At 41.4% G+C, this 72,089-nt stretch overlaps 1 protein-coding gene across 1 annotated transcript; it reads left to right on the forward strand.

Moving 5' to 3' along the window:
- Positions 1 to 7,310: 7,310 nt before the first annotated feature.
- RNF182 (ring finger protein 182) lies at positions 7,311 to 54,077 on the forward strand. The gene is made up of 2 exons (XM_070749118.1): positions 7,311 to 7,415; positions 52,795 to 54,077. Exon 2 carries the CDS (start codon positions 53,016 to 53,018, stop codon positions 53,754 to 53,756), a length of 741 nt encoding a protein of 246 aa, XP_070605219.1. The 5' UTR covers positions 7,311 to 7,415; positions 52,795 to 53,015; the 3' UTR covers positions 53,757 to 54,077.
- The last annotated feature ends 18,012 nt before the right edge of the window (positions 54,078 to 72,089 follow it).

Here is a 72,089-nt window from a genome sequence, read left to right on the forward strand (position 1 = left end):
CTCTAGTTGGCTACAACTATGGCAAGCAAGGAATCCAGGTTTCAAAAGTGATAGAACCTGTCTCTGCAGTGTGAATTTTGTCACCTGCAGATTAGACTATTTATTTGTTTATTTATTTATTAGATTTGTATGCCGCCCCTCTCCATAGACTCGGGGCGGCTCACAACAGCAATAAAACAATTCGTGACAAATCTAATAATTTAAAAACATTTTAAAAACCCCGTTATTAAGCAGACATACACACAAACATACCATACATAAATTATATAGGCCCAGGGGAGATATCTCAATTCCCCCATGCCTGGTGGCAAAGGTGGGTTTTAAGGAGTTTACGAAAGGCAAGGAGGGTGGGGGCAGTTCTAATCTCCGGGGGGAGCTGGTTCCAGAGAGTCGGGGCCACCACAGAGAAGACTCTTTCCCTGGGAGCCGCCAAACGACATTGTTTAATCGACGGGACCCGGAGAAGGCCAACTCTGTGGGACTTAATTGGTCGCTGGGATTCATGCACCACTTAGTTCCTTCGGACTGTGGCTGGATCTAGGAAATACTCAATGCTTTCTTGAAAGGAAACCTAATTCTACTAGGTTCTCTCCTGATAAGGTTAATTTTTGACTTATGCTTGTTCTCCAACCTTCCTTTTCCAAAATTATTCAGAAAGTGATAACATTCAGCCACAAGGAATATCTGAGTTGAAGGTGCCATGGAAAGTCTGTAGAGGTAGTCAGGGACTAGATGTGGCAAAATCTCATTCCATTTGATGGGATTTAATCTAGCTGAGATTAAACCCCATCAAATGGAATTGTTGTTGCTTATGAGAATTAAATCTTTCCTGAGAGGTTTAAAAAATTCTTATCTGAAGGTAGCCCATGCTTTGGTCAGTTTATTTTTACCACTATATTAATATGTTGTATGTATGTATGTATGTATGTATGTATTTATTTATTTATTTACTTACTTACTTACTTACTTACTTACTTACTTACTTACTTACTTACTTACTTACTTACTTATTAGATTTGTATGCCACCCCTCTCTGTAGACTCCGGGCGGCTAACAACAATAGTGAAAACAATATGAACAAATCTAATATTTAAGTTAATTTTAAAAACCCTTATTTAAGAAACCAATCATACACACAGACATACCATGCATAAATTTTATAAGCCTAGGGGAAGAGGATATCTCAATTCCCCCAAGCCTGACGACAGAGGTGGGTTTTAAGGAGCTTACGAAAGGCGAGGAGGGTGGGGGCAACTCTGATCTCTGGGGGAAGTTGGTTCCAGAGGGTCGGGGCCGCCACAGAGAAGGCTCTTCCCCTGGGTCCCACCAGACGGCATTGTTTGCTTTTAGAAATGACTTGGGAGCTCCAGATGATACAGAACCAGTGAAGGGCTACCAAAATTTTTACTACCACTGTGGGCATGACTTACGCAGGACGCCCTGCATTTTCTTTCAACATCTTTCAGTGCAAATTGGGTGCTCTGGGGTGGAGCTCCATTTTCGCTACCCCACTGCGTTCATTTCTCAAGATAGTAAAACCAGTTTTACTCCATTGTACTTTAAGCCTAAGTTGTCTGTGGGCAGTCGTCTTCATCTATATGTATTTGTCTCATTTAAAAAAAAAAACCTGATCATTTTTATATCTGCCTTGCTGTTCACTGCCCTAAGTCTCAAGGAATGGTAGCATTCTACAAATATTGCAAAAAATTAAATAGGTTGCTAGGCCACCTCTTCTTCCCTCTATCTTTGGATAAAAAATATATTGTGTATTACTTGCTCACAATAACTTGGTTTCATCTTTTCCCTACTCCATTTTTCAGACTGTTTAAACATAGGTGGGCCTTAGTATTGACTTTTGCCTGACAGGGCTGAATCCGGTTAATTGGCACACAAGAGTCCAGAAATGTCTAGTAAGTAACTTCTGGTAAGAAACGTACTGTAGAAAAGCTAGGAATCTATTAAATAGGAACTCACTCTGGAAACTGCACAACGATATATCAAAAGTGAGCCCTATTTATTGTAAAATAAAAATTCATAGTTTGGTGTTTTTTTATCCTCCAAGCTATTGTAAGCAGTGAGCTAAACAGCCTTCTATCCATGTTCTGTAGGAACCCAGTTTTTTCTGTTTCTTACTCTAACTAAAGAGACTGGCTTTATTCCTCTAACTGGCTCTGACTATTAGATAAACATAAACATAACTAGTGCAAAATCAGAAGATATGGAGAGACCTGGCCCATAGAATACGAGACTAGACTTTCAATCCTGGGCCTAGAAAGTTTAGAACTAAGACACCTTAAACAAGATCTAAGTATTGCCCACAAGATCATATGCTGCAACGTCCTGCCTGTCGGCGACTACTTCAACTTCAACCACAACACAAGAGCACACAACAGATTTAAACTCAATATTAACCGCTCCAAACTTGACTGTAAAAAACATGACTTCAGTAACCGAGTTGTCGAAGCGTGGAACTCATTACCGGACTCCATAGTGTCATCCCCAAACCCCCAACACTTTACCCTTAGATTATCTACGGTTGACCTATCCAGATTCCTAAGAGGTCAGTAAGGGGCGAGTACAAGTGCACTGTCCTATTACTCTCCTATATCTCCTATACCTTTCTTCTATTCCTATATCTCTTCTTTTCTTTTAATATATTTTTTATTGATTTTTTTTAAAATTTTTACAAAAAGGAAAAAAAACATAAATTCAAAAACATAAATGTGTGTACCATCACCAAACAAATAATATGTCCCTCCACCGTGGAAGATTCAATTCTATATCTTTCATTTACCTCAATTCCGGGTTACATTGCTCATTCTTTATAGAGTGATTGAATTTTATTTTTTACATTTGCATCGCTTACTAATATTAATATATGATTTTTAACCTTTTCCCATCGCCATTGTTACTGCTAATTTCTCTTCATTATAATTATGTAATCTAATTTCCATAATTTCATAGTGAATGTGATCCACCATGTACCTGCACCAATTTTTTATCGTCCATTTGTTAGCATCTTTCCACCCAAGCACTATAGTTGCTTGGGCACTTTCTATTGCTGCAATTTTAATTTCTTCATATTCTTTTACCTCACTATTTTTTATCAATAATGCTGCTTCCTTGGTTAGTTTCCAGTCACTATTCGTAATTTTATTCACTTCCATTTGTATTTGCTTCCAAAATTTTTGGACTTTACTGCATTCCCAAAACAACAATTTCCTTTCATCGTCGTTTGAAAGCATGCTAGTTGTCCTATATCTCTTCTTCTATTCTTTCATTGTTATATTCTATTACTATACCTTCTTTTCTATTATTTCATAGATATATTTTACTATGAGTATCTCCCCTATAACCTTCATCATGTATTTTACTATGTGTATATAGATATATACCCACTAAAACCCTCATTGGGTATTGGACAAAATAAATAAATAAAATAAAATAAAATAAACCAATAGTCAGATATGACTGAATGGGTAACATCTTCATCATTAGATAAATGCACACCTATAAACAGGCTATGGTTGATTTTTAATAGTTCAGAAAGGGTTTCCAATTCCCAATTTTTTGTAATAATAGCAACAGAATTATTGTTCTCTAACTTAAACTGTAGTGGCAAAAGTGTTTGGAATACAGTGATCCCCCGTTTATTGCGTCCCCAACCATTGCGAACAGGGTACTTCGCGATTTTTCAACCCGGAAGTCAAAATACCATCTACGCATGCATGCCCGTTTTTTCTATGGGCACGCATGCGTAGATGGCAACCGGGAGATCAGCTGCTGGGCGGCTTCCCTGGGTCTTCCCCCTCTTGCTGGCGTCAGCGAGGAGTTTCCCCACCGCCCACGCAAACTCCTCGCTGCCGCTCGCCCGCCCTACGTCTGCCCACGCCGTTAGCTCCCCCTCTTGCTGGCGGGAGGGCGAGAAGCCCTCCCCAGCACCTGCTCGCCCGCCCTTCGCCGCTCGCCCGCCCTTCGCCCTGGCCGCTTCTTCCCAGCGGAGAAATTCCAGCCAACGCGCGCTGCGATCTTCAAGCCCGGCTCCTTTCGGCCCAGCATCCCGGGCCAAGCAGCTGCCTTCCGTGACTGAGCCTGGCTCGCCCGGAAGATCGTAGCGCGCGTTGGCTGCAGCGGCGAGCGAAGCCAAGCAGGCGCGCCGTTTTCCGCTGACTCCTAAAGCGGGGAAGTTCGCCCGGAGTCAGCGGAGAACGGCACAACTGTTTTAAAACGATCGGAGCTTTCCAATGAGTCCCGAAGACAAACGGCAAACTTCTGCGTTTGTCTTCGGGACTCATTGGAAAGCCGCGCGGGTGTTTTAAAACATCCCCGCCGACATGAGGGGCTTGCTTCGGCTCCTCGCTAGCGCTGCGGAAGTTAAAAACACCATCTGCACATGCGCAGATGGTGTTTTTACTTCCGCAGCGCTACTTCGCGAAAACCCGCTCGTTGCGGGGGGTCCTGGAACGGAACCCTCGCAACGAGCGGGGGATCACTTACAGATAGAAGCATAGACTATCTTGAATACATCTCAAACTTCAAGCTTGATAGTACTTTTATAGATCAGTTCAAGGATCACTTGCATTTTGCTCCCAGTGATGGATTTCATGACTTTTCATGCCTCAAAGGATTTTCCTGGCGTTGCTCATTTTAGCAGTTCTTGGGATTTATCCAGCTGCTCTATGTAGCACCATTGTTTTGTTACTTTTAGCACAATCTTTAAATACAAACAAGACATTCTACATAGTTGCCTGGAGTTTTCCTATCAGTTCTTTTTTCAATTTTCAAGTTGACCCCATTTCTGAATTCCTTTGCTTGTAACTTCATGACCTCAATTTTGCCGACTCTTTGGTAAATGTTCTCATTCCTTCTTTATTCATGCTTCAGGGGGCTTAATAAATTTAGAATCTATGGTAATAAGGATCAATACATTCCTGTAGAATAAACGAAACAAAACTCAAACACTATTCACCACTGTACTGATAAATCATAAGGCCTGTGTATATCCCTGGAGATGTAGGATAATTTTTCCTTAAATCAATTACTCTTTATTCTTTATTTAATAAATAAATGAAGAGAAGCCTTTAGGCTGCAAGTAGGTTGTTTGAACTAAATATTTTAACCACTGATGGAATATTTAAATCCAGAAAGCTGTTAAGACCTGTTTTTTCCGGCAGGCCTGGGACCATGAATGATTGAGTATGTATGGTTTTTAAAGATTATTAACGCATTTTACACTGTTTTTACTGTTGCTGTTACTGTAACTCATATTTTTTACACTGTATTTTAACTACTGTGATTATTGTGAGCCGCCCAGAGTCCAATTGGAGTTGGGTGGCATATAAATTTCACAAATAGATAGTTAGGCAGGTAGGTATGTGGATGGGTGGATGGGTGGATGGGTGGATGGATGGATGGATGGACGGACGGACGGACGGACGGACGGACGGACAGATAAGATAGATAGATAGATAGATAGATAGATAGATAGATAGATAGATAGATAGATAGATAGATAGATAGATAGATAGATAGATAGATAAGATAGATAGATAGATAAGATAGATAGATAGATAGATAGATAGATAGATAGATAGATAGATAGATAGATAGATAGATAGATAGATAGATAGATGATAGATGATAGATGGATGGATGGATGGATGGATGGATGGATGGATGGATGGATAGATAGATAGATAAGATAGATAGAGATATAGGTAGATTAGATAGATAGATTGATAGATAGAGATAGAGATAGATAGATAGATAGATAGATAGATAGACAGACAGACTAGATAGATAGATAGATAGATAGATAGATAGATAGATAGATAGATAGATAGATTAGATAGGTAGGTAGGTAGGTAGGTAGGCAGGCAGGCAGGCAGGCAAGCAGGGAGGCAGGCAGGCAGGCAGAAGAGGATGGTTGTAAAGTAGAAAATCTTCCAGGCTTTTGATCTTCAATGTGGCTTATTAAATAGACTTAATTCATATGCGTTGGCTTCTCACATGAGAATTTGTATACTGTATAAATAAAATCAGGGATGATGATGGTGATGATGGTTGCAAAGTGTAAAATCTTCCCGTCTTTTTCTCTTCAATGTAGCTTATAAATACTTCAGTATAACAGATTTAATTCATATACGTTGGCTTCTCACATGAGAATTTGTATTTACATAAAATCAGGGATGATGATGATGATGATGGTTGCAAAGTGTAAAATCTTCCAGGCTTTTTCTCTTCAATGTAGCTTATAAATACTTCAGTATAACAGATTTAATTCATACATGTTGGCTTCTCACATGAAAATTTGTATTTATATGAAAGCAGGGCAACAGAAGGAGAACAACCAAAGGGACCAAAGGTCCTTTCATCTCTAGACTAGAATCAAAGAAATTGGTAGCTGGGTTTTCACGAGGTCCCTTGTTGGCACCCTTCTAAAAGGTCCCCCACCACCAATTTTTTTTTAAGCAGACGTAGATCAAAATAGATCATTCCTCCATGCGTCTGGCCATCTCCTGGCTGGATCCCTTAAAATAATAACATCGTGTGTTTTGTGTGTGAGAGAGAGAGAGAGCCCACAAGACCACATGCTACAATGTCCTGCCTATCAAAGACTACTTCAGCTTCAACCACAACAACACAAGAGCACACAACAGATGCAAGCTCAATATTAACCGCTCCAAACTTGACTGTAAAAAATACAACCTTAGTAATCGAGTTGTTGAAGTGCGGAACTCATTACCGGACTCTGTAGTATCATCCCCTAACCCCCAACACTTTACCCTTAGACTATCCACGGCTGACCTCTCCAGATTCCTAAGAGGTCAGTAAGAGGCGTACATAAGCGCACTAGAGTGCCTTCCGTCCCCTGTCCTATAGTCTCTCCTATATCTCCTATATCTTCTTTACTATAAGCTTCATTGTGTATTATTGTGTATTGGACAAAATAAATAAATAAATAAAATAGAGAGAGAGAGAGAGACCAGCTAATTCCTAATTCTTTTACATCCCTTCCAAAACAATTATTTATTGTAACTGTTTTTAATTTCTCGCCCCCATCTGCCTGACAGGGCTCGCCTCAGGTGGAGCGGCGTGAGGGGGGGGCAGCAGAAGCCCCGAATACTCCTCAATGAACGCCTGAAAGCGCTTCTCCAGCCCCCCCCCCCCTTTCCATCTCCGCCCCGACGTCGCTGGCGGCGGGAACAGCCAGTTTCTATAGCGACGGCACTGATCCGGGCGGCTCTCTCCTCCCGGTAGTAACAAAACCCAGGGTGCCCCGCCGCTCGGCCCGACATTTCCCCGCGGCTGCTGCGGCAGAGCTGGATAGAGAACGAAAGCGGGCTCCGGCAGAAACACCTCTCACACACACAAACACATACACACACCGCTGAGGGAGCAAGCAAGCAAGCAAGGTAAGGCGCGTGGCGCACCCGGGCTGCGCCTTCGCCCGCGTCCCGCTCGCCGGGTTGCAAAGGGAGAGTAGCAGCGCTCGAGGAGGAGGAGGCTCGCTGTCTCTTCCCGGCCACAGCGGGCTCCGCAGCCTCCGAGCTTTCTCTCTCTCTCTTTGGGCCGCTATGGAGGGAGGGTGGACGCGACAGGCGGGTCGAGCCAACGGAGCGAAGCGGCGGGAAAGCGGGGCGAAAAGCCGACCGGGAAAGCCGCAGCCTCAGAAGTGAGGAAAGTTTGGCTGCTCTGGCTTTGCGGCTAAGCAGCATCGGCCGCCGGTCTGGAGAGAGGAAGGATTGGGTGAAGAGCCACCGAGGTTTCCCCTCGCTTTGCAGGAATGGAAGCGGGTGGAAACCATAAGGGATCTTTTTGATCGGTTGTCGCCGGTCTGAAATCCGATTCATGAATAAAGGGGGATGTTTGTTGCCCGGTGTTGAAAGGAGGGGAGGGGTCTCCCTGTGCTCTCTGAGCTTGCTCGTTTTTTCTTGCAGACGTTTCATTACCCGACTAGGTGACACCATCAGTGCTACTAAGGAGGGCTGTTTGCTGTAAACACTCCGTACTGTTAATAAAGTGGGAATGTTTGTAGCTCAGGGTTGAAAGGAGGGGAGGGGTTCCTCCAGTGCTTTCAGAGCTTGCTCGTTTTTTTCTTGCAGGCTAGGTAACGAACCGCACCAGTATTAGTAAGGAGGGCTGTTTGCTGTAAGCAGTCCATATTGTTAATAAAGGGGAATGTTTGTAGCTCAGGGCTGAAAGGAGAGAAGAGATTCCAACCTTGTTACTTTTCTTGCAGACATTTCATCACCCAACTAGGTAACAGCATCAGGGTCAAGAATGAGTGTGGTTTAAAATAAAGAATATAAATATGTAAATATGAATGATTTGAGTAGGGATTTTGTGATTGTATGAAATAATACAAAAATTAGTGTAATTAATTAATATTATTAGAGGATTCAATGAAATATTAGATGTAGCAATGCAGAAATAATAATAATAATAATAATAATAATAATAATAATAATAATATTAATAATAATTTATTAGATTTGTATGCCACCCCTCTCCGAGGACTGAATGTTTGCTGATATTATAATTTCTTTGTTGTTTGTTTGTTTTTTATTATTTATTTTTTGTTGTTATTTATTTGTTTCAAAATATATTTGAAAACCAATAAAAAAAATTCCCCCCAAAAAAGAGGAGTGTGGTTTGTTGTAAGCGCTCCTTACTAGCGCTGATGCCGTTGCCTAGTTTGGGTAATGAAACGTCTGAAACAGGACAAGCTCAGAGAGCATCCAGGATTCAGCCCCTCATCTGATTCATTGAAATCTGCCAGATTGTAAAATGCATGTAATAAATGCAAAGTCGAAGCCCGTTTTGATTTCTGGGGAATCCACTTTTACCCTAACTCGTCTCCCACCCGTTTCAATGAAACTGCTGTTTGTGGAGATGTTGCTTCCAGGAACTGTTGAGAAAGATGGAAATGATGGATGAGGGTCATTTTCTAGCTTGAAAGGGGGAACATGCTCATTTACTTAGTAATGAGTATAAAGATAACTTTACAAGGAACTGATGCTTGTATCCGTTCCATTTGCGCTCTCTGGATTATGTGTAAGAGGCATAGCATTTCTTGGTTCTCTTGGATACATGTTTATATCTTGCATTTTAAAATCTGTACTCTAAATTTTAGTGTTTTCCTGTAAAGGAATACTGTAGTATAGATCCTTTTTAGAATATCTGCCTAGCGTTTTGATCATATGAATAGTATATTGTGTTTAATAATGGATTATAATTGGAAAAACAGTTCAAACAATATAGGGTATTATTTTTTCTGATGGGTCCTTAAATTAAGTTTGAATTTTTAATGTGAAACGTTCTTTTATATTTACATTTAGTTATTATTCTAAGAGCACACTTTTCTTTAATATAGTTTATGCTGGCAAACTGAGATGGAAACACTTTGCTACTTCAAAGCAAAATAGTTTAATTCAGTGACAAAGAGAATAACAAAGGAGTAATTTATAAGCTTGTACATGCTTGCAATACAAATAGGTTGAATTGTATTTAACAAAAGCGTTAATGTTAACTGCTAGCTTTGCTGCTGTTTATTCCTATGAAGTAGGATTTGGTGGAACCCCAAGAAAATAATATAACAATTATTGCTTCAGAATAATTGTTCTGAACACATATTTTTAATTTATGAGGTACCTCGTTATTATTCACAAAAGCAAAATAATGTTCTGACTCCGAATAATTGCATGAAAATTTTCAAAAATAGCACATGTAAAAAAAAGAGAGAGGGTGGGTAATGAATCAAAAGGATTACAATTATAGAGTTCCCTCGATTTTCGCGGGGGATGCGTTCCGAGACCGCCTGCGAAAGTTGAATTTCCGCAAAGTAGAGATACGGACCGTAAATACACTATTTTTGCTATGAACAGTATCACAAGCCTTCCCTTAACACTTTAAACCCCTAAATTACAATTTCCCATTCCCTTAGCAACCATTTATATTATTACTCACCATGTTTATTTATTAAAGTTTATTTTTAAAAATATTTATTAAACGCAGACAAAAGTTTGGCGATGACATATGATGTCATCGGGTGGGAAAAACCGTGGTATAGGGGGGAGAAACCGTGAAGTATTTTTTTAATTCATATTTTTGAAAAAACCGTGGTATAGACTTTTCACGAAGTTTGAACCCGGGATAATCGAGGAAACACTACACAGATCAATATAAGAATCAGAGTTTTAAAACTTAGCAGTTTATTCAGTGTGCTAACAGTTTTCTGGCAGAATTTATATTTAACAATATCTATAGGTGATTTTTTTTAAAGTATTCAACTATTTCTAGTATAGTACAAAGTGCTGTTACAGATAAATATGTTTCTATTTATTACAACTCTGAAACTCAATATACTTTAGCAAGGGAGCATATACATGAAAAAATAGATGACAGACAGACCGGCAAACAGATAGATGATATCAGTGACAGAGAGAGATCAGAGGTAAGGACTGCTGTGTTAAGTAGAATTGCTTCATATGGGGGGCTTGGATTGCAGCCCAAGACTAGTGATGGGGGAACCCAACGGTGTTCGGGTTCGGCAAGTTCGGATGAACTTTACGCAAAATTCAGCCGAACCTGAACCAAACCCGAACCCGAACGGGGAATCCCACCAAGAGATTCCAGGGGCAGAGCTTTGACGTCACGTATAACAGCAGGTTGCTAAGGACGCCAAGGTGATCACTCCCTGGATTCCATGGAATCCAGGAAGTTATCACCTTGGCATCCTTAGCAACCTGCCAGTGACGTCAAAGCTCCGAATGCCGAACGCAACCCCGAACTTTGCCCGAAGTTTCAAAAAATTTCGTGTTCGTGTTCGGCATACCAAAAACCGCAAAATTCGGTACGGACCCGAATTGTGCGTGTTCGGTTTGTCCATCACTACCCAAGACATTATGGGCACTTTCAGACATAGTATTTGCATCATTCCAAGATCAATGGTACTCTTGTGAATCACATACCATAGTCTCTGTTAGATGGAAAAACTGATTAACTTCCAACTTTGCTTGATACAAAAAGAATACAAATAAGTCCTCGACCTACCGAGTTTACTTAGTGACAAGTTGCAATGGCACTGAAAAAAGTAACTTATGACCATTTTTCACACTTATGACCATTTGCAGAATCCCCATGGTCATGTGGTTCATATTTGGATGCTTGACAACTGACTCACATTGATGATGGTTGCATTGTCCTAGGGCAGTGATGGTGAACCTATGGCATGAATGCCATAAGCGGCACACGGAGCCATATCTGCTGGCACAGGATCCATTTATATATTTTATTTATTTATTTTGACCAATACACAATACATATTGAAGAGAATAGAGATGTAGTAATATATATAAAGAAAAGGATAGAAGAAAAGATATAAAAATAGAGGAGAAGATATATGAAAGGAAGAAAAGATATATGATATGTGAGATAAAGGAGAGACAATTGGACAGGGGACGAAAGGCACACTAGTGCACTTATGTACGCCCCTTACTGACCTCTTAGGAACCTGGAGAGGTCAATCGTGGATAGTCTATGGGAGAAATGTTGGGGGTTAGGGTTTGACACTACTGAGTCCGGTAATGAGTTCCACGCTTCGACAACTCGATTGCTAAAGTCATATTTTTTACAGTCAAGTTTGGAGAGGTTAATATTAAGTTTGAATCTGCTGCGTGTTCTTGTGTTGTTGCAGTTGAAGCGGAAGTAGTCATTGCCCTAGCTCAGCTCCAACATGCATGTCTGTGCTGGCCAGCTGATTTTTGGCTCACACAGAGGCTCTAGGAGGGAGCGTTTTTGTCTTCCAGAGAGCCTCGTGGGGGTAGAGGAGGGCATTTTTACCCTGCCCCAGCTCCAGGGAAGCCTTTGGAGCCTGAGGAGGGTGAAACACAAGCCTACTGGGCCCACCAGAAGTTGGGCAACAGGCCATTTCCGGCCTCCAGAGGGCCTCCGGGGGGCAGTGGAAGCTGTTTTTGCCCTCCCCAGGCATTGAATTATGGGTGTGGGCATTCGTACATGCATGATAGCACACGCCCATGCTCTTTTGGCACCTGAGGAAAAAAAGGTTCACCATCACTGTCCTAGGGTCATGTGATCACTTTTTTAAACCTCCTGACAAGCAAAGTCAACAGCGAAATCAGATTCACTTTAACACCCGTGTTACTAATTTAACAACTTCAGCAATTCGGTTAACAAATATGGCAAGAAACATAGAAACATAGAAGACTGACGGCAGAAAAAGACCTCATGATCCATCTAGTCTGCCCTTATACTATTTTCTGTATTTTTATTTATTATTGTTATTATTTATTATTTATTAGACTTGTATGCCGCCCCTTTCCGTGGACTCGGGGCGGCTCACAACACAATAAAACAATTCATAACAATTTTATATTAGGATGGATATATGTTTATCCCAGGCATGTTTAAATTCAGTTACTGTGGATTTACCAACCACGTCTGCTGGAAGTTTGTTCCAAGGATCTACTACTCTTTCAGTAAAATAATATTTTCTCATGTTGCTTTTGATCTTTCCCCCAACTAACTTCAGATTGTGTCCCCTTGTTCTTGTGTTCACTTTCCTATTAAAAACACTTCCCTCCTGGACCTTATTTAACATATTTAAATGTTTCGATCATGTCCCCCCTTTTCCTTCTGTCCTCCAGACTATACAGATTGAGTTCATTAAGTCTTTCCTGATACGTTTTATGCTTAAGACCTTCCACCATTCTTGTAGCCCGTCTTTGGACCCATTCAATTTTGTCAATATCTTTTTGTAGAAAAGTTGTAAAACAGAGCTCAAAACTCACCTAACAAATTTCTCCCTTAGCCACATACATTTTGGGCTCAATTGTGGTCGTAGATTGAGGATTAGCTGTATATACTAATCGGTAGTGGGTTCTAAATCCCATTGCTACTGGTGCACGCAACACTTCTGCGCATGCGCAGAAGCGTCCCGGGTGGGTGGGCGGAGCCTCCTGCCTCTACTACTTGTGTGCCGAACCAGGAACAAGCCACTGCTGGTACCAATGCAGTATCACAAATAAAGTGCTGAAACTTTGAAGCAGGCAACTTCCCACCATATTATACAGTATCTCAAATCCCGGTTCCTGTCTTTCCCTTTCTCTGTGGCTAAGCCATCTAATGTAACACCTATTTTTGCACAAGATGAAAAAAAGCGCAAGTGGAAAATGTCATGGCATCTTACTTTCATGTCAATCTTTTTTTTTATTATAATTGCTGAGGGGAAAAAGTGAATGAGTGAAGGTGCCGTGATAGGTTTTTTAATTATCTTGTCAGCTGGAGTTAACACTGGTTGGATCATCCAGAATTCTGTGCATTTCTAAGAAGGTAGTGGTGATTATGACATTAATGCATTCATAAATAGATTTTAAGAATTTGAAAACAATGTTTCTGTGGGAATGGCCTTTTGCTTCAATAACTGTTGAGTACAAGTAGGTATATGCGAGTGCAGACTATTTCTGTAGTAAAGAATTTATACAAGAGATACAAAAATAAATTTAATATTGCAATATTAAATATATTTCCATTAAATTTATTTGGAAAAACGAATGCTGAAATATTGAGAATGGCAGTGAATTCCCAAATGTTTAAAATAAATGTTGAAATAGTGGGTGGGGAAAGCAGAATAAAACACTCTTGACAATACTGGATTTATACAATGGCATATACACTATTTTTCATACACTGCTTCTTTTTGTATTTACTTCTACTATATTTCCTTCTATTGATGTATATTCTCATCTAATAATGTGATATCTTTTTGTCTGTGAAACCTATGTTAGTAGCTTAGTACAAAAGTGTATGATTATGATTTTTTCCCCTTACTAAAAATTACAGATATATTATCTGGCAGCAAAAGGTAACATCAGTGTAAAGAAGCCATGGATCTCACAGTGTGTATAACCCACATAAGGAAAGCATGGAAAATTAAAACATATTTACGGTAACTTTAAAATCCAAAAGAAAATTCACACCTTTCCTAAAATATTAATAATCAGATTTTTTTAAAACCCAGGTGTGTTCTGATAAATTATGTTATTCTTTGCATTTTAATTTAATGTCACACATGTAAAATTATGTAATAAAAGTGAACAATCTATGAGTACAGTATATACTATACATACTCATATACCAGTGCATAATTGCTATCTTTGCCATATGAAACCTGTTGCTTAAAATAAATAATAAATAAAAAATGCATGAGTCAAGAATCATGTTGTGCCTCATGATTCTTGATAAATGTATCTTTTCTTTTATGCACACTGAGAGCATATGCACCAAAGACAAGTTTCTTGTGTGTCCTATCACACTTGATCAATAAAAAATTCTACAATTCTATTCTATAATTCTAAAATATGCTTTTCTTTCTGGAGGTGGGGTGGGACATAAAATATACACTGTAATCTCTTTGAGGGCATACGCAAAAGAGTCTGTGTAATTAGGATCCTTTGAAAGCCTATTCTATATCCTCTTGATCCAACTATATCGCTTCATTAAGATGAAATAAAGGAAGCTCAGAAGACAGAAATAAAATTTAATACTGTATTTTATGTGCATATTCTTGAAAATTTGGGTTTTCAACTTCAGGCACATGTAGGCACTTGCCAATGACCCCAGAGCCTGTGATTTTACTGTTGCTATGGAACTCTGTTGGGACCTAGTTGTAACCTTTGCAGAAAAATCTCCTGTGGCCCTCACAGTCATTCTGATGTGTATCTATTTCTGCCTATTTATTTAGTTAATCACACAGCGTTAACAAGCTATTGACATACACCTACATCTTAAGGTGTGCTTTCCCCAATTAGTCCTCAAGCATCACTGTCTTAAAACATTCAGCTGTTATAGATATAAGACTGTTTAAGTTAAAAACAAATAGCCTGAAATATGAAAAACGTAAAATGAAGAAGGAAATCCCAATCTCATATTAGGATTAAATTCCGAAAGCTTTATTAGTGAAATTATAATGTGGAAAATTTCAATAAAAAGTATTTTTTTTAAAAAAAAAGGTGTTTGGATTTCATTGCTAATCACTTGTTCCTTGCTAAAACACCAGGGGCCTGTCCTATTTTGATGATGGGCTCATATTTCAGAACATCATAGAGAAAAGTGTTTGGGGGGAGGGGTGGCACAGAATTATACCTTCTCATTCTTTAAGTGATGTCATCAAAGTGTTCTATTTATAGGCAATTCGTATGAATGTGGAGTAAAGTAGATTTCTTTACAGGCATTCCCTTGTGCAAAGCGATCAGTGTGTTTTATTTCTACTCTGGCAGTGAGAGTTTCAAGAGGGACAAGTGCTGGTAGTCTTCTACTTACAACCAGTATCAGGTTCCTACCCGGTATGAGCCACACTGCGCACTGGTAGAGAAAATGGAGGTGAGCGCGCAGCTACACGTCTCTGCAATGCCCGTGTGCACACATCCCAGAAAGATTTTGCTTCTTCTGCGCATGTACAGGAAGCAAAATCTTGCAGTAATGGGCAGCCAACATTTTTACTGCCACACTGTGGGTGTGGCTTATTTTGTGGGTGTGACTTGATGGTCATGTGACTGGGTAGGAGTGGCTTGCTGGCTATGTGATCAGGTGGGAGTGGCTTGAACGATCATCTTTCAAGGGAACTGTTATTGCCGCATGATGCCTTTTCATCTCAGCTGTGGGCCGAGTGAGGGCTTCGCAAGGGGAAAAAGACCACAGCCCAGACTGCTTCGCCACGGTGCAGCTCTCCTGGCCTTGAGACGTGGCCGTGTGAGGCTGGAGGGGAGCCGGGCAGGAGAGAGGGAAGCTCGTCTGAGGCCAGGAAGGAGGAAAGAGGAAAAAAGCAAGAAGTACACAGCAGCAGCAACAGCAGGGGGAAAAAGGAGAGCCAAGCTGAGACCGGTAATCCAGGAAGTGGCTGCCGCTGGTCAGCTGGAGCTGTGCATTCAGCTTCATTTCTTCCGGTGGAACTATGTTTCACCCCATCCTACCTGCTGCCCACCCCTGGATGCGCGAAATAGAGAGATTTTGGTAATTTTTTGCTTCTGTGCGTGCGCGGAAGCAAAACAATTGACAAAATCTCCCACATGTGTCCTCTTGCAAGATTTTGCTTCCTGTGCATGCACAGAAGAAAAATTTCACTGGGATGCGCCACGTGCATGCCGGTGACTCGAAGCTGCGCACACATCGCACTGGTAGCGGTGGTAAGTAGCAACCCCCAACTGCTTACAATGGTTCATTTAGTGATAGTTCAAAATAAGAACCGCATTGAAAAAAAGCACCAACTTACAACTGTTTTTCACAGTTACGACCTTTGAAGCAAGATCACTTGCTCAAAATTCAGACACTATACAACTGGTTCATACTTGTTGTGGTTAGCTCTGGCCCAGCTCCTGCCCCAAGGAATGTGCAGGTAGATGTGGGGGAAACATCCACATGCCTCAGGCCTGTTTTGCTCCCAGTAGACTCTGCCGATGAAGTCTCCTCTGACCAAGGAAGCGTGAGTGACAGGGAAGAGGGGAGTTTGGCAGACAGCCCAGGAGGAGATCAGTCATCTGTATCATCTTTGGATTCTGAACAAGAATTAATGACACATCCATGCATGCGTAGAGTGATGCATAGGAGACAACAACTGAAGGATTATTACAAAAGTAAATGAGGCCACCTGTGGTTGGGTGGGGCTGCTTTAATTAGTGCTGCTACTATAAATAGCAGCATGTGGGTTTGGCCGTTGTGGAGAATTATCTGATTGTTGTGTTTCATGAATGCCTTGCTCACTCCGGCCTTTGTTTGTTGACTTTTCACCACTTTGAAACCAAAGCAGAGCAAAGTGTGTTTCACTTCGTGGAAGAAGAAGGGCTGTGACTTTCTTCACAGCTGCAAGCTAAGTACTTACGAACTGATAAGGGACTTGTACAAACTACCAGGTTGTTTTGGGGACGAGTGCTCTTTGCAATACAAAAAGAGTGCTTAGTTTATTTTGAATTTTGTGATAAAGAACATTGTTTTGAATTTTCAAACGTGTGTGTGTCTGAAATCTGTACCTTTGCATTTTTGAGAGGCTCCTACCAGAGAGTCCGGCAGAACAATACTTATGATCATGGCATGTGTCCCAAGGTCATGTAATCACCTTTTGCAACCTCCCGGCAAACGAAGTCAATGGGGAAGCCAGATTCACTAACAGCCAGGTTACTGACATCAACTGCAGTGATTCACTTATGTGACAAGAAAGGTAATAAAATAGGACAAAAACTCACTTAAGAAATGCCTCTATGAACAGCAGAAATTTTGGGCTCAGTTGTGTTCATAAGTCAAGGATTACCTTTACCGCTCCAAGTCTACGGAGAGGGGCGGCATACAAATCTAATAAATTAGTAGTAGTAGTAGTAGTAGTACATAGTACTAACAGAGTGAAAAAGAAAGAAAAGAACAAGGAAGGGAGAAAGGAATAGGAAGAGAGAATGTGCAAGACGGGATAACAAGGGATAATTGGTAGGATATCTATAGAGTAGGTGGGAGGTTCCCAATAACATATTTGTCTCAATCTCCATATGATTCAAGTCAGAAAGGTGAGTGAGGGTCTTCCTGGAAAAGCAGAAAAGATGATTTACAAAGTATTCTTAAGGACTTATTGTAATATTTATTTATTTATTTTATTTATTTATTGGATTTGTATGCCGCCCCTCTCCGTGGACTCGGGGCGGTTAACAACAGTGATAAAAACAGCATGTAACAATCCAATACTAAAACAACTAAAAAACCCTTATTTATAAAACCAAACATACATACAAACATACCATGCATAAATTGTAGAGGCCTAGGGGGAAAGAATATCTCAGTTCCCCCATGCCTGACGGCAGAGGTGGGTTTTAAGGAGCTTACAAAAGGCGAGGAGGGTGGGGGCAATTCTAATCTCTGGGGGGAGTTGGTTCCAGAGGGCCGGGGCCGCCACAGAGAAGGCTCTTCCCCTGGGTCCCTTCAAACGACATTGTTTAGTCAACGGGACCCGGAGAAGGCCAACTCTGTGGGACCTAACTGGTCGCTGGGATTCGTGCAGCAGAAGGCAGTCCCGGAGATAATCTGTTCCGGTGCCATGAAGGGCTTTATAGGTCATAACCAACACTTTGAATTGTGACCGGAAACTGATCAGCAACCAATATGCTATGTTTGGTCAGAATATGCATGATGGTTTAGTAAAGCAAGCCTAAATTTAGCAGCAAAGTGTCTATATATACCGTCTAAATACTATTTGTGTATACTCGTGAACTACTTCATTCATGCGTATATGGAAATAATAGTTAGACTATATATAGGCAATTTGCCTCTATATTTAAGCTTGCTTTACAAAACAATCACTTTTTAAAAAAATTATAGTGCCTGGACGAATGTGAATCACTACAGTACCATTATTAAAAAGCTACTAGAAAAGGAGTTCAGATTTCCTACATATTTCATCTAGTGTTTAAAATTATGTTATTTATGCATTTTTTCAGAAAATAAACTATTGTGGGTTCTGATGTACACTTTTATATATGCATCATTATATAAAGGTATTTAGGGAGAAAAATGGGATAAAAGAAGGGGATTGTATGGGGAAAAATTGATATTGAAAAGGGTGTAAGACAGGGATATCCACTGTCTCTTCTTCTATTTATATTAACATTAGAAACTCTATTATAAATAACAATTAGAAAACAACAGGAAATTAAAGGATTAAGACTTAGAAAAGAAGATTATAAAGTTCAGGCATTTGCCAATGATTTGGCATTTATAATAGAAGACTCACTTGAATCAACCCAAATTAATTTTAAAAATAGAAGAATTTGGAGAAGTGGTGGGACTTAAAATCAACAAAAATAAAATAAAAATGATAACTAAAAATTTCACCAAAAATCAGGATAAACAATTGGTAGAAAAAACAGATATGCAGGTGGTCAAAAAAGAAAAATACTTAGGAATTTGGCTTATGGCAAAGTGCCCATCAATAAAAGATAATTATAACAAAATATTAGTGCAAATTAAAAAAGAATATTGAAAAAACCTTCAATTATCACTGATTGAGAGAATATCTTCAATTAAAATGAATATCTTAACCAAGGTCATTCCAAATAGTCCTGATAAAACTGGGAAAAATCTTCTTTGAAGATTTGAATAAAATGACTTCAAAATATATTTGGCAAGGAAAAATCCCCAGGATGGAAACTATTATAGGATTTCAAAGAAAGTGGCAGATTTGGGTTCCCAGATTGGCAACTATAGTATCAAGCAACACTTTGGTATGGATCAAGGAGTGGATGGATCTAAATAACAAGAGAATTTTGACAATAGCGGGACACAGTCTCAATGGACACGTGTTCATGTGAGCTGAGAAATATAAATTTCATGCATATTTTAAGAAGCAATTTGGTTAGGAGTACATTGCAAATTTGGCAGAATATCAAAAAACATCATTGTTCAAAGATTCCAAATTGGATATCCACAATAGAAGCCATAAAGTACCCAAATTCAAAGACGTTTGACAAAATTATAAGATATAAAGATTTATTAAACAAACAAGGAAATTTGGAAACTATACAAGATTTAACTGAGCAGGGGATAAATTTAGATTGGTGGATTTATACTCAAGTCCAAGCCAAATATCATAGCGATAATAAAATCTATGAATTTTTTTAAAAAAACCAACTGATGACCTTGATAAGATATTATTCAGGACTGATGAAAAATTAATTGGTAAAATTTGTAAATTTCTAATAAGATATAACATGGAGGGGTGGGCTGGTTAAAGACACAATGATACAAAGGGCAAAATTTTTTGGACATACTATAGATTTGGAGAAATGGGGGGGAAAGTTAGAAAACTAGTTGGAAATTATCAATGTCACTGACATATAAGGACAACCAGTACAAGATGTTTTACAGGTAGCATCTACCCCCTGTAAGAATTGCCAAGATGTTCCCAAACTCATCACCATTATGCTGGAAATGCAAGAAGGGATATGGAATATACTATCATTTATGGTGAACGTGTTTAAATACAAAAATATATTGAAACAAAATTAGATCATGGTTAAAAGAGATAACAAAAGAAGATATCCCTCGAAAGACTTTTTATTGGGCATAATTGATTTAAAAATATAAAAAGGAATTACAATATTTGATTGTATACATCATAACGGTGGCAAGAATAATTTATGTGCAATGTTGGAAAAATGAAAAAATACCAAAAGATGAGGACATAATTAGAAAAATATTGCAATGTGCTGAGATGAATAAATTAACAGAGAAAAGAAAAGAAAAGTAGAATCCAACTACTGCTTAGTATGGAATAAATAATATGAATGGCTGGAAGAGAGAAAGAATATGTAAAGGAGTGTATTAAAAGGAGTAAGAATTGAGATTGTTAATATTTGAATGACTATTATGAATGTTAAAGGTAACCTATTATAGAAGAATTGAGAAATTAAAAAATGTAGAATAAGTAAATTATTAAATATAAATATACCATATTTTTCGGAGTATAAGACACACTTTTTTCCTCTTTAAAAGAGGCTGAAAATTCAGGGGCGTCTTATACTCTGAATGCAGCTTTTTTCGAAGCTTTTTTTCCCTCAGCCCTAACTAGGTGCTAGCAATCTTCCCAGCTCTTACCTTGCAGGTTCTTTCATTGTTACTGTTTGAGAAGAATGTTTTCCAAACTCTAAAAACTCCAAAAGCAGAGGGTTTTTTCATTACTCTAACTTGCTCCAAGTAAGTTTCTTTCCAGCTAACAATGTTCCCAGCTCTTACCGCTTGCAAGCTCTTTCATTGATTCTTTCTTACTAAGAATGTTTTCCAAGCCCTGTCTTTGTAGGGTTTTTTTTCATTGCTCTAACTTGCTCCAAATATTTCTTTCCAACCCTAACCAGGTGCTAATGATGTTCCCAGCTCTTACCCGGTTGCAAGCTCTTTCACTGTTACTCTCTGTGAATAATATTTTCCAAACCTTTGTAGTTTTTTTTATTCTACTTGCTCCAAATGTTTCTTTCCAGCCCTAACCAGGTGTTAACATTGTTCCCAGCTCTTACTGGCTCGCAAGCTCTTTCATTGTTACTCTTTCCAAGTAAGGTTTTTTTTAAAGCCCTAACCAGGGGAGAAAATAATGTGCTGAAACTGACTAGCCAGATGAATACCTGGTAAGCAGATTATTTTCCCTATTTTCCTCCCCAAAAACTAAGGTGTGTCTTATACTCCGATGCGTCTTATACTCCGAAAAATACAGTATATACATGAGGAATAATATAATCGTGGATATTTACCAATGCAAATATCTTAGATTGTGTTGTGGTTGGCTCTGGTCCAGCTCCTGCCCCAAGGAATGTGGAGGTGGATGCAGGGGAAACATCAACATGTCATAGGCCTGTTTTATTGCCGACAGAGTCAGGTAGTGCAGTTTCCTCAGACGAAGAAGAAGGTGGGGGTGAGTTGGAAGAGGGGGGGCTTGGCACAGAGCCCAGGAAGCCAATCTCCATTATCTTTGGTTGATTCGGATGAGGAAGTGTTAGACCCACGCAGGCGCAGACTTATGCATAAAAGAGACCAATTGAGGAAATATTACAGGAGATAAGAGAGGCCACCTGTGTTTGGGTGGGGCTCCAGTAATTAGAGCTGCTGATATAAATAGCAGCGTGCTGGCTTGGGCCGTTGTGGAAGATTATCTGATCGTTGTTCTTCAGGACTGTGCCTTGCTGTTTGTTGATTTTTCACGACTTTGAAACCAAAGCAGAGCAAAGTGTGTGTGTTTCACTTCGTGGAACAAGGAGGGCTCTGACTTTTGTTCACAGCTGCTAGCTAAGTACTTAAGGACTGATTAGGGGCATTGTACAGACTACAAGGTTGTTTTGGGACCAGTGCTCTTTGCAATACAAAAAGGATGCTTTGTTTCTTTTGAATTTTTGTGATAAAGAACATTGTTTTTGAACTTTCAAGTGTGTTTGTGTGTGTGTGTGTCTGAAATTTATACCCTTGAATTTTCGGGAGACTCATATCATAGAGCCCGGCAGAACAGATTGTAAATATGGGGAAATTGCTCCCCATTGGTTAGCTTGTTTTGTATGTGTTTGTGTTATATGTGTATTTAATAAAACATTTTTTAAAAAAGAATAAATCACAATAAACCAACCTGATGAATAGGAATGGGATAGATATACTATACTCTGATTTTCAGCAAAGCATTTGATAAAGTCTCCTCCAAGAGCCTAGTAGAAAAAAATGACAGAAAGTGGTTCATGAAATGGTGGAACAATTATACTCGACAAAGATCAATCAGTGGCTCCATTGAAGGGAACAGTCAAGTGGCATCCTTCAGGGTTCCGTTCTAAACCCTGCATTGTGTTTAAAAAATATGATCATAAGAATTACAGATGAAATAAATGGGGGGGATTAGAATAATTGTTTTTGAAGATAGCTCAAGCTTCAAGAGGACCTATGCATATTGGATTGAAACCATCAAGATGAATTTCAAAAGGGGCAAATGCAAAGTCTTAAATTTGTATAGGAAAATTCAATGGCATTAATATAGAACAGTGATGCCGAACCTATGGCACGGGTGCCACAGGCGGCACGTGGAACCATATCTGCTGGCATGCAAGCTGCTGCCCTAGCTCAGCTCCAACGTGCATGTGTGTGCCAGCCAGCTGGTTTTTGGCTTGCACAGAGGCTCTGGGAGGGCATTTTTGGCTTCCAGAGAGCCTCCAGGGGGATGGGGGAGGGTATTTTTACCCTCTCCCGGCTCCAGAAAAGCCATTGGAGCCTGGCGAGGGCAAAACACAAGCCTACTGGGCCCACCAGAAGTTGGGAAACAGGCTGTTTCTGGTTTCCACAGGGCCTCCGGGGGGCGGGGGAAGCTGTTTTTGCCCTCCCCAGGCACTGAATTATGGGCACTCACGCATGCGCAATAGCGCGCGCTTATACTCTTTCGGCATCCGAGGAAAAAAAGGTTCACCATAACTTATATAGAACAAAGGATCATACCGAAGAGAAGTTAACATATAAAAAGGAACCGAGTGTTTTGATGAGCAATGAAATTGCATTGACAAGAACACACTTCTCTCTATTCTGCATTGGTCAGACTGCACTTAGAATATTGTATCTGTTGTGGTTGGCTCCTGCCCCAGGGAATGTGGAGGTGGAGGTAGGGGAAACGTCAACATGTCCTAGGCCTGTTTTGTTGCCGGCAGAGTCAGGGAGTGCAGTTTCCTCGGACGAAGAAGAAGGTCGGGGTGACTTGGAAGAGGGGGGCTTGGCACACAGCCTAGGAAGCCAATCACCATTATCTTCGGTTGATTCGGATGACGAAGTGTTAGACCCACGCAGGCGCAGACTTATGCATCGAAGAGACCAATTGAGGAAATATTACAGGAGATAATAGAGGCCACCTGTGTTTGGGTGGGGCTCCAGCAATTAGAGCTGCGGCTATGAATAGCAGCGTGCTAGTTTGGCCGTTGTGGAAGATTATCTGATCGCAGTTCTTCAGGATCGTGCCTCGCTGTGTCTGAACTTTGTGGATTTTTCACGCCTTTGACAGCAAAGCAGAGTAAAGTGTGTGTGTGTTTCACTTCGTGGGAAGAAGGAGGGCTGTGACGTTTCTTCACAGCTAATAGCTAAGTACTTAAGGACTGATTAAGGGACGTACAGCCGACAGGGTTGTTTTGGGGACGAATGCTCTTTGCAATATAAAAAGGGTACTTTGTTTCTTTTGAATTTTGTGATAAAGGACATTGTTTTGAATTTTCAAACATGTGTGTGTCTGAAATTTGCACCCGTGAATTTTCGGGGGGCTTCTACCAGAGAGCCCGGCAGAACAGTATCTATGTGGGAAGATCATTGTCAGATTTTAGCTTGTCCAGAAGAAAGTAATGAAGTTAGCAGGAAGACAGGAAGTGGGGGGGGAGAGACAATTAGAGGCATTGATTGTGTTTAGTTTTCAGAAACCTAGACTACAGGAAGACCTAATTCACCTTTTTTCAAGTACCGTACATGAAAAGCTGTCAGGTACAAAGGACAGAATTGCACAGAATTGTTCCAAAAGACAGGATTAAATAGATTTTGAGCTAATGAACAGTGGAATAGACTGTCCCAGAAATCAATAGATTCTCCTTTCACCTATGGAGAATGTATTTCAGCTTTGAGCAAGTGGTCGGATTAGATGGTTTACAAGATCTTTTCCAATTCTAACATTGTAATTACATCATTGTTTTCTGACTTTGAGTCAGAATGATACGTTCTGTTCTACACTCTGGAATAGAACAGAACAGATCATTAGCATGCAGGAGGCTGCTGCTTTAAAAAGCATAGTATATATTAATTAAATCAATCAGTACATTTTTTTAGTAGCAAGAACTTTCTTTGACCTTTGACAAGGACCTCGGTGGTGAATGTGATGATGTAGACTGGGAAGATAAAATGTTTGTATAGTTGTGATTTATTTATTTTCTCTAAGCTTTTTGCATACGAAAATAAATACAAATTTGCTAAATTGTAGATAGCTTGTTTATGATATAGAGGCGTGATTTAATAATAATAATTTAATAATAATTTATTAGATTTGTATGCCGCCCCTCTCCGTAAACTCGGTGCGGCTCACAGCAATAATAACAGCATACAATAGACAAATCTAATATTTAAAAGAAGAAAAATATCTAAAAGCCCGTTATATACAACACAAGCATACCATGCATAAACCATATTTGTAACAATATATGTAAAATGTTACGGTATTAGATCTGTAAAAACAGAGATATGATTTTTTTTCCCTGTATATTTGTTTCTCTGTTTTAAATAATAAAACCTTTCTTATAAAAAAAGAAAATAAATACAAATGTTGAGGCGATATGTTTTGATTATGACATATTTTAAAGTTGAACTCTTAGTGTGGTTTTAAGTTTTGAATTATATAACAAAAACTTCATAGTTTTAGCATTTCAATAGTTTAAAAACCCAATATTTTAGAATCTATTTCTTTTCTTTTTGAACCTTTGGATCATTTTTGACTTGTAACAGCCTAAATTAGTCCCTACAATTTTGGGGCAAAGATTTTGGAAGTGGTTTGTCATTGCCATTCCTAGGACTCGGTGACAATGACTGGTGAAAGATCACCCAGTTTGATTTGTTCTTAAGGCATGACTAAAATTCATGGGTTCCAGCGTCTAGCCTTATGGCTACCTACTGTACCAAATTGGCTCTCATTCAACATGGTTAGCAGTGTAATAATTAGGTAAGATAGCTTTTAAGTACAGTAATACCTGATGATACGAACTTAATTGGTGCAAGGAGGAGGTTCGTAAGATGAAAGGTTCGTAAGACGAAACATTGTTTCCCATAGGAAACAATGTAAAGTCAATTAATCCGTGCAACCAAAAAAAACCCCGCAAAAAAACGGCTTTCGGCGACTGCTGGGAAGCCACGCGGCTGTTTTAAAAGGTGACAGCCGGCCTGGGGGGCTTGCCAGCACCCCCCCGAACCCCGAACCCAGGTTCGGGGGTGCTGGCAAGCCCCCCAGGCCAGCTGCAACCATTTAAAACACCCGCGCCGCTTCGCAGCTGTCTCCCGAAGCCGAACGCGGAAGTTCGGCTTTAGCGTTCGGCTTCAGGAGACAGCTGTGAAGCGGCGCGGGTGTTTTAAAAGGTCGCAGCCGGCCTGGGGGGCTTCCCAGCAACCTCCCGAACCGAACCCGGGATTCAGCAAAATTTTGCCTCTTCTTACGAACTTGGCAAAGGTGGGTTTTAAGGAGTTTACGAAAGGCAGGGCAGGTGGGGGCAGTTCTAATCTCCGGGGGGAGCTGGTTCCAGAGAGTCGAGGCCGCCACAGAGAAGGCTCTTCCCCTGGGGCCCGCCAAACAACATTGTTTAGTCGACGGGACCCGGAGAAGGCCAACTCTATGGGACCTAATAGGTTGCTGGGATTCATGCGGCAGAAGTGATATTTGTCAATGGCTTCCTGGAACTTCTTCTCCTCGTAGCACTGATCTTGGCTTTTGAAATCCAGCACTCTTGGAGTGCTCGGCAGCCAGAGAAGCAGCACTGGATTTCAGAAGCCAAGCAGCTCAGTCACTACAACGAGAAGAAATGTCACTCGTCCATCGGCAAGAGGCCTGGGAGGAGAGCATTCAGACGGCATTCAGAGGCAAGCGAGAAGCTCCAGAAAGCAGTGCATACGAGTGGCCTGTGTTATGTAGGGTGAGTGAAAAGGCTTCACGCAACAGCTCTTTATTAACAACTCTGTACAAATCCGTCAACGAGCCGTCAACTTGCCCTTATATAGAGAGCTGTCAGATGGCTCAACCAATCAGAGCCAGGTATTTCCCCATTCAAATAGAGGACCTGGTTGTAAACATGCAAGCTCTTGTTATCTAGCAGCCTGCCTTCCGGACAGCACAGAAAATGGCAGGAAACGGTGCGGGCGAAGGAAAGTCCACGTATGACTGGGACAGGAGCGGGTGCAGCGCAATGGGGCTGTTTTGTTCCTCCTTACCTCGCACCGGCCACTCCATTGCCAGTTTCACCATTGCAGCGCCACGACATTGAACTTTCTCCACCCACCATCACCCAGATGTCCTTTCCTCGCTTCTGCAAAGTACTTCTTTGCCTATCTATGTCCAGCTCCATCGCATTTCTTACCGTCGTGCGCAGGGAAAGAAAAGTTTGTGGGACTAAGAAAAAAGAATCACTCAATCAATTCCAACTTCGCGAGATCTTTTGCTTGTGCAAGAAGTTTGAATTGATTGATTGAACTTTTATTTTTTTAGCTCCACACAAACTTTTATTTCCCTGCACACAATTGGCAAGAAATGCGATGCAGATGGAATTCAGCTCGGCAAAGAAATGCTTGGGGAATTTGAGGAAAGTGAGGGCATCTAGGCAGAGGTGGGTGGGGAAAACACTTCTGCCCACAAAGAGAAAAAAAAGAAGAGGGAATGTGGATGCTGTAAAAGTCCCTGATGAAGACAATGTCTTCAAAGGGGCTAAGTGTAACCCAGCCGTGTGGGATCACTCACGAACGCGAATCCTAGAAAGAAGACTTGGAGACATTCTCTCTCTGGGTGAAGTGACACAGTATGGAGCCATGTACTTCTTTTTATTTGGGAGCATGAACAAATGGGGATAATTACACGTATATGTCAAGTGATACACAAACATCCAATAACATAACTTCAAACATGACATATTTTTGAGTTCTTTCCCACAGATATCACAAAACAATTTCCTAGAAACTCTTCCTCAGAGCAAATGTTTCTCACACCTAATTTCTCTGGAGCCTTCTGCCTTATCACATCTCCTTAATTACCCTCTCGTCCTGTGTATGCTTCAGGCAATGTAAATCTCCCCCTTTGATCGTATAATGTCCTGTCTGGAGTGATGTAAACTTTGTTTATCAGTGAGATGTTTATTGAGCCCTTTTGTTTCCCTGTTGTAATTACCAGGAATACAGACTAGGCAAGTTAGTGCCGTCCTATCCTGGTTTATAATAGAAGCAGAGCATTTTTATGCTAGAGGTCCAGATATATATAATTATGATATAATCCTATTCTAACATTATGCTATACTGCAACAAGGGAAGAGAAGAGACGGCTGGAGGAACTCTGTCTTGCTCCATGTGCCCCAATGAAAGGCAGCAGCATCCAGCCACTTCCCTTTCCTGCAAAGAAGGCAAGCAAGCATGACAGGACCACGTGGGAGGCAGCAGGGAAGGCAGGCAAGCATGGCTGGGCTGCAGGCCACATGGAAGGGATCAGGGAAGGAAGGCAAGCATGACGGGGCCGCGGGGGAGGTAGCTGGGTAAGAAGCAAAGGAAGACTCACCAGACAGAGATCAGCTGGGTGGCGTGGTCAAGGCAAGCAAGGGAAGCAGAAAGCAGCAGCAGCTATGCTACAGGCATGATTCTAAGCATCACCCAAGGCAGGAGGGACACGAAAAGGAATGAGGGACCAGTCAGTATGATTTGCTGGTTCTCCAAACAGCGCATAATTGTTACTATTGGTTCAGGAGAACTGTCCCGAATCAGCTGAGTCCCACTTCTGATAATCTTATGCTGTTCACAATACCAGTTGTTTCTGTTTCACTGAGGAATAAAAAAAAACTTCACAAGTACAGTGATACCTCGTCTTACGAACTTAATTCGTTCCGTGACCAGGTTCGTAAGTAGAAAAGTTCATAAGACGAAGCAATTTTCGCCATAGGAATCAATGTAAAAGCAAATAATGCATGCAACCCCATCCCAAAAGTCTCCCCTTTTGCCTTGCGCCGCTGGGAAACCCCACTTCCGGACTTCCGTTGCCAGCCGAAGCGCTGGGATTCCCCTGAGGCTCCCCTCGCTGGGATTCCCTTCATTTTTGCCGGCACTCCAGCGAGGGGAGGCGAGGGGAAATCCCAGTACTTTGGCTGGCAGCGGAAGTCCGGAGGTGGGATTTCCTTGCGAGGGGAGCCTCAGGGTAATCCCAGCGCTTTGGCTGGCAATGGAACTCCAGAGGCGGGGCATCCCAGTGGCGGCGACTTGGGTTCGTAAGGTGAAAATAGTTCGGAAGAACAGGCAAAAAATCTTAAACACCGGTTTTGTATCACGAAAAGTTCATATGAATAGGGGTTCATAAGATGAGGTATCACTGTATAGTAAAGCCTTTGCATATAGTATGGTATAAAATCTTCAGATTTTATATTGTCTTCATATTTGTATGTGAATAAATGGTCTATTTGTTCTGGGCAGAGTTTCATTTCTGATTCAGGAAATGTGGACCCGTTTTAAGATGTTGCAGACATGTTTGTACCTGCAATCCAAAACTAACTAACCAACTTACTGATTGACTGACTTACTTCCTTACTTATTTGACTTCTGTGCCACCCACTCCCAATGGGACTCAGGGCTGCTTAAAACATATGTACAGTACAATATAAAGGAAGTCAAATACAGTGGTACCGCATGATACGAACTTAATTGGTTCCAGGAGGAGGTTCATAAGGTGAAAAGTTCGTAAGACGAAACAATGTTTCCCAAAGGAATCAATGTAAAAGCAAATAATGCGTGCAAATCCTTCAGGAAACGAAGCGGTGGAAGTGATGTGCCGGTGCTTGGAGGCTGTTGGGGCCTGGATGGGTGTCAACAGACTCAAGCTCAACCCGGATAAGACGGAGTGGCTGTGGGTTTTGCCTCCCAAGGACAATCCCATCAGTCCGTCCATTACCCTGGGGGGGGAATTATTGACCCCCTCAGAGAGGGTCCGCAACTTGGGCGTCCTCCTCGATCCACAGCTCACATTAGAAAAACATCTCTCAGCTGTGGCGAGGGGGGCGTTTGCCCAGGTTCGCCTGGTGCACCAGTTGCGGCCCTATCCAGACCGGGACTCATTACTCACAGTCACTCATGCCCTCATCACCTCGAGGTTCGACTACTGTAATGCTCTCTACATGGGGCTACCTTTGAAAAGTGTTCGGAAACTTCAGATCGTGCAGAATGCACCTGCGAGAGCAGTCATGGGCTTACCTAGGTATGCCCATGTTTCACCATCACTCCGCAGTCTGCATTGGTTGCCGATCAGTTTCCGGTCACAATTCAAAGTGTTGGTTATGACCTTTAAAGCCCTTCATGGCATTGGACCAGAATATCTCCGAGACCGCCTCCTGCCGCACGAATCCCAGCGACTGATCAGGTCCCACAGAGTGGGTCTTCTCCGGGTCCCGTCAACTAAACAATGTCGGTTGGCGGGCCCCAGGGGAAGAGCCTTCTCTGTGGCGGCACCAGCCCTCTGGAACCAACTCCCCCCGGAGATTAGAACTGCCCCTGCTCTTCCTGCCTTCCGTAAACTCCTTAAAACCCACCTTTGCCGTCAGGCATGGGGGAACTGAAACATCTTCCGCTGGGCATGTTTAATTTATATATGGTATGCTTGTGTGTATGTCTGTTAGTATATGGGGTCTTTTAAATCTTTTAATTTTAAATTTGTTAGATTATTTATGATTTGTTTCCACGTGTTGTGAGCCGCCCCGAGTCTTTGGAGAGGGGCGGCATACAAATCTAAGTAATAAAATAAATAAATAAATAAAAATCCCAAACTTTAGAAGGGAGACGAACAGAGGGCAGGGAGGAGCAGCTAAAGGGGGCGGGTGGAAGAAGCAAGGCTAGGCTAAAGGGTGAGTGGGAAGGAAGAAAGGCAAGGGGGGCGCCCCTCCCTTTTCTTTCTTCAAAAGACACCCTTTCAGTGCCTCTGCAAGCACGCTGTTCTCTGCAAAGTCTTTCCCCCTCCAAGCCGCCCCTCCCTTTTCTTTCTTCAAAAGACACTCTTTCAGTGCCTCTGCCAGCACGCTGTTCTACTTTTGTTAATGCAAAGTCTTTTCCCCTCCAAGCCGCCCCTCCCTTTTCTTTCTTTAAAAAAGGGGGGGGGAAAGAAACCCCTTCATCCCAGCAGCAGTGGTTTGGGTTCGTAAGGTGAAAATAGTTCGGAAGAAGAGGCAAAAAAATCTTAAACACCGGGTTCGTATCTTGAAAAGTTCGTTAGAAGAGGCGTTACCACTGTATTAAATTAAGTTACAAAACAAATTGCAATTAAAGTTTAAAAATACATTGTAACTGTCAGCCTCCGCTTTTCCTATCACCTATTCGCCTCATCTCTCAGAACAACGGAGGGGGGGAAGGTCAGTTATTTGGTGGGGGGAGTGTACTGGCAAGTGCCCTGTTTGAAGTTTCAAGTATTGCTAGGGAGGAATTTTCTCATCACTGTCTGCCTGGTACAGCTAGGCATCATGGACTTGTTTACAGCCTGTTCAAGGTCAATGGCTTTGGCAGCCCAGATGTGGAACACCAAACGGCCAGTGCACCCACTTCAAATCTTGAGACATGGGCATTGGATGGATGGTCTAGTGGGGGTCACTTGGGAGAGTTTGGGGTTTCTTTGTACATGCATCTTGCACGCCTTTTGCCTCAGAACTTGATTTCCTTTCATTGCTATCACTTCTTGTCATGTAAAAGTACTCATCTCTATCAAATGGAGTTGGGGGTTTTCTTTCCTGGACTTTGAATGGAAGCACACCTGATAGTAACTCTCTACTGTTTTATTAAAATTTGTATTTTGAGATACTATCCTTAATAGTTGGGGGTTGTGTGTGTGTGTGTGTGTGTGTGTGTGTGTATGATATGACTGTATGTATGTGTTTTATATATTGGGATTTCTTGTTTTTTAGACTTTTTTAAATGCATTATTGTTATTTTAGATTCTAACTATTAGATTTTTCATTGTATATTGTTTTTATCATTGCTGTGAGCCGCCCCAAGTCTACGGAGAGGGGCGGCATACAAATCTAATTAATTAATTAATTAAATAAATAAATAAATAAATAAATAAATAAATAAATTATTCACATAAATTATTTTGTTATAGGTAGGAGTTTTATCTAGACTGGATAGTGGTTTGTGTGTTGGAGGGGGTGTTGATGGCTATCTAATTAATTCAAAATAAATGGCTGCAATTCTAGCATAAGATTTTCTAATCCTACAAAGAAAAAAAGAGAATCGCTTGCAGTAGGGGTTTTCTCTACCTAATTTAACAAGAAGCCCCTTTTCTCTATTTCTGCACCTTAATCACGATGCAACATTTCATGTATACATTGTCCTTTACATAGATAAATGGAAAGAGTTTTTTTTTAAAAAAAAAACTGTTATTTATTTATAATTTATTAATTGGATTTGTATGCTGCCCCTCTCCAAGGACAACATATATAAAAATATAATACATCTAAATCCAATTAATGCAATTAAAAACCTTAAAAATCCTAATATAATTTAAAACATTCATTACCATTCACTCCACAAAACACACTAAAAAACACTTGTTGGTCAGGGGGAAAGATCTAGTGACCCCAGGCCTGGTGACAAAGATGAGTCTTTAAGATTTTTCGGAAGGCAAGGAGGGTGGGGGCAGTGCGAATCTCCGGGGGGAGCTGATTCCAGAGGGCCGGGGCCCCCACAGAGAAGGCTCTTCCCCCAGGTCCTGCCAGCCGACATTGTCTGGCTGTTAGGTCCCTAAGGACGCAGCTCTGTGGGACCTGACCGGGCACTGGAATTCGTGCAGCAGAAGGCGGTCTCGGAGGTAATCTGGTCCTATGCCGTGTAAGGCTTTATAGGTCATAACCAACACTTTGAATTGTGTCCAGAAACTAATCAGCAGCCAATGAATGTAATTTCTCAGAAAGAGCAGATCAATAAAAAATTGTTCTGCTTCTGACTGATTAAGGGCTACTTAAAATCCTGTCTTTTCCATAAGGCCGTTCAGAATTGGGTAAGAGGGCAATAAGCTTATGCAATTCTACTGGATTCTGTTTACAGAGAGAGTCAAAAGGGGAATGTGATTTTGGTGAATCTCTTTCATTGCTCAATGGCTATTGATAATAGCATTGATTATGAAATCTTTCTGGACCAATACTGTAGGTTTGGGAGTTGATAGTAGAGTTGCACAATAGTCCCACTCTACAACTTAGATAGATGGGTGTATCTTTGGCTGTCAATGCCTCAGCCCAATAGCATTGGATTATAGTGTTCCACAAGATTTCATTCTGTTCCCCGTGCTATCTTTGAGCCAGGAATTATTTGTATGGGGAGCTAGAAGGGAGCTGTCCTAAAAGGCCCAAATATTGATTATATCTATTATCTATCCTTCTGTTTCTCCCCACAACAATAAACCAGTGAGATTAGTTGGGCTGAGAAAGAAAGTTTGGGTTAGGATAATCCAGGATGGATTTGAATTAGCAACAGCAACAATGCTTAGACTTATATACTTTGCTTTTCAGCCCTCTCTAATCGGTTTACAGAGTCAGCACATTGCCCCCAACAATCTGAGTCCTCATTTTACCCACCTCAGATGGATGGAAGGTTGAGTCAGCCTTGAGCCAGCAAAGAATTAGCCTGCAATACTGCGTATTAATTAGAACATACCCTGTTTCCCCGAAAATAAGACGTACCCTGAAAGTAAGGCATGTCAGAGGTTTTGCAGAATTTGCTAATAAAAGGCACCCACCGAAAATAAGGTGTAGTCAAGTTTACATACGGTACGGTGGAAAAACATATGGTACCATTCAAAGCTGTTCATAGCGGTACCGTAATAATGTGGCGTCCCCTGCTGGCCCCTTCCATCGCTTTGTACCATCCAGTACAGCAGACACAGTCTGCTGCTGTCTCACCGCCATTACAGTCTCCACTACAGTGCGTAGACTGTAGTTCCTCTGGTGGCCGGAAGCTGCAATAGCGGGAGTGTACTGTTGTACCATATAAGTGCCGTCGTTTGTGTGCGGGGGTGCCATACTGACAGGTACCGTACTGTAATCAGTGTACCGTACGGTACACTTTCTTTGGAGGTGTAAGCTTTTCTGCCTGTGAATTTGTCTTATTTGAGAAATATAAGGCACCCCCCGAAAATAAGACGTAGCACAACTTTTGGAGCAAAAATTAATATAAGACAGTGTCTTATTTTGGGGGAAACACGGTAGAATAAAAAAAAGTTGGAAGGGACCTTGAGGTCGTCTAGTCCAATTCCCTACATGAGCAGGAGAATCTATACCAGTGATGGCAAACCTTTTTTTCCTCGGGTGGTGAAGGAGCATGCACGAGTGCCTGCACCCATAATTCAATACCTGGGGAGGGCAAAAACAGCTTCCACCACCACCCGGAGGCCTTCTGGAGGACCGGAAATGGCCTGTTTCCCATGTTCTGGTGGCCCAGTAAGGTCGTGTTTCACCCTCCCCAGGCTCCAAGACTTCCCCGGAGCCTGGGGGGAAGGTAAAAACACCATCCCCCAGAGGCTCTCTGGAAGCCAAAAACACATCTCGGACATCAACACCCTTGAAAATGTCCAAAGATACTTCACCAGAAGAGCCCTTCACTCCTCCACTTGAAACAGAATGCCCTATCAATCCTAGGTCTAGAAAGCTTAGAACTACATCGCCTAAAACATGATCTAAGTATTGCCCACAAGATCATATGCTGCAACGTTCTACCTGTCAATGACTACTTTAGCTTCAATCACAACAACACAAGAGCACACAACAGATTCAAACTTAATATTAACCGCTCCAAACTTGACTGTAAAAAATATGACTTCAGCAACCGAGTTGTCGAAGCGTGGAAATCATTACCTGACTCAGTAGTGTCAACCCCTAACCCCCAACATTTTTCCCTTAGACCAGGGGTCCCCAAACTTTTTACACAGGGGGCCAGTTCACTGTCCCTCAGACTGTTGGAGGGCCGGACTGTAAAAAAAACTATGAACAAATCCCTATGCACACTGCACATACCTTGTTTTAATGTAAAAAACAAAATGGGAACGTACTATTTGGGGGGGGAAAGAAGTCTGAGATTCATATATGTTTATGTTTTGTTTTTAATTTTCTTTTGTTAACATCTGATTGGTTATACAAGGTTTTCTTGGTTTATAGAAAAATATATAAAAATATTTATAGAAAAATATATAAAGAAAGAAGAAAGCACTTTGGCATAATGGTTAAGTTAGAAATATAATTGGTGTTGTACTTTTAGAAGGAACATTAAGGAGGGAATTTAATTAAAAGAAAAGTATGTACCTGGATCACAACATTAGAAAAAAAAACTTTTGCAACTTTTTTGATGATTGATATTAGTTACTGACAAAATACTGCATTTTATTCAGGGAAAATTAGATGGTACATTGTATTGTTTGAATGTACGATGAGAGAATTTTTTTAAAAAATTTACACCGCCCCCCCCAAAAAGTCCTTCCTTCCTCCACCCCTCAATTCATTTCATTCTTCCTTCCTTCCTTGTTCCCTCCATTTCTTCTTCTTTCCCTCCCTCCCTCCTTCCCTCCTTTCCACTTCTCTCTTCCCTCTCCCTTTTTTTCCTTCTGTCTCATTTGTTTTGTTTCCCTCTCCCTCGTTCTTTCCCTCCATCATTTTCTCATTTTTCTCTTTCTCTCTCTCACATTCCCTCCCCCTCACTTGTTTTCTCTCCCTCTCTCTCATGCTTTCCTTCTCTCTCTCTCTCCTTTTCTTCTCTCTTCCTTCCTCTCTTCTTTTTTTTTCTGCCCTGCAACGCGCCGCGAGCCAGTCGGCTGCAAGCAGAAGCTCCAAGACAGTGGCACCAACGTCGGGTCGCAGTACATTGCTGGCGCTGCGCTGGGCCTGGGCACAGGGCTGGCACTGGCCCGCTGGCTGGGCCGGGACGGAGGTGCCAGCCCCATGTCCAGCGCAGCGCCAGCAATGTACGTAACACATCAAGCCGCCGGCGCCGGTGCCTTGCAGCCAACCGCCCCACCGCCGCCTTACGGCTACTGCTTAGTGCCCCCCCCGCTCGACCCACATTTGGCGGCGCCACCTTCGCGGCTTGCCCTGCTGCCCCGCGCCCGCCAGAGCTGCCCAGTGCAGCCGAAGCCCGGGGCGGAGTAGGCGGCGGTGGCTGCTTCAGGCCCGCCCCCAAGCTGAGCTTCCTTTGGCTTCCTTCGATGCAAAGCTGCAAAGCTCACCTGCCGCCTCGAAGGAAGCCAAAGGAAGCTCAGCTCAACGAGGACCGGGTGTTGGTCCCTTGAAGCTGCAGCCGCCGCCGCCCACCAAGGAGATCCCTTCGCCCGAACGGAGGCGGCGGCGGCGAGCTCAAGGAACCAAGAGCCGGTCTTTCTCCGCGCTGAATTGTTGCAGCTTCTGAGGCCGCATCCGCCTCCAGGCGAAGGGATCTCCTCGGTGGGCGGCCTCGGTCCGAAAAGGACCGGCTGTTGGTCCCTTGGCGGAGGCGGATGCGGCCTCAGAAGCTGCAACAATTCAGCGCGGAGAAAGACCGGTTCTTGGTTCCTTGAGCTCGCCGCCGCCGCCTCCGTTCGGTTTTTTTTTTTGCACCGGTGAGGGAGAGAGAGAGCGGGAGAGTGCTGCTTTTTTGCTTCTTCACTGCCCGCGGGGAGCCTGGAAGCCCTGCAAGAGCGTCTGGAGGGGGCAGTAAACAAGACCGGCTCTTGAGCCCGCCACCGCCGGTCTTGTTTACTGCCCCCTCCAGACGCTCTTGCAGGGCTTCCAGGCTCCCCGCGGGCAGCGAAGAAGCAAAAAAGCAGCACTCTCCCGCTCTCTCTCTCCCTCTCTTTCTTGCGTTATTTCTCTCTCACACTCCCTTTCTATGTCTCCCTCTTTCTCTCTCTCTCTCTCTCCCTCTCCGCAGCAGACCCCCCACACGCCAAAAGTGCCCAAGCGCGCGCAAACCTCACCGGTGCAAAAAAAAAAAAAGCAAAAAAGCGGCACTGGAGGGACAAAGACGGTCTGCAGCTGAGCGTCTGGAGGAGGAGGAGGCGGAAAGCCAGGGGGCGGGGAGGAAAGCAATTGGCCAATTTCTTTCTCAGAGGAACTGTTGCTGCTCTGCCATAGGGTGCTTTCCTCCCCGCCCTCCTGGCTTTCCTCTTCCTTGCCGCCGCCAGACGCTCGGCAGCAGAGTGGAGAGGACATTCGGAACTTAGTATATTATAGATGGTAAAATCTCGTACGCTGCCACGGGCCGGGTAAATGACCTCAGCGGGCCGCATCCGGCCCGCGGGCCGTAGTTTGGGGACCGCTGCCTTAGACTATCCACGATTGACCTCTCCAGGTTCCTTAGAGGTCAGTAAGGGGCGTGCATAAGTGCACCAGTGTGCCTTCTGTCCCCGGTCCAATTGTCTCTCCTTATCTCATTTATCTTTTCTTCCTTTCAAATATGTTCACCTATACTTTTATATCTTTTCTTCTATTCTATTCTTTACTTATATTATTACATATCTTTCTCTTCAATGTGTATTATGTATTGGACAAAATAAATAAATAAATAAACCTCCCAGAGTCTCTATGCGAGTCAAAAATCAGCTGGCCAGCACACACATGAACGTTGGAGCTGAGCTAGGGCAACAGTTCGCGTGCCAGCAGATATGGCTCCGCGTGCCGCCTGTGGCACCCATGCCATAGGTTCACCATTACTGATTTATACCATTTCAGACAAGTGGCTTCTTGAAAGGCTCCAGTGATGGGGCACCCATCACTTCCCTCCCTCCTTGGTGGGTTCCCTGGTGTCAGTTCAACACCTTAAGCACAACATTACCTTGGCATTAATATAAACAATAGAATGGAATGGAGTGGAATGGAATAGAATAGAATAGAATAGAATTTTATTGGCCAAGTGTGATTGGACACACAAGGAATTTGTCTTGGTGCATATGCTCTCAGCGCACATAAAAGAAAAAAATACATTTGTCAAGAATCATGCGGTACAACACTTAATGATTGTCATAGGGGTCAAATAAGCAATGAAGAATAATAGGAATAATAATGATGATGATAATTACAGGGAAATTCAGTGGTCCACCATCAGTGTCCTACTTACGTCAGATGCTAGATTAAATGAACCCAAAATGAAATAAGGAAGGAAAAGCCCTTATCTTCTGAGGCTGAGGAGGAATTTTTGCCAAGGGCATCTTGTTTTGAGTGTGCTGGGGGAGACGGCTGCTTTGGCAGTCTTCCCTCATCCCTGAGCAGCCATGAGCAACCTGTTACATGTTGAAAGGAGGCTTCTTCATGGCTCATTCATTGCCGCATCTTAGTGCTGCTAAGGAGGCTTCCCCCACCCTGTGAACACTGAGTCTTTTATGCTGTTTGTCCACAGCTGCGGCCTTCCATTCATTTGTCCATCAGCCCTTGCCGCAGTTTGAGAATCCAGTGTTTTCCCACCTATTTGCTTCCTTTCTCTCTATGCTCATCGTACGGCAAGTGTGGTTAAGGGAACAGATCGCCTGCACGATCCCTCCCTGATACAGTCATCTCTACATGAAATTGTTGGGACAACTGTGGAAAGCAAGTGCCCTTAATATGTGGGTGACATGTCCCTGTGTGTTACCTAAGTCAGGAGAAAGAGAGGAAATGGAATAAGCTGGTGTTAAATATGCATTGAAGCAATGTAAATAATTTGAATGTGGATTGAGCGTTCTGATTGGTTGAAACAATGACAGTTGAGTTTAGGCGGGAAAGTGAAAGTATATAAGGAGCGCTCTGACACTCTTTCAGTCAGTCGCGTTCTGAGCCGAAGTCACTTTCCAAAAAGAGCTTTCTCCTGCTGAACCAAATAAAGAATTTAAAGAACCGATTGCTTCAGTCTTCTTCAGTTGGTGATATATTTCTGGATATTATCTAAATCGGGAGAAATCAGTAAGACGGATCTGAACCCCAGATTCAGATTTAGTCCCTGTGCATAGGCCATAGGGCAATGATTGTGAACTTGTGCCAGAGATGGAACGCGGAGACATATCTCCTGGCACGTAAGCTGTTGCCCTAGCTCAGCTCCAGCACACATGTGTTCAACAGCCAGCTGATTTTCAGCTCACATGGAGCCTCTGTGAGGGCGTTTTTGGCTCCAAGGCGATGGGGGCGGCATTTTTACCCTACCCTGGTTCCAGAGAAGCCTCTGAAATCAGGGGAGGGTGAAAAACAGGCCTACTGGGCCCACCGGAAGTTGGAAAACAGGTCGTTTCTGGCCTCCAGGGCAGGTGGGGGATGCCATTTTCACCCTCCCCAGGCATTGAATAATAATAATAATAATAATAATAATAATAATAATAATAATAATATTGATTGATTGATTGGATTTGTATGCCGCCCCTCTCTGTGGACTCGGGGCAGCTAACAACAGTGACAAAAACAGAATGTAAAAATCCAATAGTAAAACAGCTAAAAACCCTTGTTATAAAACCAATCATACATACAAACATACCATGCATAAATTGTAGAAGCCTAGGGGGAAATATTATCTTAGTTCCCCCATGCCTGACGGCAGAGGTGGGTTTTGAGGAGCTTACGAAAGGCAAGGAGGGTGGGGGCAATTCCAATCTCTGGGGGGAGTTGGTTCCAGAGGGCCGGGGGCGCCACAGAGAAGGCTCTTCCCCTGGGCCCTGCCAACTGACATTGTTTAGTTGACGGGACCCGGAGAAGGCCCACTAATAATAATTTATTAGATTTGTATGCCGCCCCTCTCCGAAGACTCGGGACGGCATACAAATTGAAATATGGGTGTGGGCACTTGCACATGTGCAGTAGAGTGTGCGCATGGGTTTTTGGCACCCAAGGGGAAAAAAGGTTCACCATCACTGCCATAGGGGGTTAACTGGGAATTAGGACTAACTGCTTTTGCTGGATTTGCACATTCCCCAAAGGAGCATGCGCTTGTAAGCCATCATTTGGAAGCAAAATGGCTTCTGTTACAAAGGGTGCATGAATTCAACTCAACCTATGTTCCTGGAGAGGGATAACCTGGCCAAATTATACTCTAGTATCTTATTTCAGTTGTCTTCTATGAGGGATTCTCCTTGAGAAGCCTGCAGTTTCTTTGGTTGAGAAATCGCAGTATTGTCAAGTACACGAATTACGACCGCAATTGAGCCCAACAATTATGTTGCTAAGCAAAAAAGTTGTAAAGTGAGTTTGGCTCCATTTTATTATCTTTCTTGCCACCGTTGCTAAGTGAATCGTTGTGGCTGTTAAGCCAGTAACATGGTTGTTTAAATGAATCTGGCTTCCTCATTGACTCTGTTTGTTAAAAGGTTGCAAAAGGGGATGGCATGAGCCCCCACCCCACCCAGGATACTGCAACATTGGACAGGGAGTCATTGCTCACAGTCGCTCGTGCCCTCATCACCTCGAGGTTCGATTACTGCAACGCTCTCTACATGGGGCTACCTTTGAAAAGTGTTCGGAAACTTCAGATCGTGCAGAACGCAGCCGCGAGAGCCGTCGTGGGGCTTCCAAGATTCGCCCATATTTCTTCAACACTCCGTGGCTTGCATTGGCTGCCGATCAGTTTCGGTCACAATTCAAAGTGTTGGTAAAGCCCTACATGGCATTGGACCAAATTACCTCCGGAACCGCCTGCTACCGCACGAATCCCAGCGACCGATAAGGTCCCACAGAGTTGGCCTTCTCCAGGTACCGTCGACTATACAATGTCGTTTGGCAGGCCCTAGGGGAAGAGCCTTGTCTGTAGTGGCCCCGGTCCTCTGGAACCAATTCCCCCCGGAGATTAGAACTGCCCCCACCCTCCCTGTCTTTCATAAACTACTCAAGACTCACTTATATCGCCAGGCGTGGGGGAGTTGAGATATTCCTACCCCCTAGGCCATTACAATTTATGCATGGTATGTTTGTGTGTATGTTTGGTTTTTTAATAAGGGTTTGTAGTTGTTTTAGTATTGGATTGTTACATGCTGTTTTTATCATTGTTGTTAGCCGCCCCGAGTCTACGGAGAGGGGCAGCATAGAAATCCAATAAATAATATTAATAACATCACAGATATAAAACAGTTGCCAAGCATCTGAATTCTGATCATGTGATTATGGGGATGCTTCAACGGTTGTAATTGTGAAAAATGATCATCGGTCAGTGCCGTTGTAACTTCAAAGAGTCACTAGATAAATGATTGTAAACTGGGCAATATCTGCACCACAAATAGGTAGATGAAAGGACCAACCTAATTCATATTATTATACCTATTCTCGTATTATATTGTAATATGAACTAAGTTGTAGTTTTGAAGAGACCCATCTGGCTGCCATTTAGTTTCGGAGTTAAATTCAAAATAAATATAATAATCTATCATAATGATGGTGAACCTATGGCATGTATGTCACAGGTGGAACATGAAGCCATATCTGAAGTCACACAAGGCATTGCTCTATGTCAGCCTCAGCGCACATGCACACTCTGGCCAGCTGATTTTCAGCCTTCTTTTCTGCTATTTTTGCTCTCCCCAGGCTTCAGGAAAGCCTCCTAAAGCTTGGGGATGGCGAAAATGGCCCAAGAGGCCAACCAAAATTTTGAAACAAACTTCTGTTTGACCCATTGACCAGTTTTCCACCATCCTGACGGTTCAGGAGGCTTTCCTAAACCCCGGGGAGAGTGAAAAACAGCCAAACAGGCCTAGCGGAAGTCCGGAGGTCTCCTGTAGCTTGGGGAGGGTGAAAAAATGGCCCAATGAGCCTACCAGAAGTTCATTTCTGAACTTCCAGTAGGCTCATTGTCCCGTTTTTCACCATCCACAGACTCTAGAGCAGTGATTTTCAACCTTTTTTGAGCCACGGCAAGCTTTTTACATTTACAAAATCCTGGGGTACACCACCAACCAAAATGACACAAAATGACACTCTAACACAGTACATATTATATACACCATCAGGATAGACATAACCAGCTGACGCTCAGTCTTCATCTAGTGGTGGCAACATTTACCTCCAGTCCTGATCAGGATTAGAAATCGAGATCATGGGGAGGAGTAGCAGCTTCAACTACTCGCCGCAGCCACACAGTGACAAGTGCACAGCAGCCCCAGCTGGGACCTTCCTGGGTGTGGATGAGAGGCGGCCTGCTATTGGTTCATCACTAATGGTCAGGATGAATCCTAGAAGGTGATTGGTCAGTGAACATTCCCTGTGCCTCCACTCTTCCTGTCATTGATAGCTGGAGGGATTGTGAGGGGAATGTTTATGTTTGGATGGAGGCGGCTGGTGGCAGGCCGGATTAATGGCCTCTGCAGGCTGTATCCGGCACGCAGGCTGTAGTTTGGGGAACCATGTTTAATTTTCTCCACTGCACACCTGATCATGTCTCACGGCACACTAGTGTGCCACGGCACACTGGTTGAAAAACACTGCTCTAGAGCAGTGATGGTGAACCTATAGCACTGGCGCCACAGGTGGCACACGAAGCCATATCTGCTGGCACGCAAGCCGTTGCCCTAGCTTAGCTCCAACGTGCATGTGTATGCTGGCCAACTGATTTTTGGCCTGCACAGAGGCTCTGGGAGGGCGTTTTTGGCTTCCAGAGAGCCTCCGGGGGATTGAGGGAGGGCGTTTTTATTTTCTCCTAGCTCCAGGGAAACCTTTGGAGCCTGGGGAGGGTGAAACATGAGCCTACTGGGCCCACCAGAAGCAGGCCGTTTCCAGCCTCCAGAGGACCTCCGGGGGGCGGGGCGAGCTGTTTTTGCCATCGCCAGGCATTGAATTATGGGTGTGGGCACTCATATATGTGAAATAGAATGCACCTTTCAGCACCCGAGGAAAAAAAGGTTTGCCATCACTGCTCTAGAGGCTTCCCCTGAAGCCTGGGGAGGGCAAAAAAAAAGCCCAACGGAAGTCCAGAAGCTTCCGCAAGACCTGCACATATGCAAGGGGCAATGCAGGGGGGGTTGGGCACGTATGCACAGGGGGCACTGCATTATGGATGATGGCATGCGCGCAGGTGCTATCTCGCGCACACGAGCCTTTTTGGCACCTGAGCAAAAAAAAAGGTTCCCCATCACTGTTCTAGAGACTTGTATGAAATCACACTGTTCTTTCTTGTTTTCAACGTACTGCATTTACCTTTCAACCTTTTCATGGTTGATTGGAGGAGGAATAATGCCTGGAAGGCATGAGGATTCTATGCAAACTGCTGACCGTCTGACCTGACGCTCAATCAGCAGAGAGGATCGCAATGAAAAGGAAGGAGGAAAGGGCGAGGGCAGCATTTGTGATCTCAATCTGATTACCCTAGGAGGGAGAATGCCACAAGCAATTTACAGGCTACTGGTGTTTTGCAAACTGCATCAATTTAAGAACAGATTAAAAGAAACACCTTTTTCTTTTCTTTTTTTTCCTGGACTCTGGTGAATGAGAGCAATTGCCTTTGAAGTGGAATCGGGATTTCTATAATTACTGTATGCCAAAAGTAGTATGGCTATCCTGTCCATGGCAAATGTATTTATTTCCAATAACATCATTTTGTTTCATAAAGTTGTATGGACATTTACTCATTAAAAGTTCCCTTGTTTTCATTAATCCAATAAAATCATTATATTATTATTATTATTATTATTATTATTATTATTATTATTATTATTATTATGTCAGTACAACACAGCAAAAGAGATCACTATGCTGGATTTTGTATTTCATCACCAGTCGGGCACTTCCCAAGCACCTAGGACTGCGTGATGTAGCGGCGAATTATGTTTGCCGATCCCAGTAAACCGGACTTTTGCAATTGACAGATGGAGATTTTGTCAATTCCGATAGTTTTCAAATGTCCGCTGAGATCCTTTGGTACTGCGCCCAGCATGCCAAGTACCACTGGGACCACTTTCACTGGCTTATGCCAGAGTCATTGCATAGGCATAAGCCAGTGAAGTAATAATAATTATAATTATTATTATTATTATTTATTATTATATTAATAATAATATTTATTAAATTTGTATGCCGCCCCTCTCCATAGACTCGGGGTGGCTCACAACAATAGTAGAAAACAATGTACAATACAAATCTAATATTTAAAAACTAAATGGATGGAATACATTACAAAATACATTAACTCACTTTAGGGAATCATCACATGACATACCTCATGAGCCGGGGTGGTGCAGTGGTTAGAGCGCAGCACTGCAGACTACTTCAGCTAGCTCCTAGCTCCTAGCTGTAGTTCAGCAGTTCAAATCTCACCACCGGCTCAAGGTTGACTCAGCCTTCCATCCTTCCCAGGTAGGTAAAATGAGGACCCAGATTGTTGGGGGCAATATGCTGACTCTGTCAACCATTTGGAGAGGACTGTAAAAGCACTATGAAGCAGTATGTATGTCTAAATGCTACTGCTATTGTTATCCCAAAGTTATAGAAACATAGAAGACTGACGGCAGAAAAAGACCTCATGGTCCATCTAGTCTGCCCTTATACTATTTCCTGCATTTTATCTTACAGTGGATATATGTTTATCCCAGGCATGTTTAAATTCAGTTACTGTGGATTTACCAACCACGTCTGCTGGAAGTTTGTTCCAAGGGTCTACTACTCTTTCAGTAAAATAATATTTTCTCATGTTGCTTTTGATCTTTCCCCCAACTAACTTCAGATTGTGTCCCCTTGTTCTTGTGTTCAATTTGCTATTAAAAACACTTCCCTCCTGAACCTTATCTAACCCTTTAACATATTTAAATGTTTCGATCATGTCCCCCCTTTTCCTTCTGTCCTCCAGACTATACAGATTGAGTTCATTAAGTCTTTCCTGATACGTTTTATGCTTAAGACCTTCCACCATTTTTGTAGCCCGTCTTTGGACCCGTTCAATTTTGTCAATATCTTTTTGTAGGTGAGGTCTCCAGAACTGAACACAGTATTCCAAATGTTATGAACTCTTACTTGGATATCTGACAAAACAGTTTTTCCCTTAGATGTTTGCCTCTAACCAGCATTCTTTTGGCCATGGTCTCATTAAGATTCCTCGTTTGCCAAGAAACAGCTGCATAGTGACTTAAGACATTAGCAATACAAATGCACCAATTCAAGAATTCCTTCCTGTCCTGAGTTCCTAATCTTTTGAGCTTTCTGCAACAGCTTCCTTCTTTCCAGACTGCAGAACAAATGCTAATGCTGCTTGTGAATTGAAATCTTGAAGAAGTGGTACTGTTTGTTTTTCAGACTCATCTATAAAATCGGGCAACTGGAATTGAGCAGCAAAGAAATGTTACCCTTGTTCAAGGACCAAGTGAAGAAGTTTTTGTAATTACACTTCACAATTCTGGATTTTCGGCGATCAACTGTACTTGTTTTTGCTCTCTTAAATAAAATTTTATTGTCATTCCTCCTGCTTTGGTTTATCACTACTATTTAGATTTCTACAATTTAAATCTTGTATTTTATATTTTAAACTTTATGTCATAGAGCAGGGGTGTCAAACTGGCAGCCCGCAGGCCAGATGTGTCACACACAGGCCATGCCCACCCAAACACCGCGGAGGGGGGAAATGTTACAGTGATGCAGAGAGTTTGACACCCATGTCATATAGTATGCCTTATTTTAATTGTGATGCTTCTATCACAAATAAACAAACTACTGTCTAGATCTGAGAAAGCTCTGGATACAAAAAGCTTTCACTTGAACAGTTAAGACTGCTGGGTCTAATAATAAAGGTTTTTGATTGGGTCAAAATAAAATTCTTTCAAAATATTTCTTCAAATTTCTAGGTTCTGTCATATCGCGAGACCTTAAATGGTCACCTAACATCAAAAACCTCATCAAAAAGGAATGTTTGAATGTTCTTTCTATGCCTACTCGGGAGACTCAAACTGCCCAAGGAGCTGCTGATACAGTTCTACAGAGGAATTATTGAGTCCGTCATCTGCACCTCTATAACTGTCTAGTTTGGTTCTGCAACCCAACAAGACAGACACAGACTTCAGAGGATAATTAAAACTGCAGAGAAAAACAATTACTGCCGACCTGCCTTCCATTGAGGACCTGTATACTGCATGAGTCAAAAAGAGGGATGTGAAAATATTTACTGACCCCTCACATCCTGGACATAAATTGTTTCACTTCCTGGCCTCAAAATGGTGTTATAGAGCACTGCACACCAAGACAACTAGACACAAGAACAGTTTTTCCCAAATGCCATCACCTGTTAAACAAATAATTCCCTCCACATTGTCTAACTATCCACTAAGACTATCCACTAACATTGTCTATCCACTCATCCATTAATCCAACATTAATTGGATCATAGCTACAATCCAGCAATCCTAGCATTTGTGATGCTACACTTTCTTTTTTCTTATTTTCATTAGCCTTTGTGATCATTTATAATAGGTTTCTTCAGGCAAAAAAACCTCTAAAAAATAATCATACAATATATTCCTCTGTTGCAGTTTTTAAAAGATTGGTCATTTTGTAAGATCTGCTGGACACAATACGGTATTTGAGATAAGGATAGGTAAAAGCTTTACCAGCAAGTATCAGTTTCTCTCTTATGTTTCAAATGAAGTTTTATGACTTTATCATATTTCCACATATGTTTATAACCCTCTTATATACTATGTTCTGAATAGTGTAACAAAATGAATGGAAGCGTTGTCATTTGCTTCCAAAGAATGAAAGCTGTAGAATACTCTGATTTTGTCTGATTTCTGATAAAGACCCATTTTAAAAATGTGATTCCTGAACAGATATGTGATACATCTGTAGAAAACAACAAATGATCTGGTATTAATTGAACTCTAAATTAATCCAGATCTGCGCATAAAGTTACTGGGCAGCATAATTTGGCTTGCAATTGTAAAACTGACATAATTTCTAAGAATATAAAATCTAAGAAGGGAAGGGGTGATCCAAAGTTTGTTTCTCAAAGACAGGCTGAAATAAAATATTTTATTATTCCTATTGAGCTATACTAATTTTATATACAACATTATTCTGCTTATATATTGCAATACTCCATGTTGTATTACTTCATCCAAGCTCTCAAACCATCTGAAATGTATTTAATCTGCCACAAATAATTTATTTATTTATTTGTTGAATTCGTATGCTGCCCCACTCCGAGGACTTGGGGTGGCTCACAACATATCAAATAAAACATAACAATACATCTAGATCCAATTAATATAATTAAGAAAGCTAAAAGTTCTAATATTATTAAAAGCATTCATTAGCATTCACTCTGTGAAAATACACTAAAACACTCGTTAGTCAGGGGAAAGATGTAATGACACCAGACCTGGCGACATAGATGAATCTTTAAACTTTTTCTGAAGGCAAGGAGGGTGGGGTCAGTGCGAATCTCCGGGGGGAGCTGATTCCAGAGGGCTGCCCCCCCCCCAGAAGGCTCTTCCCCTAGGTCCCACCAACTAACATTGTCTGGTTGATGGGACCCTCAGGAGGCTAACTCTGTGGGACTTGACCGCATGCTGGGATTTGTGGTACAGAAGGCAGTCTTGGAGTTAATCTAGTCCGATGCCATGTAGGACTTTGTAGGTCATAACCAACACTTTGAATTGTGTCCAGAAACTAGTCGGCAGCCAATGCAGTCCACGGAGTTATGGTGAAATATGGGTATGCCATGGGAGGCCCATAACTGCTCGTGCGGTTGCATTTTGGATGATTTGAAGTTTCCAAACACTCTTCAAAGGTAGCTCCATGTATAATTGAGTCCCAGAAGTCCGTACACAGAATTTCAGTTGCCTTACCATTATTGATCACAGAATATCTGTTGGAAACTAGTGTTTTCTATGAGACAAGATTTGAAATATATCATATTAGTGCTGTTCTACCATTAGATATCATATTGTCTCTAGTACTTCTCAGAACGAGTGTTGGGCGAACCGAACCTGCAAAGAATTCCCCACCTCCTTGTTTATTTTTACAGAAAAGGACGCCACAGCAGCTTGCTGCAAGCAAAAGTTCGGGTTCAGGTTCGGCGAACTCACCCGAACTTCACGGCAAAGTTCGGGTGACTTCGCCAAACCCGAACTTCGTTGGGTTTGCCCAACGCTACTCAGAACCCTTCAAATGCATATTGCTTGTATGTATGTAAGCAGTGATGGGCTCCTACGGGTGTGGTCAGGAACGCAGTACCCATAGTAAAATTTGGAGCTGCACCCCAGAGCCCTCAATTTGCCCTGAAAGATGTTGAAACACAATGCATGAGCCACGCCCACTGTGTGGTAGTAAAAATTTTGGTAGCCCATCACTGTATGTAAGTGTTGCTAGTACAGTATTGCTAATTTCTATAACAACCTAATTGCTAATCTAATCAAAGAATCATCTCTGCAAATTCTATAATCTTCATCAACCACTCTTCCTTTGTACATATAGCTAATCTTCAACTTACAACCAATCACCTAACAACATTCAAAGTTTCAATGGCCTGGGAAAAGGTGCTTCTGCCATGGTAAAACATTGGGTTGGCTGCCACTTCCTGCATTTTAGATACTTGACAACTGGCTTTCTTTTATGACTGGTAGCCAAATACCCTGCAAGCATGTGATCACCATTTGCAATCTCCTCTGCCGGCTTCCCTAGAAAGAAAGTGGGGAAGACAACTGGGAAATATGCAAGTGGAGCAGTAGTGGGTTTCAATTTGTTTATTTATTAAATGTATACGCCACCCTTCTCCTCGTAGACCCAGGGTGGCTTAAAGCAAAAAAGCATAATACAAAATTTTTAAAAATATTATTATTATTATTATTATTATTATTATTATTATTATTATTACAGTATTATTATTATTATTATTATTATTATTATTATTATTTATTAGATTTGCATGGAATCCAGGAAGTGATCACCTTGGCGTCCTTAGCAACCTGCCGGTGACATCAAAGCTCCGAACGCCGAACGCGACCCCAAACTTTGCCCGAAGTTTCAAAAAATTTTGGGTTCCTGTTCGGCATACCAAACACCGCAAAATTCGGTACAGACCCGAATTGTGCGGGTTTGGTTCGCCCATCACTAGTCTTTACTTATCATTTCTTTTCTATAAAATTCTTCTTGCACTGAAAGTCACAAAATCGTTTTCAGGCACAACCTAGGTTTATATTTATTGCATACTCTAAAAATGACTCATCTAGCATAATGAGTTTAAAATCTACATTAACCTTAGGTTTGTCACATCACAGTATCCCTGTCATAAAAGATTTTCCAGATTCCCTTTTCCAATAGTACATTAAATGGTAAAAACCCCAACATCCAGTTCCCCTGTTTGCTGATGCTTTGATTCTTACAATCTGTACATCATGACCTATTTTTTTTCCTTTACAAATTACAATTGTGTCACTAAGATCAATTTTAAATTAATGGACTTAACGTTATAATGCTAATGAAAGCTTGGGAGTTTTGTTACTTAAGCTTAAATGCCACTTCGGAAAAAAACAGGAAGCCAACTATAGAGACATCAAGGGAAGTAAATGTGCCAAAAAATGAGGATAAAGAGATTGCGGAAGAGCTAAAGAAATAATGCAGTTTCGTTTTTAGTTTGTTTCTTGCCACCATTACCCTGTTTTCCCGAAAATAAGACAGTGTCTTATATTAATTTTTGCTCCCAAAGATGTGCTACGTCTTATTTTCAGGGGATGTCTTATTTTTTTTTAATGAAGAAGAATTCACATATTATTATTATTATTATTATTATTATTATTATTATTATTATTATTATTATTAGATTTGTATGCCGCCCCTCTCCGTAGACTCAGGGCGGCTCATAACAATAACAAAGACAATGTAAGAACAAATCTAATAATTTAAAAAACACTAAAAAACCCATTATTAAAAGCAAGCATACACACAAACATACCATGTATAAACTGTATAGGCCTGGGGGAGATGTCTCAGTTCCCCCATGCCTGATGGCAGAGATGGGTCTTAAGAACTTTACGAAAGGCAAGGAGGGTGGGGGCAGTTCTGATCTCCAGGGGGAGCTGGTTCCAGAGGGTCGGGGCCGCCACAGAGAAGGCTCTTCTCCTGGGTCCTGCCAAATGACATTGTTTAGTTGACGGGACCCGGAGAAGGTCGACTCTGTGGGACCTAACCGGTTGCTGGGATTCGTGCGGCAGAAGGCTGAACCAATAAAATGAACATTTATTATATACTGTACAGTAGTTGTCATCACAAACCAGCATAACCATGCAAACTGTGAATCCTATCAAGAATTTCTTACTACTACCATACCATTATGTACTACTACCATGTGGGATGTGTTTTAAATCTGATTCATGCAGCGTTTGGGGATGCAATTTATGGACACCAGTGTCATATATGTTCTGTTCAGGAATGCTGCGAAATGAAACATCTCCTGTGTCTTACTTTCGGGGGATGCCTTATATTAGGCAATTCTACGAAACCTCTCCGATGTCTTACTTTCGGGGGTCACATATTTTCGGGGAAACAGGGTATTTGTCTCAATTTGGCTTTTTAATTTGTTAATAACTTCAGAAGAGAAGGATTTAGGGGTAGTGATTTCTGACAGTCTCAAAATGGGTGAGCAGTATGGTCGGGCGGTAGGAAAAGCAAGTAGGATGCTTGGCTGCATAGCTAGAGGTATAACAAGCAGGAAGAGGGAGATTGTGATCCCCTTATATAGAGCGCTGGTGAGACCATATTTGGGATACTGTGTTCAGTTCTGGAGACCTCACCTACAAAAAGATATTGACAAAATTTAACGGGTCCAAAGACGGGCTTCAAGAATGGTGGAAGATCTTAAGCATAAAACGTATCAGGAAAGACTTAATGAACTCGATCTGTATAGTCTGGAGGACAGAAGGGAAAGGGGGACATGATCGAAACATTTAAATATGTCAAAGGGTTAAATAAGGTTCAGGAGGGAAGTGTTTTTAATAGGAAAGAGAACACAAGAACAAGGGGACACAATTTGAAGTTAGTTGGGGGAAAGATCAAAAGCAACATGAGAAAATATTATTTTACTGAAAGAGTAGTAGATCCTTGGAACAAACTTCCAGCAGACGTGGTTGGTAAATCCACAGTAACTGAATTTAAACATGCCTGGGATAAACATATATCCATTGTAAGATAAAATACAGGAAATAGTATAAGGGCAGACTAGATGGACCATGAGGTCTTTTTCTGCCGTCAGTCTTCTATGTTTCTATGTTTCTATAAATGGGTGTTGCATCGGTGATGTCAAATTATTTTGTACAGTTTGCTCCGAAGGGTACATGTTGATTGCAAAAACAGACATTTCACTGTAAAAATGACAGTATAAAACAAAACCATACAGTTGTGAAATCAGAAACGATGGTAACAGCCTTAAAGCTTTGTGGGCTCATGGGTCTTGATCCACTTCACAACACACCTTCTTGTGAATTTTTCTCTGCCCTTGTATTAGCAAGGCAAAGCAAGTTCTTCGTTTTGATTTTATGCATACAAAGCACTTCAGACAGCTATTTCATTACTGCATGATTGATCACTTTCCCGTACTTTCGTGCCTCTCTCCGTTTCTGATAAACCATAGCAAAATGCTGGCAAGGCTATAAAACAACAGCTTGATTTGTGTGCCTCTGGCCATGCATATTAAAGTTAACCATCCCTGGATGGACATGTAAGCAGACCACATGCTCACTCAATATGCACAGTGCTATTTCTGGATTCCGGCTTCCTGCTTAGAGTTAAGGAGTTAATGTTGCTGGCTGGCAGGCTCCTATACAATTCTGACTTTCTTCTGCCTCCATCTAACATTGGGAAGATCTGTCTGTCATAGCCTCTTCTTTCTTTCTTCAATACTTTTTGGATCTTTATCCAGACCTCCTTCAAGAGGTTTTGGAACCAATAAGATTTGCCAACACTACCAAAAATCTGTTTTGGTTTGGCATTTCACTCCCCACTGCCATCCTTCCGAAAGTTTTTCTTTAAATTTCCAACTCTCTCTTCCCTGTTGCCAGTAAGAGTTTTCCTATGGGAAGACAACTAACTGAAAATATAGGTGATCTTTCCTCCTCTCGGCTTCTATCCACTAAAAGATAAATGCATGTATCTATAGGCAACTAGGTGATGTCGATGTTGTGACACAGTGGCAGGATAGAAAAGGAACATTGGGGTTGCAGTGGATATTTCAATTACAAATATCTAACAGGCAACTTATTAAGGAGAAAGTAAAATTCTATGTTTGGGTCTCTTTGGAAATACAGTGATACCTCTACTTAAGAACTTAATTCGTTCCGTGACCAGGTTCTTAAGTAGAAGCAATTTTTCCCATAGTAATCAATGTAAAAGCAAATAATGCGTGCAAACCCATTAGGAAAGAAATAAAAGCTCGGAATTTGGGTGGGAGGCTGAGGACAGTCACTGCCAAAGGAAGAAGGGGAGGGGAGGGGAATAAAAAAAATCCAAAACTTTAAGGCTTAACAAAAAAAAAGAGGGACTCTGAGCCGAGTTGATCTGACCGACGCAAAATGTCCCCTTTTGCCTTTCTGCACCCAGATGCTCCGGGAGGCAACCTCGCGTATGGGAGGCAGCATGAGGGAGTCAGCACAGCGAAGTGGTTTATTCCCTTTCCAAGCGCCCAGAGAAAGGAAAACGCTCCGTTCGCTCTGGGCTGCCAAATCCTCCTTAAGCGCCACCGAAAGGCTCTTCTGGCAGCCCAGAAAAGCCTGAGATGGCCGGGATTAAAGAGGGAATGGCAGAGTCTTCGGAGAGGGGCGGCATACAAATCTAAGAAATAAATAAATAAATAAAAACTGACCAGGCCTTCATGCCACTCTCAAATTTCCTGCGAAATTTTTCCAGGCTCAAGTTCTTAAGTAGAAAATGGTTCTTAAGTAGAGGCAAAAAAAATCTTGAACACCCGGTTCTTATCTAGAAAAGTTCTTAAGTAGAGGCATTACTTAAAGTTCTTAAGTAGAGATACCACTGTAAATTAAAAACATCACTGCCAATATTATAATAATTTTATGTGAAGATGCATAAAGAACAAGAGGCTCACATGGGTTGGGCATAGAGTACCAACACCATTATCAGATAAGTAATGAAGCAGATGATGGACCAAGGGACAGTTTGCTTGGGAGCACTCAATCCTGCAGGTTTGCTCCCTTTGATAAATGTGAAGCCTTTCACGTTTCAATAAATGTGAAATCATGTAAAAGCTGTGCCAACCCTGGTATTCTCACATGCTTTTCAAAAGAACACATTTCTGTAAATAAGATCTCTCTGTGGTTTCTATTATAACTTTATAATTTTAAGAAGTTACATCTGTAGCCTGTATGCAAGATAAGTAATAGTACATTCCTTTGTATTATGTTTTTTTCTCAGAATAAGATTTGTTTTATCTGCGTACAGAAGCTTTTTCCCAACTCTCTCTATCTTTCAGGTTGAGACTGTAACTCTCAAAACCATCAATGCTGAATTACAAGATTGCAAAATAAAGTATTATCAGTGACAGTTTGCAAGATTTTAAATAAAGATGTAAGGATTTTCACATTAATTATGCTTGTTTCTTTTATCTCTGCAGAAATGTCATCGTATATTTAGAAACCCGGACATTATAAAAGGCCCTGAAGAATAAAGCAGATAAATATGAATGAATACCATTGTTGCTTCCCTTTATCTGGGTGGATATAAGTGATGTGATAATCATATTCTTTCAGAGATACACATATATATATATATTTAAAGAAGATAAAGGGCTTGGCTGACATCCTTCTCCAAACGTCTACAGCATATTGAAAAGAAATGACAAGCCTATTGGCAGAAGATAACTTGGAGTCCCAGGGCTCAGATGAGCTTGAATGCAAAATCTGTTACAACCGCTATAACCTGAGACAGAGAAAACCCAAAGTCCTGGAGTGTTGCCACAGAGTGTGTGCCAAATGCCTTTGCAAGATCATAGACTTTGGGGAATCTCCTCAGGGAGTCATCGTTTGCCCGTTCTGTAGGTTTGAAACATGCCTGCCTGATGACGAGGTGAGTAGCCTTCCCGACGATAATAACATCCTGGTCAACTTGGCCTATGGAGGAAAGGTCAAGAAGTGCCTACCGGACAATCCTACGGAACTTTTGTTGACTCCCAAAAGGTTGGCCTCCCTTGTCAGTCCTTCCCACACCTCCTCCAACTGCCTGGTGATTACCATCATGGAAGTACAGAGAGAGAACCCCCCAACACTCAACTCCACCCCGGTGGTGGAATTCTACAGGCCTACAACGTTTGATTCCGTGGCAACGGTACCCCAGCATTGGACCCTGTGGAACTGTACTTCTTTGCTTTTCCAGACTTCCATCCGAGTCCTAGTTTGGTTGCTAGGCTTGCTGTATTTTAGTTCTTTACCTTTAGGGATCTACTTACTGGTATCGAAGAAAGTCACTCTGGGGGTAGTATTTGTCAGCCTTGTTCCCTCGAGTCTTGTTATTCTCATGGTTTATGGCTTCTGCCAATGTATATGTCACGAGTTTTTGGAATGTATGGCTTCTTCTTAACGGCAATCGCAATGAAATAAGCAATGAAACGTATGAAATGGCCATAGATGTAGCGTAGGTAACTTAGTGTATACTTCTCTTTCATATTCTGCTTACGTTCATCCATTGAATAAGAATACTGACCAGTTTTTGTGGTCCTTTTATTACTTTGAAGAGTAAACGGATTGTTTTATTCTGCTCTGTCCTGTTTATCAATGAATAATAACTTTTAATAGACTAAGCAATAGAAAGAAGATGAGTCCAGAATAACTTCTTTAACTAAGGTGCCTGATGCTACATTACAAGAGTGCTTTCATTTAAAATAATTTCTTCGTTTAGGAATACCACTGGCCTTTCTGGAGCGATTTCAGATCAAATATCTATTGCATTAAACTCTGTGTTATTTCTACTGCTGTTTGAGTGATGTTCTTTGGGATGTTATGAACTAGACCTCTCTGCTGCGTTATTAGCTGCCTTGAAATCATAAAAAAGGATTATTAGAGCACTTTCATTAGAATTCCATAGATGTCGACCATCTATGCCATGCCATGGTTGTCCCAAAAGTGCTTTTTCAAGAGGCAATTGGACTTTCTAGGTTGCTTCCCATCACGGTAAAATCCAGCCGCTTCTATCCTGCTCATGCAAACTGGTAGGGCCGACTGTTCAAGGCCTCGCCCACCCACACGGACATCAGGATGTCCCTTTTTTGTGACGATTTTCAGGCTCTGCGCATGCACGGAAAGCTTTGCGCATGTGCAGATGACAGTTTGTAAACACATTTGTGAACCTGTATGGAAGGTAAGTGAATTTCACCCCTGCATCCAGGCCAAGAATTTTCTTCAGCTCTGACTGGACAGTGAGGAATGGAAGGATTCGAATTATTTATGTACAGTGGTACCTCGAGATACGAGTTTAATTCGTTCCGGACCTGGGCTCTTAAGTCGAGCAGCTCTTATCTCGAACGACTTTTCCCCATAGGAATTAATGTAAATAATTTTAATTGGTTCCAGCCCTCAAAAAACTCACAAAGTTAGTCTAAATTATGCAGAAAGACATGTTTTTAATGAAGAAATGTACATGTACATATAAATGAATAATGAAGTTTCTTTCACTTAACTTGTAAACTTTCTTAAACTTTTAAATTTACATATGTTCAACTTCTCTGCCACCCAATCCTGTAGGACAGAGGTCCCCAACCCTTTTTGCACCAGGGACCGGCTTTAAGCGATCAAGAGAGGAATGGGTGAATGAATGGACGGAGGGTGGGAAGGAAGGAAAGAGGGAAGGGACAGGAACAGAGGAAGGAAGCAAGGAAACTTATGAAAGGGGAGAGTAAGAGAGGAATGAGTGAAGGGAGGGAGGGAGGGAAGAAGGTGGGAAGGAGAAAGAAAAGAAGAAATAGAGGAAGGGAAGGTAAAAGAGAGAAAGAAAAAGAGAAAGAAAGAAAGAAAGAAAGAAAGAAAGGGGGAAGGGACAGGAACAGAGGAAGGAAGCAAGGAAACTTATGAAAGTGGAGAGTAAGAGAGGAATGAGTGATGGGAGGGAGGGAGGGAAGAAGGTGGGAAGGAGAAAGAAAAGAAGAAATAGAGGAAGGGAAGGTAAAAGAGAGAAAGAAAAAGAGCAAGAAAGAAAGCTGCAAGCACCCCCCCGAGCCCCCCAGGCCGGCTGCAACCTTTTAAAACACGCGCGCCGCTTCGCAGCTGTCTCCTGAAGCCGAACGCGGAAGTTAGCGTTTGGCTTCAGGAGACAGCTCCTTGGCGCTTGTATCTCGAATTTGGGCTTGTAAGTAGAACAAAAATATCTCTCCCCTCCCAGCTCTTATCTCGAGTTGCTCTTAAGTAGAGCAGCTCTTATGTCGGGGTTCCACTGTATTTAAATAAATCCTTCCATTCCCCACCATCCAAGTCAGAGATGAAGAAGTTTCTTGGATTGGAAGTGGAGCATTTTCAAGGAAAAAACAGAAAGTCCAGTTGCTTCTTTGAAAAATCACCTTTGGGATAGAAATCCATAGGCTTCTGAGCATGGAGTTCAGCTTCTACAGTCAAAAAAGAGAATTGGTGACTAGTGATGGGCGAACCGAACTTACACAATTTGGGTCCGTACCGAATTTTGTGGTTTTCGGTATGACAAACACGAACACAAAATTTTTGAAACTTCGGGCAAAGTTCGGGGTTGCGTTCGGCGTTCGGTCGCCTCGGCTGGCCAGGAAGTGTCATCAAAGCCCCGCCCCCAGAATCCCATTGTGGGGAGGCTAGGGGAGTGGGGGCGGGGGATTCCCCTCTGCCTGCCACCACCCCCTCCCCTTTGACGTCGGAAGGAGGATGGGCACACGCGGCGTCTGTGGGGAGTGTTTCTCCATTGGGAAAGTAAGACGGTGGCAAGTTTCTCGGTGCGTTAAAGCCGCCGCTGAGGTGGTCCCCGCCGAGAAACTTGCCACCGTCTTACTTTTCCAATGGAGAAACGCTCCCCACGCACACCGCGCGCACCCATCCTCCTTCCGATGTCAAAGGGGGGGGCGGTGGCAGGCAGAGGGGAATCCCCCGTCCCCACTCTCCCAGCCTCCGCACCAAAAGCCAGGAAGTGATATCTCCGTGACGTCAAAGCCCCGGCGGGGACCACCTCGTAAAAATAAACATGTTTATTTTTACGTGAAAGGACCGCCCTTTGCTTGCAGCGCCACTGCTGCATCCTTTTTTGTAAAAATCCGTAAAAATAAAAAACGATGAGATTCCGGGAGTGGAACTTTGACGTCACATAGCGTTCGGAGTTCCTTTTGGATTTGGCCGAACTTTGCATAAAGTTCGTCCGAACTTGCCAAACCCAAACACCGTTGGGTTCGCCCATCACTATTGGTGATATCTCTATACCAGATGACTTAAGAGAAGTCGGGGGGGGGGGGAATAACTGTAAGAAAAAGATGGATGCTTGGATATTTAAAGAAACTCATACAGACCCTTCCCTTCATGCAACCAGCCCCCCCAAATTCCATAGTACAATTCTACTTGTGGCAGGCCAAAGTCCCTAACTCAAAACAATAGCTTTGGACTGACACAGGAGGCTGCAAAAATCCACTATCTTCAGGCATTATACCATCGGTAATCCTCTGCTTATTTTTCTCCTCAATTATTTTCTGTCTGCAGGAAAGCAGAATTGATTTCACAATTGATTTCACAGATGGCGATTTATTGCCATTGTTCGTTATTTTTTCGCTCCAGTAAGTTTGTTTTTGGCTTTTCAACATCTCATGACGTGAGCATTTGCTTTCGGAGTTTCATACATCCACACAATATTCTAAGCAATATTTTTTGTTTTAAAAATAATTAGCATCCATTCTCATTCCATTTTAAATACTGTACATCTCCCACATTTCTTTTCCTCTTAACATCTGTCTTTAATCTTTTCTCCTTATCTTATCACTATTTTAATTCCAGCAAACAAAGATGTGGTCACTTCCCAACTAAATATTTCTAATATTAGTATATTCACTTATTTCCTAAACAATAATCAAAAATCAACTTATAATTTCTTTATTCTCTTTTCCACATCATTACTTTTCCTTACAAAATGTTTTTCAAAATTGCATATTTCAGCTTTGTGGCAGCTTATGTCGCCTAAGACCATAGGAAAAGACAAACTTCCCATGGTGTTAGGAACTAAACCTTCTATTCTGGCCCCTTGGAACCTATTTTTACAATCCGACCAATCAGGTGTTTACAATGGGGTGTCCCTATGACCTTCCTGCCAATCAGCTTAAAGCTCTGTTGGGAGAATTGGCACTAGACTTAACGTTGGGTGTCACCACAACATGAACTGTATTAAAGGGTCCTAGCATTAGAAAGATTGAGAATTTAGAATTTTAGGGGCTTGCTAACTTGGGGAGGGGAGCTCCATCTCTCCCCTCTACCCTCCTGGCAGTCCCCCTTTGCTTCGCTCCCTCCATGGGGGGGGCTTAGATCCAAATTCAGACCCTCGGGCATGGAATATTTGGCGCTGACTGCAGACTGTGCGGAGGTTACAGTCCCAGCTTCCAATCTCACCAAAGGAGGAATCAGAAGTCCGCCATTCTTCATTATTTTTTTTAAAAATTATTTATTTATTTATTAGATTTCTATGCCGCCCTTCTTTAGGTGACTCAGGGCGGTGTACAACATTAATATAACAATATATTAAAAAATCTAATACTATTACATAGTAGCTTGTGTATTTTTCTTTCCAGTTGCGACCATATGGATTAAAGCCTTTGGTCTTTCCGTACTTGCACTGAACTGTGACACACAAACATGGCACATTTTTTTCTACCCTGACCACATGACATGAATCAGAGAATTTTGGAAACAGGGTAAAAATGGCAATATTTGCCCTCATTCCAACACTTTGCATCACGTTATTCAGCCTCTTTGTCAAACATTGCAATTGATTTCCTCAAAGGCAGTGAGATGAAAAAATCTAATAGGTTTTATAAAGTTGGAGATTGTCCTTGGACAGTGTTGGAAAGACAATAACTGAGCAGATTTGGGGTTAATATAGGTTTTTGCTGACTCAAGGATGGTGGATAGCACTTCAGCCCTGCAGTGGGGAAAGGCTTTTTGTTGTAACGAGTGGTATAAGGTTGAGGTAGAAGAACGAGAAGAAAGCACAGATGGAGGCAAAAAAAGGAGGAACACATTTAGAAGATTTCAGCCAGAAGATTACAACATAGGGAGGATTTCCATATTGACTATGTACAGCAGTGTTTTTCAACCAGTGTGCCGCGGCACACTACTGTGCCGTGAGACATGGTCAGGTGTGCCGCGAAGATCAGAGAGAGAAAGAAAGCAAGCAAGAGAGAAAGAAAGAGAGAAAGAAAGAAAGAGAGAGAAAGAGCGAGCGAGAGAGAAGAAGAGAACAAGAGACAGAGAGAAAGCAAGAGAGAGAAAGAGAACAAGATAAAGAAAGCAAGAGAGAGAACGAGAGAAAGAAAGCAATAGAGAGAGAGAAAGACAGAAGGAGAGAGGGAGAGAAAGACAGAAGGAGGGAAGGAGAGAGACAGAAAGAGAGCAAAAAAGAGAGGAAGGAAGGAAGAGAAAAAAGAGGGATGGAGAGAGAAAGAAGGAAGGGAGAGAAAGAGGGAGGGAGAGAGAAATAGAGCAAAAGGGAGGAAGAGAGAGAGAGAATTTTTTTGTCCAAACTTTTTTTAGCCCCCACCCTCCCCCCGCTCAATGTGCCCCAGGGTTTCGTAAATGTAAAAAATGTGCCGCGGCTCAAAAAAGGTTGAAAATCACTGATCTACAGTATACGTGTCAAACTCATGGTGTCAAGTTGCCGTCACAATGTTCTCCCCATTCGCGGAGCCGGGGCGGGCATGGCCTGCACATGACACATCTAGCCCACAGGCCGCCATTTTGACATCCCTGGTCTACAGAATGCAGGGTTTGCTCGGCACATATCAAACAGAATAATGCACTAAGTGTCATAAGCAAAAAACATGGTTTCAGTTTGCAGGTAGAAGATTTATGATCGAGAATGTAATCGGATTGTAATAATACGAGTTTAGCTGTATAATGATAATTTGCTGTTTTGTAAACTAAACGTCAGTAATATTTAGATCATTTTAAGAGATTTCAAAATACAAGGGGGTCATTGGGGGGTCATACATCATAGGATGAATGAGAAAAAGCAAACAATGCAAAGAAGATTTTGGATAATATCCTAACAGGAAAGAAGACCAATTCTAATTTTCAATCAGAAACACTTAACTGTAATATAAAACATTGGTAATCTTGAAATAGCCATTATATCAGTGTGGGAAAATGTCGGATATAGCTTGCTCTTCCTGTTCTGTTGAAATCACTGGTTGTTAAAGTGCTTTTATCTCAACTGATACAAAGCAACACCTCCCCCCAAAGCCTAAAGATATGTTAATTTTGCCAATTGTTAACAGCATTAAAACAACGATATATTAATACTACTAATGTATTTGTAGCAATGCATGTATGGTATAGTCAGATGAAATCCCCTGGCCAGCACCAGTAAACCACAAAGAATTATCCATGGCTCCACTATAAAACAAAGAAAACCACTCAAGAGAAAATGTTTTATACTGTCTGTGACGTGTATATATATAACTTGCTTATGTGTATATATGTCATGAGGATTTTATATATTTACAGGGAATTCCTATTCTGATTGTTCAAGTTGTACTGTTTCATAATAAATTGATTCTTCATGCCAATTAAACAAAAAATTTCTTTAAATTAATTTAATGAAATTAAAGATAAACATGCACCATTTCTGTAAATGTTTATAAGTTGTGGCTGGCAATGATAGTAATTCTTGGCCTATGCCTTAAGAATTTATGTTGACACAGTATCATATTTTTCATGTTTCAAAATAGTGCCTTAAAAACCAATTCTTTACTTCCTTTAAAAATGAAATAATAAGATGTTAAATTAATACAGGTAGTCACTAACTTACAACAGTTGGTTTAATGACCATTGGTAGTTGCAACGGCATTTTAAAAAGTGACTTATGGACATTTTTCACATTCATGTCCATTGCAGCTTCCCTGTGGCCAAATAATTTACATTTGGATGCTTGACAAAGGGTTCATGTTTATGACGGTTGCTGTGTCCTGGGGTCACATGAGCATCTTTTGGAGCCTTCTGACAAGCAAAGACAATGGAGAAACCAGATGTTCTCAACAGCTGCTATTAATTTAAGAACTTCAGTGATTCATTTAACAAATATGCAAGAAAAGTCGTAAAGTGAGACAAAATGTAGTTAACAAATTTCTCACTTAATGACACAAATTTTGGGCTCAATTGTGGGTCGTAAGTTGAGGACTCCCTGTAATGTAGCAATCATTGTACTGTACTTCATTTCAAGTCATCAAAGTACTTTGCAAAATGTTACAACTCTTTAAACATAATATCACTGAACTGAATAAATTCTTCTCCTATCCACTGAATCATTGCTGTAAGCCGCCCCAAGTCTACGGAGAGGGGCGGCATACAAATTTAATAAATAATAATAATAATAATAATTATTATTATTATTATTATTATTATTATTATTATTATTATTATTAATTGGATTTGTATACCGCCCCTCTCCGGAGACTCGGGGCGGCTAACAGCAATAATAAGACAGCGTACAATAATAATCCAATAATAAAAACAATTTAAAACCCATTAATATAAAAACCAAACATACATACATGCATAAAATTGTAAAGGCCTAGGGGGAAAGAGTATCTCAATTCCCCCATGCCTGGCGGCAGAGGTGGGTTTTAAGTAGCTTACGAAAGGCAAGGAGAGTGGGGGCAATTCTAATCTCTGGGGGGAGTTGGTTCCAGAGGGCCAGGGCCGCCACAGAGAAGGCTCTTCCCCTGGGTCCTGCCAAGCGGCATTGTTTAGTTGACAGGACCCGGAGAAGACCCACTCTGTGGGACCTAATTGGTCGCTAGGATTCGTGCAGCAGAAGGCGGTCCCTGAGATAATCTGGTCCGGTGCCATGAAGGGCTTTATAGGTCATAACCAACACTTTGAATTGTGACCGAAAACTGATCGGCGACCAATGCAGACTGCGGAGTGTTGGTGTAACATGGGCATACCTAGGGAAGCCCATGATTGCTCTCACAGCTGCATTCTGCATGATCTGAAGTTTCCAAACACTTTTCAAAGGTAGCCCCATGTAGAGAGCATTACAGTAGTCGAGCCTCGAGGTGATGAGGGCATGAGTGACTGTGAGCAGTGACTCCTGGTCCAAATAGGGTCACAACTGGTGCACCAGGCGAACCTGGGCGAACGCCCCCCTCGCCACAGCTGAACGATGTTTCTCTAATGTGAGCTGTGGATCGAGGGGGACGCCCAAGTTGCGAACCCACTCTGAGGGGGTCAATGATTCTCCCCCCAGGGTAATAATAATAATAATAACAGTTCCTAAAACGTTTGTTTTCTTTATCTTCTACTAGCATTACTTTCTATAAGATTTAAATATATTATTTGAAACTTTACAATCTTTATGATGTGCATCATGACTTTTGTTATTCATCATCATGCCATCTGTCACTTGTGAACTGATATCAGTGAGTAAATAGTTTTAAAATTGAAGTTGAACCTAGAGGTTTAAATCAGGATATAAAGAAGCAGCTGGTGTCTCTCTGCTGTCAGAAATTATATGACTAATAATATGAGTGTTTTTATCTGGCATTGTAATGTACAGATAGTCCTCAACGTACGACCACAATTGAGCGCAAAATTTCTGTTGCTAAGTGAGATCTTTCTTAAGTGAATTTTGCCCCATTTTTACAACCTTCCTGTTAAGTGAATCATTGAAGTCGTTAAGTGAGGAATGCGGCTGTCCCATGAACCTGGCTTCCCCATTGACTTTGCTTGTGAAAAGGTCGCAAAAGGTGGTCACATGATCTCAGGACATTGCAAACCGTCATAAATATGAGCCAGTTGCCAAGCATTTGAATTTTGATCACATTATTATTATTATTATTATTATTATTATTATTATTATTATTATTAATTAGATTTGTATGCCGCCCCTCTCCGAAGATTCGGGGCGGCTCACAACAGTGATAAAACAATATACAATAACAAATCTAATATTAAAATTCTAAATAACAATTTAACATTAAGAGCCTAAAAACCCCATTATTTAAAAAGCATACACACAAACATACCATACATAAAACTACATAGGCAAGGGGAGATGTCTCAGTTCCCCCATGCCTGACAGCAGAGGTGGGTTTTAAGAAGTTTATGAAAGGCAAGGAGGGTGGGGGCAATCCTAATCTCTGGGGGGAGCTGGTTCCAGAGGGTCGGGGCCGCCACAGAGAAGGCTCTTCCCCTGGGTCCCGCCAGCCGACATGACTGTGTACGTCTGGAAAACGGTCTAAAGTCACTTTTTTCACTGCCACTGTAACTTCGAACAATTACTAAATGAACAGTTGTAAGTCCAGGATTACCGGTAACAATATTCCTGAGGTTTTCCTTAAAATCTGTTCCTCTTTTGACTACATTTGCATACGCCTGTTTTTGCAATAACATCTTTCGTATGCTGCTGACTGCAAGATATGCTGGAGTTGCGATATTAACAGTTACTAGTGGAATTCTGCTTGAAGAAGAAAAAAAATAGCATATAACTTGGGAAAATTCCTATTACTGCTTGCTACCAGTGCGCTGCATATGCAGCTTGAGTTAGCTTGCATATGCGCATGCGTGTCCCAGCATGTTTTTGCTTCTGGGCATGCACAGGAAGTAAAATCTCGCAAGGGATGCGCGTATGTGGGAAATTTCAGCAGTTTTTTTGCTTCTGTGCATGCTCAGAAAAAAAAATCACCAAAATCTTGCACACACATTCCCTTGTGGGATTTGGCTTCCTACGCATGCACAGAAGCAAAAAAACCTGGGACACACGTCCGTGCATGCAAGCTAACCAAAGCTGTGCGCGCAGCACAGCGATTGCCATCGGTGCACCCTCCTTTACTGTACCGGAAGCAACCTGCTACAGATGTAACTAGGGAAAATAAAAACAGGACAGTTTTCTTATCCTTGTCTGAAACCAACTTAAGAAGTAAAAGCCCAATTTTTTTTAAAACAGTCAAAACAAACAAAACATACAAAGAGAAAAAAAAAGGATGAAAAATGGACAGACAAATGAGTTTAAAGCATTTAAGATGTTAAGTTTCAATAGTAAAGACATAAGTTGTCAACCCTATTGTTGACTATCACTGTCAAGCGACCTTATGTTGGGTATTTATGTCTAGGGGGTGGAATTGTGTATTTATTTTCTTTAATTCTGAATGCTATATTTGTATTCATCTTAGTTATTTCTAAGTTTGTTTTTAGGGGTTCATTTTTAGGGGTTTTATGCGCCGTCGATTTGTGGTGCACTGTTTCTATATTTTCATTATGTTTGGGTAAGAAAGAAAGAAGTGTTTAGTATTCCTTTCCCGTTAGGGTTTTTGTGTATTTTTTCTGTTTGAGCCATTTGTACCAACTTTCCCAAATTTTGCAAAATTCAGATTTATCTTTTTCCTGTAGTTCCAAAGTCATTTTAGTCATTTCTGCGCACTCAATGACCTTATTTATAAAGCTTAAAGTTGTGGGGGCTGTTTCTGTTTTCCAATTTTGTGCGTATAGTAATTTTGCCGCCGTTATAATATGGAGGATTAAGTATTTATCTTCATTTTTAAATTTCTGCCTTGCTATACCAAGAAGGAAAAGTTTAGGTTTTAAAAGGATTGTCTGTGCGGCAATTGGCTCTAGATAGTTTTTTAATTTTGTGCCCGATTTTCTAAGTCATTTTCTTTTTTAGAAACCAGAGAAACAAAAACCTATGTTGTGGGGAGTAAATGAATGTATAAAGGGCCTATTAAAAGTAAAAGAAAGAAAAAAACAAAAGGAAAAGTGCCGGGCTGCTTGTATAAGATAAAGCAACCTCATTTCAGAAATTTGGCCCCTCCCTTTCTACAGGTTTCATTTAATTAGCTTTCCTTTTCAACTTTAACAAATGGGAGTCATTAAAGCACAGTGTACAGTTGAGAAGCGGCTCTACTGGAAATGAACGAAATCACATTTATATACATATATATAGGATTGTAAATTGAGCAAAAGAGAAATAATAGGCTAAGAGACAATGGGAGGGAAGAGATGCTTTTGATCTCTCCTAGCCCCAAAAGCTTGGTGGGTGGTAGGGAAAATTTATTCTTAAACAGTGTACAGTGATACCTTGTCTTACAAACTTAATTGGTTCCGGGATGAGGTTCTTAAGGTGAAAAGTTTGTAAGATGAAACAATGTTTCCCATAGGAATCAATGGAAAAGCCCAAAACTCACCCCTTTTGCCAGCCGAAGCGCCCGTTTTTGTGCTGCTGGGATTCCCTTGAGGCTCCCCTCCATGGGAAACACCACCTCTGGACTTCCCTGTTTTTGTGATGCTGCAGGGGAATCCCAGCAGGGGAATCCCAGCAGCACAAAAACAGGCGCTTCGCTGACAACAGAAATCTGGAGGCGGGGCATCCCAGTGGTGGCGGCTTGGGTTTGTAAGGTGAAAATAGTTTGGAAGAAGAGGCAAAAAAATCTTAAACCCCGGGTTTGTATCTCGAAAAGTTTGTATGATGAGGGGTTTGTAAGACGAGGTACAGTATCACTGTATATCAAATGCATGGGAATGGAAGTGTGCATGAACCTGTGCATTTTACAGAGGGGAAAAAACACCTAAACTTTGCCTTAAAGGAACTATTACAACAATTTAAACATGCAGCAATAGTGAATATATGTAGTGTGTTCATCCCTATTGCCTGACTGTGTGTGCTCCTTGTTCATCTTCTAAACACAGTAGATATTGTGTTATTCTGTTAGTCATGTGCTTATTAATTAGTTATATTCTGAAAAACTACCCCACACCTCCAAATTACACAACTCTGGTGACTGTGCTCTTGTTTGTGTTATTTTTTTCAAAACAATATTTGAGAGGTTAACCTTTGTCTTCTACTAAACTGTTTTCTCAACTTCTCTTCAAGCTTGCAGCTCTGGAATTTCCTGTGAATTTCATTAAAGTATTAGCCCTGGGATCTGCTTAAATGTTTTTAAATGCTTTAAGCTTAGCTTGACAACTAGGTGTTGCAGTCATTGTTGCCAAGGCTAGCCAGTCAGACGTCTTCACTGCTAGCAGAATAACACAAGGAAAGAAGGCAGATAATTGTACCTTAAATCACACATTTATTTATTTTAGTTATTTATTTATTTATTTATTCGTTTGTCCAATACACAAATACTTAAGAAGAAAAATAGACATGTAGTAATATATACAAGGGTAAAGTGAACTTAGAGGAGTGAATATATGAAAGAAAGAAAATATATATGATAAGTGAGAGAAAGGAAAGACAATTTCCACATTCTATCTAAACGTATTCTGAAAACAGTTTAAAAAATGGATTTCTTTAGAAAAGGGTACATTTAATTTTAAAAAACTGTTTAATCTACAATCCACAAAGTGACTAAATTAGTAGACCAACAAAATGCTGTGGACATAGTCTATTTAGACCAGCAAGGCATTTGAAAATGTAGACCATAACCTACTTCTTGGTAAATTAGAAAAATGTGGGATAGATAGCAACACACCAGATGGATTTGTAACTGGCTCAAATACTGACTCAATGAGTAATAATGTTATTATATCTACATAGAGGGAAGTAATAGTGGGATACTACAAATTTCCATTTTAGGCCCAGTACTCTTCAATATCTTCATAAATAGCTTAGAGAGAATAGAAGGGGAACTCATCAAATTTGCAGGTGACACTAAGCTGGCAGGAATAGCCAATACCCCAGAAGACAAGTTCAGGATCCAGAAAGATCTTGACAGACTTGAACAAGGGTCTCTGTTCAACAAAATGGAATTTAATGTGGATAAAATCAAGGTTTTATACCTGGGCAGTACAGGTATCTGTAGAAGTACAGATTAGATGAAACCTGGCTCCAAAACAGTAACATGATAATTTTGTTTGTTTGTTTGTTTCATTGATTGATTGATTGATTGATTGATTGATTGATTGATTGATTGATTGATTGATTGATAGAAACATAGAAACATAGAAGTCTGACGGCAGAAAAAGACCTCATGGTCCATCTAGTCTGCCCTTATAGTGTATTTTATCTTAGGATGGATATATGTTTATCCCAGGCATGTTTAAATTCAGTTACTGTGGATTTATCTACCACGTCTGCTGGAAGTTTGTTCCAAGGATCTACTACTCTTTCAGTAAAATAATATTTTCTCATTGATTGATTGATTGATTGATTGATTGATTGATTGACTGGTTTATTTGTTTGTTTGTTTGTTTACTTACTTACTTACTTACTTACTTACTTACTTACTTACTTACTTACTTACTTACTTAATGCCGCCCTTCTCCTTAGACTCAGAACGGCTTACAACATGTTAGCAACAGCACTTTTTAACAGAGCCAGCATATTGCCCCCACAAACTGGCTCTTCATTTTACCCATCTCGGAAGGATGGAAGGCTGAGTCAACCTTGAGCCGGTGATGAGATTTGAACTGCTGACCTGCAGATCTAGCAGTTAGCTTTAGTGGCCTGCAGTACTGCCTTCTACCCACTGCACCACCTCAGCTCATGCTAATATGATACAGTGTGGATCTGTGGTGTGCTGATTTTGAATTTTAAAGTAAGGCAAATAGTCGGGGTCATCTCATTTTCCTAAACGGAAAAAATAAATATTTCAAATCTCTCCTACTACTGTATTGCATAAGCTTTTCATAAATGTTAGCTACTGTTGACATCAGTTTCAACAACTATATTTAGTACAATACACTGATGTGTTGGCTTGGTAAGCTGCTTAATGAGTCTTAAGGGAGTTTTCTGTGATTTGTTTTAAATGGCAGTCATAACAAAGAGAACAATTAGTTTACAGAGATAAGATTCTTAAAATGCCCCCTAAAGTCTGTTCATTGCCACTTTCACCACAACTTAAGAGTTCGAATAATACCCACATTAAAGCTAACTCCATATCCTACATTTTCTTACATATGGGCAAATATGCTTTTCTCTAGCAATGTATGCAATCTACATGAGACAAAAGCTACTATGCCTCCACCCTTATCCTCCAAGGGAATTAAACATTTCTGTGGATTGAAACATAGAAACATAGAAGTCTGACGGCAGAAAAAGACCTCATGGTCCATCTAGTCTGTCCTTATACTATTTTCTCTATTTTATCTTAGGATGGATATATGTTTATCCCAGGCATTTTTAAATTCAGTTACTGTGGATTTATCTACCATGTCTGCTGGAAGTTTGTTCCAAGGATCTACTACTCTTTCAGTGAAATAATATTTTCTCATGTTGCTTTTGATCTTTCCCCCAACTAACTTCAGATTGTGTCCCCTTGTTCTTGTGTTCACTTTCCTATTAAAAACACTTCCCTCCTGAACCTTATTTAACCCTCTAACCTATTTAAATGTTTCGATCATGTCCCCCCTTTTCCTTCTGTTCTCCAGACTATACAGATTGAGTTCATTATGTCTTTCCTGATACGTTTTATGCTTAAGACCTTCCACCATTCTTGTAGCCGTCAATTTTATCAATATCTTTTTGTAGGTGAGGTCTCAAAAAGATATTGACAAAATTGAACGGGTCCAAAGACGGGCTACAAGAATGGTGGAAGGTCTTAAGCATAAAACGTATTAGGAAAGACTTAATGAACTTAAACTGTATAGTCTGGAGGACAGAAGGAAAATGGGGAACATGATCGAAACATTCAAATATGTTAAAGGGTTGAGATATAAAGGGTTGAGATATAAATTGCTGGTTTATAGAACTGGAAATCATATTTGAAGTCTTCTTGTCTTCTCATCTGTTCAGTGTCTTTATTATCAATGGCCTTTTGTGCCTTTCAGTGTTGTTTATTCAAGCATGTTTATCCTACAGTGGCGACTGAAAGAAATTTCCTTTTCAGGCGTGATGAGCCCTCGCCAATATAATGCCACTATCAGCATTTGCACACCATTCAATATTGTTTTAAAAGGAGTCACTTATCCGATCTAGTTGAAAGTAATCTAAGCTCTGTTTCAGCAACAAATCTTTAGAAGAACACAGTATAGGAATGGGTACACTCCCACTAGAACAGTGTTTCCCAACCTTGGCAACTTGAAGATATCTGGACTTCAACTCCCAGAATCCCCCAGCCAGCATTTGCTGGCTGGGGAATTCTGGGAGTTGAAAGTCCAAATATCTTCAAGTTGCCAAGGTTGGGAAACACTGCACTAGAAGTTAGGTTGAAAATAATGTTATTCCAGGAAATCCCGATAGTGATGGATGACTTCTTGATCGAGTGATTTGTGACTATAGTTTTATTATGATGATTGTGTAATCCATTTTTCATTTACCGTGGAATGAATGAAACACACACAATACACCAATGTTGTCTTTTGGGCTGACAGCAGGATCCTCCTAATGCTCTTATGCGCGCAACATCTCAGATCAGTTCCAGATAAAGTAGGAACAGTGTGGTGACCAAATAATGATTTATGGACTGGAATGAAACATTATTGGCTTGACCGACAGTTTTTGCTTGATGCAAAGATGAACCTGGGAGAGCTGTCATTAGCCTCTCCACAAGGTTTTCTGACGAGGTGGATGTGTAACAACGTTGTAGCATTATTTATCCTTTGAATGCGTAGGAAACACAGACTTCAGAGGATAATCAGAACTGCAGAAAAAGCAATTGCTGCCCACCTGCCTTCCATTGAGGACCTGTATACTGCACGAGTCAAAAAGAGGGCGGGGAAAATATTTACTGACCCCTCACATCCTGGACACAAACTGTTTCAACTCCTACCCTTAAAACATCGCTACAGAGCCCTGCATACCAAAACAATTAGACACAAGAACAGTTTTTTTCCGAACGCCATCACTCTACTAAACAAATAATTCCCTCAACACTGTCAGACTTTCTACTAAATCTGCACTTCTATTCTACTAGTTTTTCTAATCATTTCTATCACCCATTTCCTCCCATGTTGACTGTATGACTGTAACTTGTTGCTTATATCCTAAGATTTTTATTAATATTGCTTCTTCATTGCTTCTTTGACCCCTATGACAATCATTAAGTGTTGTACCACATGATTCTTAACAAATGTATATTTTATTTTATGTATGCTGAGAGCATATGCACCAAGACAAATTCTTGTGTGTCCAATCACACTTGGCCAATAAAATTCTATTCTATTCTATTCTATTTGATCTGCTAGTATGTATAAGAGCTTTTCCCCCCCCTCCAGGATTTTCTACTGCTGTAAATTCTGCTTGCAGTTGTACAGTGATGTCCAACCTCTAGCAGAGCAAAAATGTCCTGGATTCTTCTTCTAGGTATCCCTCCAGATTTTCTGACCAGTACAGTGGTACCTCGAGATACGAGTTTAATTCGTTCCGGACCTGGGCTCTTAAGTCGAGCAGCTCTTATCTCGAACAACTTTTCCCCATAGGAATTAATGTAAATAATTTTAATTGGTTCCAGCCCTCAAAAAACTCACAAAGTTAGTCTAAATTATGCAGAAAGACATGTTTTTAATGAAGAAATGTACATGTACATATAAATGAATAATGAAGTTTCTTTCACTTAACTTGTAAACTTTCTTAAACTTTTAAATTTACATATGTTCAACTTCTCTGCCACCCAATCCTGTAGGACAGAGGTCCCCAACCCTTTTTGCACCAGGGACCGGCTTTAAGCGATCAAGAGAGGAATGGGTGAATGAATGGACGGAGGGTGGGAAGGAAGGAAGGAAAGAGGGAAGGGACAGGAACAGAGGAAGGAAGCAAGGAAACTTATGAAAGGGGAGAGTAAGAGAGGAATGAGTGAAGGGAGGGAGGGAGGGAAGAAGGTGGGAAGGAGAAAGAAAAGAAGAAATAGAGGAAGGGAAGGTAAAAGAGAGAAAGAAAAAGAGCAAGCAAGCAAGCAAGCAAGCAAGCAAGCAAGCAAGAAAGAAAGAAAGAAAGAAAGAAAGAAAGAAAGAAAGAAAGAAAGGGGGAAGGGACAGGAACAGAGGAAGGAAGCAAGGAAACTTATGAAAGGGGAGAGTAAGAGAGGAATGAGTGAAGGGAGGGAGGGAGGGAGGGAAGAAGGTGGGAAGGAGAAAGAAAAGAAGAAATAGAGGAATGGAAGGTAAAAGAGAGAAAGAAAGAAAGAAAGAAAGAAAGAAAGGGGGAAGGGACAGGAACAGAGGAAGGAAGCAAGGAAACTTATGAAAGGGGAGAGTAAGAGAGGAATGAGTGAAGGAAGGGAGGGAAGAAGGTGGGAAGGAGAAAGAAAAGAAGAAATAGAGGAAGGGAAGGTAAAAGAGAGAAAGAAAAAGAGCAAGAAAGAAAGAAAGAAAGAAAGAAAGAAAGAAAGAAAGGGGGAAGGGACAGGAACAGAGGAAGGAAGCAAGGAAACTTATGAAAGGGGAGAGTAAGAGAGGAATGAGTGAAGGGAGGGAGGGAGGGAAGAAGGTGGGAAGGAGAAAGAAAAGAAGAAATAGAAGGGAAGGTAAAAGAGAGAAAGAAAAAGAGCAAGAAAGAAAGCTGCAAGCACCCCCCCCCCCCGAGCCCCCCAGGCCGGCTGCAACCTTTTAAAACACACGCGCCGCTTCGCAGCTGTCTCCTGAAGCCGAACGCGGAAGTTAGCGTTTGGCTTCAGGAGACAGCTCCTTGGCGCTTGTATCTCGAATTTGGGCTTGTAAGTAGAACAAAAATATCTCTCCCCTCCCAGCTCTTATCTCGAGTTGCTCTTAAGTAGAGCAGCTCTTATGTCGGGGTTCCACTGTAATGGGGCCAACAGAAGAGATGCAGAATACAAGAAAACAAGAAAAACCCCAGTCTGTAGAGAAGTCAACTCAAATGATGTTAAATGTAGACCAATTTAAACTTCAATTCTTGAGGAACATACGTTCCTTTCCATTCATTCCCCTATTCAAAAAGGCAAATTCTGCTGAGTGACATTTTTTTTAAAAAAAAAGCTGGATATGAAGAAAATCTTTTCAGACATCAGATCAGCCATTTTTATTCCTCACTGACTATGAGACTGTCTCCACCTAGTGGTTAAATGCTTCTATTGTTTCACCAATAAATAAAATGGGTTTAGCAGAGTTTACTGTGGAGCCTTTGTTATATACAGTAGAACAGAGGTCCCCAACCTTTTTTGCACCAGGGACCGGCTTTCAGCTAGACCAGTTTTCCATGGCCCGGTGGGGGGGGGGGGGAGCTAGCTGTCAGCGGCGCCGTAAAAGGGGCGATCAAGAGAGGAATGGGTGAATGAATGGACGGAGGGTGGGAAGGAAGGAAGGAAAGAGGGAAGGTACAGGAACAGAAGAAGGGTGCAAAGAAGCAAAGAAAGGTGTGAAAGGGGAGAGTAAGAGAGGAAGGAGTGAAAGAAGGGAATGAGGGAGGAAAGAAGGGAGGAAGGAAAAGGAAAGCAAGAAATGGAGGGAGGAAAGGAAGGGAGGAAAGGAAGGAAGGAAGGAAGGAAGGAAGAAGGAAAGAGGGAAGGGACAGGAACAGAGGAAGGAAGCAAGGAAACTTATGAAAGGGGAGAGGAAGAGAGGAAGGACTGGAGGGAGGGAGGGAAGAAGGTAGGAAGGAGAAAGAAAAGAAATAGAGGAAGGAAAGGTAAAAGAGAGAAAGAAAAAGAGCAAGAAAGAAAGAAAGAAAGAGAAAGAAAGAAAGAAAGAAAGAAAGGCAACTTCAAAGAAAGGCTCACTGAGCATCTCTCACTCTCTCTCTCTTTCTATCCCTCTTTCTTTCTTTCTCTTCCTTTCTCTCTCTCCTCTTCCTTTATCTCCTCTTTCTCTCCCCCCTCTC

The sequence above is a fragment of the Erythrolamprus reginae genome, chromosome 3, assembly GCF_031021105.1.
Source record: "Erythrolamprus reginae isolate rEryReg1 chromosome 3, rEryReg1.hap1, whole genome shotgun sequence".
In the NCBI taxonomy this organism is placed as follows: domain Eukaryota; kingdom Metazoa; phylum Chordata; class Lepidosauria; order Squamata; family Dipsadidae; genus Erythrolamprus; species Erythrolamprus reginae.

Coding starts and splice junctions, on each gene's coding strand:
- RNF182 (XM_070749118.1), top strand. CDS start 53,016: ATGACAAGCCTATTGGCAGAAGATAACTTGGAGTCCCAGGGCTCAGAT.